This window comes from Contarinia nasturtii, unplaced genomic scaffold (assembly GCF_009176525.2).
Source record: "Contarinia nasturtii isolate CC-2019 unplaced genomic scaffold, AAFC_CNas_1.1 Cnas_scaffold_78, whole genome shotgun sequence".
NCBI lineage: Eukaryota > Metazoa > Arthropoda > Insecta > Diptera > Cecidomyiidae > Contarinia > Contarinia nasturtii.
The window spans coordinates 5077359-5129737 of NW_022197436.1; the positions used below are offsets into that span (position 1 = coordinate 5077359).

Genomic DNA, 52379 nt, shown 5'->3' on the forward strand with positions numbered 1-52379 from the left:
TTGACATAGCCATTGTTCTAATTTAAATTGATAAATACCATTTTTTTATTTGCAGATATGGGAAACACCCTAATGTACATTCTGTTTGTTTCGGTTAAAACACAAAACATGCATCTTCTCACCAAACACACAACAATTATTATTATTATTGAAAAAAAGGACAAGAGTAATTTTTTTCAATCTATACATTGAAACTTACAAAACTGCTATGTGTGTATGTGTGACTTTTTTGATTTGCGCAACTGAACGCATATTTCGTGGGTTTGATTAATTTCTGTTTTTATCTTTTTTTTTTGTTTTCATTCATTTCATTTTGTGAAATCATTTCAATCAAAAACCCATAAATCCTGAGCAAAGTCAATGAAATCGGCAAGTGCAAGTAGTGGGGAGATTATTGATAGTTAAAAAAAATGATAGTTTTTCTTTAAATGTTAAATAAAAACAGTTTTTTTTTGTTAAATATAAAAACAATCAATTGTTATTTGTTTTTTCAATGAATAATTCGAGAAAATGAATTTCTAATAGATGTAGTGTCAAGTTCAGTCAGTGTTAAAGGTCCCGGAGAGGCGATTGAATCAAATTCCTACACTATTAAGAATTACAAGAGCATCGAAAATGGAAAAAGAAACATTGTTATAACTTTACTGTATAGAAAATCATAATAATAAAAAACATAAATATAGATTACTCAGTCTAGCACAAAAAATGAAATTAGACTTTTATTGTGAGTGGAAGTCCGCAGGGTACGTAAATTGGTTGCGGTTGTGTGAAACTCATTAATGAACTGAATCCAGGCAGGCAAAAATAAGTAAGACGATAAAGAGCCTTAAATCTATATAGCTATTTATCGAATATTCGATATAATGATCTTATGTGTTAACAAAAATTATTTTTTTTCACGTGTACTGAATTCAATTTCAAATAATAGGAGTGTTACAAAAATAATGGTTCTGGCTATTTTTTATCTTGAGGGGGTTTGAAAGAGGGAAGGAAGAAGTTATAAATGATCGAACATAGTTGACAAAAAGTAAAGTTTTATTTACCTCCTTGATCGTCGAGGGCAACCAGTGTGCGGATGCCAGCCTCTTTGCCCTATGTAGATAGAACATCATTCATTTAAATCATTTTTGTTTTGTTATAAGAAAATGGAAGGAATAATGACTGGCATTAGAACTTACCTCTTCGCAAAGAGCCAACATTCGTCGAGTACTCTCCAAGGACTTGAATTAAAAACATTCGAAATGAGAAAAATAATAAATTAATTTGTTTGAAAAATGAATTTATGTAAAAAGTCGACTTTAATTACCTCATCTGTAACTTGATTTGCTTTAATTTGCAATTCTTCGAGTTCTGTTCGTGGCGGTCCGGCCACTTCGGCTTGTGGAGGTGCTGCTGAAGGCATTTCTATACATAAACAAAAAATAAACAATTTAAAGATATTACTGGAAAAAGTATAAAGTTTCGCACAATATGTTTATGTAAATCAAAATACTATTTACAGACAGTATTTGGTCTTGAAAGTATGCAATGTCAAACCAACATTGAAATAGACATAAATTTATTGTATATTTAAAAATAATGTTTTTATGCAAAATATGCACTACACACACCACAAAAATGGCAAAAAGAAAATGTTGAACCTTGAGACTCTTTATTTATGATATTGAATTGACCAGTTAATGCAGACTGAAATATGCACAAAAGTACAAACATAAATCTATCCATCTAAAACTCACCACCACAATTTTGTTTATAACAGTGATTCGTTTATTTTTTGGCGATACTTTTTATTTTATCATTGATCGCTGAATGTATGTTTCATATGATTATTTATGTATGTTTCAGACTGTGAGCGAATAGCAATTAATTGTAAAGAGAGAGTTTGAGTGGTTTTTTTTCGAATGCCCCAGTGATAAAAAAAACTATTACAACTGTACAAATAAATTCATGCGAGTTCATTTAAGTCGAAGCTCAGAATAGACAATATCGATGTCGTGTACAAAGACAGACAAAGACGGGGAAGTGATGAAGAGTGGATATTCTGTGCTTTTTTTCTTACTGTGTACACAAAGAAATTGAGAGGGAAATCTTCAAATGAATATATGCACGTTCCAAATGACTCAAATGACAGGGTGTCTTCATGAAAGAATTAAAATGGCTTAGATAATCGTAAATAGCTAACTGTTATTACATACGTAATAATAAAAGCTTCTAATATGGTAACCATTCGATCAAATATTAGAGTGTATGAAACAACCGAAAATCATGAACAAAACCAACACAAGTATCATCAAAACGGTGGCCATTATGGTGCCATCTATGCGGCATGTATTTGTTTTTTTATTTGTTCAAATGAAAAAATCATATTGAATTACATCAGAATGAATCTATAAATTGTGTGTAGTCATTCGTAGTTGTTGATATTATTACACCATTCGCAAATATCACCCCCTCCCCTATGAAGTAGTACTTCAACAGTGTCATTTTTTAATAGGTTCATTCAGGCTTTCACATACAGTCATGTAAATCGATACATATACGAATTGGTCTCTTGCAGTTTGCAGAATGTCAACATTATTCGAAATGTGCAAATCGCAAAAACTGAATAAAAATGCAAACTCCATAACTTAAAAGTTAAATTAACGAGAATAGCAAAAAAAAAAAACGCCACACAACAATCAAATGGCAGAATTATCTGGTATGTGTTGCTAAACAACATTTCAAATACGACAATATGAAATGTGTGTACGATGTACAAGTACGTATGTACGAATACGTAAGCATTTATATAAGCATTCTTCAGTCGACAAGGATGCCTGACTGCATGAATCAACCATACGTATACAACTACATTGTAACGACGGAATCATAACGTCTAAATATTTCCACGCAAACGGCGCGCTCACACGTACGAATATAAAACACTCATACACACACACACAGCCACAACCACATACAAATTGAGAAAGCCAAGAGACAGCAACGCTTTTACACCATATTGAATTGTATCCAGCAAACGCTTTATGCTTTTTTTTCCTTCACTTTTTATGCTACACTTTGAATGCGATAAGCACTTTATGTCTCACTACATACGATAATTTGCACCAATACACATAGACATACACCATGAATCAGTGACAATTAAACAAATAGTTTTGGTTGTGTGTGTGCATATGTGTTGGTACTACATGAATTGAATATGACCCTGAAATAAAAGGTCCGCCAACCACCAAAATTTCTTGATGTAATTCATGTATGATATATCTATGCGAATTATGTGTTCCAAGGAAAGAACCTTCTTCATGTGATTGAGCACCAAGGAAAAAAGAAATATAAGAAAAAGAACGAAAGACATTTTGAAGTACATGAACACCACAACATTATACCATTAGCGTTGTCAAAGACGATTTTCATTTTAAATTTCAATGCAAAAAAAAATTCATATCGATTGATAACAAACAAAAGAAAAAAACATAAAATAAAATAACTGTTTGTCAGTAGCACATTCTTTTAAATTCACTGATTTATAAACAATGAAGAAGAAAGGGCAATTTAGTAGACACCAAAACTGCAGAAAATAAGCTTAATGTCTTGCTCGTGAAAAAATTACCTGTTTTTTATATGTTTAATCAATTGCTTTTAATTTAAATTATTCAACAAATTATTTGGTTGGTTTTTTTTTCGTTTAAAATTAGTTTATTGGTTCGATTCAATCACAGTTTTGATAACACTTTAAAGGAAACAAAAAACTTTTTTGTGTTCACATTAAAACGCTGCCACTTTGCTCTAAGCCAAATGAGTTTGGTTTTCCAGTGTGGTTTTTTTCACTCGTTCGCGGAAAAAGGTGGAGTTGCATATCCACCAAGATTGGAGCATTGTTAAATTTCAACAAATCTTTCCAGTCGGACAAATAAAAGGGAAAGAATGACTACAGCCACAATGTTACCCTTTGTATGTAGATGAGATTCATATTTAACTCAGTACAGACATCGAAACGAAACAATTGCTTTTTGAATACACATGAAGGATTTTTTGGATTTTCACTCAATTACTCATCGGGAAAATCATTCATTGTCCTTTCCAATGTGCATGGTGGTGGGGCACATAAAATCACTCTTTGCAAATGAAAATACACGAAGCTTAACAATGCGCAGGCGTTACCATTTCCACACTCATGATGTAAACAATAATTGAGGCACACCGAATTGATACTTTTGAGAAGAAACGCTTATGAATACATAAATAAGAACAAGAATAAATGAATCTTGACGACAACAGCAACATAATATCGCCTCTCTTTTCTCTTTTGTAATTTACAATGTCTTTTTTGGTCTTTTCATATTAATGCATTCACACTAGTGCATTGTAAGCATTCGCTGATGATGGACGCTCAGTTGTTGCCCGAAATGCATACGATTTTTTCGTGGTTTTTTCCACAAAACCTACTAAACAATTCAATACGAAGCTTGCCGCTTCAGTAGAGCAAATTTTCAATCAATCACCGCATTTTACTTTTCGAGCGCATTTTACACAAATAAATCAATCTTATTCTATTTTGATCGTCGTTCATATTTAATTTTGAAGCAATATATAATAGCGCTTCCTTAGCGGCTGACTTTAACCTGAACGACGAGCTTAATTTTTCAGCAAAAATGCATTATTGAATGGTGTTAAACATTGTAGTATGATCAGTGGAATATGTCTTTAATCGTATGAATTCTGGATCTCTCTGTTTATCTTTTACTGTACTCTTACATTACACAAGTAGTCAAAATATGTTATTAATACGAAACGTGTGTTTTGATCGATTTGGAACTGAGATAAGATACATTAGATCTAGCATAAACATTTTCAAACAACGATTATAACATATTTTTGAACATTTTTTTTAAAAACAACAGAAAATACTGAATCTCGTATACATATCAAAAACAAGAATTTAAAGGAAAAATTATTATTCCAATTTTAGTTTAAGTCGATGCTGGTGTGTTGTTTATGGTTACATTATTTAGGTGAGTGAACAAAAAACATCCGGGGGCTGGTGTAAGAGGAGAAACAATTAAATACATAAACATTAATTTATTTTGAATTGTTGATTTTTGATTAGGCTCTCTCTGCGAATTTTTTTGTCCAATGCCATAATTTGAATTTTTTTTGAATTACAATTAAAACAATATGGATACAGACACATTGAGGAGCTATCCGTGTACATTATTTTCAAATTAAAGCAACAGTAGTGGCGCAATAAAACTAAAATTTGAAAATAACGTGGCTCTCACCAATGTGTCGGTATCCATAATTTAAGTTGATGGCATTGAAATTCCAAAATCATTGTACTGTACAAAATATTTTCCATAGAGAACTGAAATTCGACAAGCCTATTCTTCATTGATTTGAAGTGAGAAAAAACTATACTTACGTTGAATCAACTCTTATTCCAGGATAATCTGAAGTTGTATCATCTCGGTTTCATGGATAGGAGCCTCGTCTCGGTTTTCGATAGTTATTTGTTGAGGCACTTCTGAAAATAGATATAATTAAAAAGGCATATTAATGCCTATATTTTCGTAAAACATTCTTTGTATAATTTCACACAAAAAAACACAGTATAATAATTTGAAAAAAAACTTACTAGCAAAAAAAGTGTCGTACGATTTTCTCTAACAGATGATAACTTATTATGCCCGTCCATTTGTTGTAAATCTCCCATCATCTTTTCACCTTTGATCCCTATTGGTCGGGATCAGCACGAACAAAAATTTCATTTTCAAATTAACTCAAGATACGAAATTGAGGCAACAATTCTACGCTATATTTCATAACTAAACTTTTATGTTAACCATTATCCATGGCCACTATATCGTCATTTAGTGGCACATCAAAAATGTGTAACGTTTGTGGTCGATTTTCATCTAACTCATATTTTCGCGTTCAACTAAGTTCATAAAACTGAAAAATTGGTGTTTTGAACTTGAACATGCCTCAAATTTAATACACTTAATGATTGGATGATCTTTTGAATAACATTTTGTTGCTTTTACAGAATGAATGAATGCAACTTCATTCGATAATGATGTATTTAAATTCTTCAAACATATTTGAAACGAATGTACACATTCACAATGTTGAACATGGCGATCGGTTTTTGAATTCAGTTTCATATGTTTAAATGCATCGCATTTATAAAGAGAACGACAACAAAGATCGACATGATCTTTTTCATGCAAAGGTATGTTCCTTTTTGGATTGAAAAATGTGGCTTCTAATGCTTTTTGCAATGAATTCCCCGTTGGTGATAAAACTGAAGGACAATAATGTGTATCTAAATTTGCCCCGGTCTGCAAAAATTGAAAATTGGGGTTTGCCCCCTTAAAAAACAAAAAATGCGATTTGCCCTCCTCTGTCTCGAATTCGATTACGTGTCTCCGCGATGTATCGCATATGAAAAAATATAGATATATGATACACAATAAACAAATTGCCAAAACATGTCTCTCTCATTTCAATCGTATCAGCAGATTTTTATCTACATATATATGCAATATTGAAACACTAAACAAGCAAGACTTTTGTTTTTTTTTATGTATACATAAAATTCACTTGGTTCTCCGAACTTTCGTCCATTCATATATTTATTTGAGGTTTTACGGAACAGTACTACAGTACAATACTACAATACTTTCTACTTTATTTATATTTCAATATTTCACCATGCAAATTTGACCCCCCTCCGGCCACATACCATTTGCTTCCCCCCCCCACCGCGAGAAAAGTCTCCCCACCTATGTTTTGATATTCCATATTTAAAACAAAAATTATTCCTCGATTCACATGAGAGAACAAAACACAACTGAACTAAGAACCAATGGATTGTGTTCGAAGATCAATCTATTATAAACATATTTTGAAGTTCTAACACTTATTTTCAAATGCATTTTTTACCTCTTACATTAACAAAGAAAGAAAGGATGTGAAATCATATGCGTATGTGTGAGTGTTGACTGGGATTCTATACGTCTACGAATTTGTATGTATGACTTACATTAATTACGATTCTTGGGGTTCTTTGTATGTATGTTGTGTATTGATATTGAATATCAATTGGACAGTTAGATTCCTAACGATCTAATCAATTCACTTTTGGCATCACATTGACCATATTCCTTCATAAATGTTTGCTTAGTAATGTTCGTTCAAAAAATTACTACCAATCACCGATCGGTAACGATCCCGGTAAAAAAAACTCAGAATTTATCAGATTGATTTGAACATCGAACGTCCTTTGTACAGTTTATTACCAAATAAAGTGAAAAAAATCACCATACAAAGCAACGTAGTTTGTTAGAGTGAAAATTTGGTTCTGCTGAATTGCATATACGTTTACAATGTATGTATTTATCCATAAAAATAAAACAGTTGATGTACAAAAAAGCGTGTTTTTTTAATGGCTTTTTCAATTTTTGTCAAATGAACAAATTCCATATTGTTGAGGCACGATATAAACAAAATATCTTTGCCGGCTTTGTGTCGTCAATGACAGTAAATTTTCTGTAAGTGAGTGATTAGTCGTCAATCGCCTTTAACATCAAGATTCGTCAAAATTTAACTTAAAATACAGAAAAAAATATCTCACACAGATCGTAAAGCAGCAATGTGCAAGTGATAGTTATTGAGTTGTAGAGAATTTTATTCTATTGACTAGAGCATAGTGCCGCCAAGATAAAAAAAACGTCTTAAAAGTTCAAAGTCACATTGATATTTATTGTTTTGTTGATATCGGGATAACTCAAATTGAAAAATGAAATCGATGCTCTTCTTTCTTTTGTTTTTGTCTATGGTTAAGCCATGTGAGACATGTGAGCCATTTTGCGACTATAATCAATCAGCTGCAAAATGGCCACATGATATGGTACCATCCATTGATGCGATCATTGGTGCAATCATTGTTTTTTTAATCATTTTGTTTTTTAATAGAAAATCTTATAACAGTGGCCATGGTTGTGTTAATATTTGGTGTGTTGATAACCGCATTCAATAAACTTTTACAAGTTTATTTGTATCGAAAATCAAAATAAAAAGTAATTCAACTAAGTTTAGATTTAAGTTCAAAATGTTTGATAGAGCTTAAGTTGCACATTGCCGCTAAAAAAATGAATGTGTGTTACAATTTTTTAAATCAACTACGATCCAGATAAATTGTAAATGGTGAGTAATACGAATCGATTTTATTTTAAATAATTTGACATTATCTTTGAATTGCCACGGTACAGTTGAATCTATTTCATTTTCAAATAGTATTATCGATGAAAAACGTCTCTGATATTTCGGTGTGCGGAATTGATCAAAAACAAATAATCTTGAATTATTATTGAATCCACCTTCGGTAAGTGACAATTTTACTACTCGTTGAGTGAAAGCAGCAAATAAAACGACTCTAAATGTATCAATATTCATCCTTACAGTTGCCGAACGTTGCCAAAGTGGCTGAATTGGAGACGAAATGAAATGAACACAAGTTTTTTCCATAATAAAAGTAATAAAGACAATAATAAATAATAAAAATCCTGATTATATTGTTTGTAAAGTGGCTTCAACATTAAAAACATATATGTAAAATATCAAATCTAGCTGTTGAATTATTAAAAATATATGGACTTTGGACTATCTCTAATCAACACAAAAAAATTCAATTTGGCGTTTTGTACCAAAAGTAAAAGGGACTGTTTTTATGACACTTACCTCGATGGAAAAAAAGGGATTAATGTGCTGAATTTGTGTCTTAACGTAAGAAGAACAAACAGTTTGACATTCCATCACTTTATTTTCTAAAATGATTTCTGTGTCCAGTGATTTGGTTTTTTTTCTCAATTATTTTCTTACAATATACGTTATATTGCATAGTATTATGCAAATTTTGTGTTTTGTTCTTTATTTAAATTTTAATCTATTAATTTACTTTTTGTTTTTTTAACGAAATATATGATTTCAGTTTAGTTTTGTTAGGTTATTATTTACCAAAAAATTATTTGAAAAAAAAAAAAAAAAAAACAGTACATTTGAACCGCCTAGAATAAATCAGCATTACTAGATAAATGTCTTCAAATGCGTTATAGAAAAAAGCACGTCAGTAATAGTGTCAAAAACTGTATGTGACGCGTTATATAAAAAAGTTCGCCAACAAAAGCGTGACATCGTCCATATATTTTATAACGCTTTTGCTGACTGACTTTTTTCAGTAACGCATTTGAAGACATTTATCTAGTAATGTTGATTTATTCTAAGTGATTCATTTATGCTAAAAATCTTGTTGCTGCTTGCGTGGAACAAAAATATATATATTTCCTCACTTTTTGCATTATTGTCGGAAATCAAATGCAAAAAAAAAGTTTGCAAAATAAAGAGTCCCAATCGTCTTTAAGATTCTCCATACAAAACAACAACAATGTCATAAAAATACATGGACATTCATGTCGACATTTTTTTAAATTAATTTATCAAAGTATAAAATCATCCCAACGTTGACCAGATTCCTCGGGTGCTTTGTTTTGCAGAAAAGAATATATGAATTGGCACAAATTAGAATGTGGATAATTTTCCAAAAACATCAGATGTTATAATAATTGCGAACGAGCGTACATAATAACAATTTCAACTTCGTGGTATGGCAAAACAATTTAACCACTTGTTTGAATATGAACAGTGTCTCTATTTTTTTTTTTTTTTTTTTTTTTCAAATGACAAATCATTCAGCAAACTTCATAGAAAGAAAACAACAAATTAAAAGTGAAAAAAATAATCGATTTCTTCAATGTTCAATTAGCAAACAAACAAACAAAAATATACAAATTTCGTTGAGATTATTAAATAATTTATGTTAAAAAAGACTATAGAAAACCCTATTCTTATTTTCATTCGGTTAAAGGAGAGCATAGGTTAAAAGAACAAACATTCACAAGTTATCATTATTTTATTCGCGTGCGATAATTCTATATAAATTTTATGATATTCTTTTTCAGACAGATTTCATTGAGATATTTTCAGTCAGCTGAATCGGCTCATGCCGCCAATGCCAGGCGCTGAAATGCAGCGACAATAATAAAAGTGATTGTTTTAGCTACTTGAGCCGATTCAGCCGGCTGAAAATATTTAAATAAAATGTCTGACTTTTTTAAAGTTATTTTTGAGTTCCTCGTATGGCTATTTTAGTTACTCTTTTTCTTTGAACAATTAGGAAGAATTCTTTCTTTTAAAATGTTTTTGATGCTGGTGAGCAAATACGTTACAATAATTTTTACAATTTGAATTTCGATCGATTCATGCAATTTGTCTTTCTTTCTTTCGTATGACATTCCAGATATCAATATTTATATGTATAATATTATTTAGATGAAGTGTAATTTTACTGATTCATTTCATATAGTAGATATTTTATTTTTCTATTGTTTGTTATAAATACTGAATGTATAAGATTTGTTCATCTTTATTTTTTATTAGAAGCATTACGATTAGAATTTTGTGTAAAAAAAAAATCAGTGTATTTGGAATCTTAAACGAAAGACATGCAACTGTTTGCAAGACATGTTGTTGTTGTTGTTTTTGTTCTTCTTCTATTATTCTTGGTCACTTTCGTTTGAAGCGCATTATAGAGAAAAAGAGGTGTTTCTTCCTGTTAAAATGAGTTTCTGTTTTTATCGTCGGTACCTTCCCATCTAAATGTAAAGAAATACCAGAAATTATTGAAAATTCAATGGAAAAAAAAAATAAAAAAAAATTATTTACATAAGCGTGACAGTTGGGGCATGTATGATGGACGTCCATGCATTCATCAATACAACATGGAATGAGACAGCATCTGAAATTTGATAATGAAATGTAATTAATATTCAATAATCAATGCATATCACTATGACAACGGAAATGAAACTAAATCTCATTATAAGACTCACCCCAACCAGCAGCTAAAGTGTGCAACAGCAACAGGAAAAAGATTGAAATTCAAATCGATTAATTGATACTGTGTAATGAAATGACGTACAAAAAATGTGTATTGCTAAATCACTCACCCCATTAAAGCAATGATAAAACCGGAGACATATGCGATCAAACCTGGTTCACGTCTTGTTCGCGTTTGGATTTCAGCATGGCAACTGTTGATGATGCAGAAAATTAGAGAAGAAAAAAAAGGGAAATCAGTGGAAAACACTTGTACAAGAACGGTTCTCAGATGAAAATGGATTCTTTTTCACACATTTGTGAACACATGAACGTCCGAATAAAATACAAAAACTCCATGAAAACTTGCAATTCAAATAAAAAACCTTTGTTTCGATGTATTCAGAAATATTGAATTAAAATACCCTTTTGGCATGCCATTTGCTTTAAAAACGTATTGCACGCAATTTAATGCAATTTTCAGTGCATAAAATTCAAAATAATTAATTATTCAATAATTGCATTGAATATATGAATAAATTTTTCGAAAAAAGTTTTATTGGTGACGATACCGCAGCGGACGACGGTTCATGCGAGTGACGAAACCACCGTAGTGTAGTGAAAAGTTGACTCACGAAACAAAATTTTATTCTATGAATGTTTTGAATCTTTAATTACGTATCTGAAAGTAGATAATTCTTTTGTTTTTTACTCAAATAGTTGTACATTCACTGATTTCTTCTTTTGTTCTGCAACAGTATTTATTCAACCAACTATTTTCGTCGAAAACTTGATATCACAATTTTTTGTGTTTCAAATTCAGGTTTCGCCACTCGTTCTTCATCTCGATAGAGGTTTTTTTAAATCAATAATTTTTGTATTGAAATTTAGCAAAAATTTATTACACTCAAACTTTCAAACTTTTCTTATGGCGATATGAACCGTTTGTATCACCAATGGTGCTATATGCACCGATAACTATTATCAAACGGAACAAAAGAAAAACGAATAACGACAAAAAATCGACGACAGCGTTCTGATTCATTTAAAATGAGTACACCGCACATAGATAATAATGTGTAAAATAATTCCAAAGAGTTTGATTTCGTTTGGAACCACGCTCATTCAATTTCATATAATGACGTAATTCAATTGTGATCACATTCAATACATTTGAATTACATTGAATTATTCTTCGATGTTATGGAATTTGTTTTTGTATATATTATTCGGATCGATTTCATTTCTGGGATTATATTTGCGTCGCCGATCCGATATTCTATTTACTTCAAAATAAACAAGAGCATATCATGCTATATAAAACAAAATAAAAACGTGCGGTCATTATGTCATTTTAAAGCATTCCAAACCCTTGAGCATTAAGAGAAAAACGTGAGCATAAAAACATGTGATGGAGCATCGTTATACTTACGAGGGACAAATCATGTGAGTTGGGTGGTTTCCAATTGGCAAAACTGTTGTAACGATGTGAGTTGTTGTTGCCTGTTGTGGAACAAATGGGCTAGATGGTGGTACCCCTCCAACGGCTACCCATTGTATTTTTTAATTGTTTCAAATTGAAAAAGTCGATTAATTAAAATTCATCAACTGGAATCGAATATTCAAATGTTTTTAAATTACCTTGTGCATAGCTGGGTGGAGCTGATGGTGGTGCGACAAAGCCATAGGCGGGCGGTGGTTGTCCGTTTTTGCTCATCTATGTTTAATTGTTGACGAAAAAAAACGATATATTAATGCGAATGATTCCGTTGAATTCTTTTAATCACTTCTGCCACATTCCCAGAAATACACACACATTCGCAATTGATTTGAAATCTAGTAATTTGAAATAATTTAATTATTATGTTCCACATGTGTGTATGTCGGTGAGATAACGCGATTGTTTACTTCTTGCTTGGGTTTTTGCTTTCGACGAAATTCACATCGAAATGGCGTAAATGAAAAACCATACAAAAAAAATGAATCACTGTGTAAATATGCGCAAATGAATGAGTAATTGTAAACAAGCGAACTATGAAGAAATTGAAGAATAAAACATGCATTCAATTTGCGTCAGATAATTTCCAAGCAGCAGGTCAAACAAAATGAAAATATTTGTGATTTTCTCAGCAAAAACCATATTCATTTATATTAAATGCGCGATTGGCACATCAAAAAGAAATCCTCAACCGAGAGCAGAAACAGAAGCAGAATAAAACAAAAGCAAAATAATTATATCGTCAGAAAACGAAGTGAACAAAAAAACCAAACACTGCTTTTGAAATATCTGCGTTGGAGAAGGTCATCACATCTTGGCGATGTAGTGCTCGAATTCTATATATACACCAAGCATAGAATAGCACATATTCAACTAGAATAGCAAACTTCGTTTTATTTTTCTGCTTCTTCTTCTTATTTCAGTTTTGTTATGTTTATATCATTTTAATTCAAATATTTATGGTACAAAAGATAATTCTGCATACACAATTTTTGTTCTGACTAATTGAAAATTCGTCAACGTTTCGTTTACATAAAATATATGCATATGTGGACAATTGATATCGGATACTGGTTTTGTTTTACACCTTCCTCTCTCTTTCCCTTCATTTATATATATCTTTATGTATCATCTTAAGTAAACATTTTGGTTTTGATTTTTTTCTTTCGTGACCTATGTATTTGTGAAACAAGTCGTTGTTGTAAAAAGACACACGAAAGAGCAAAAAAAACAGCACTCAAGAGCAATGTAAAGCCCACAGGCAAGCCAATTGACAAAATTTACACAAAAAACACACTTTAAGTGATTCTGGTTTTAATCACTTTAATTGACGAAACGAAATTGAACCAAAATCAATCAATGCATACACTCCAATATATTTAATAAGGTACTTTTTAATGGAATGACTCACTTTTTATCTATTAGTTAATTAATTCACGAAATAAAAATTGAAAAATGAATATTGACTGCGATTTAATTTTATATGTGGAAATTATTTCACTTTTTCTTCTTTTCGTAAGTGATGTTGTCGTTTCGTTTACTTGTTGTTTTCGACGAAATGTGAATGAGACAGAGAGTATTCTGGTTTTGAAGACGACGTATATAGACTAACTATTCCAACTTTATGTTTCTCATAATATTTTTCAACTAATGTCACAACAACCAAAAAAAAATTCACATAACATTCAATGTGTGTTGATGTGTTGATGTATGGTGTATGAATCGGAATTTAATCAAATGGATGCGTTCAATGCATGCATACAAAGAATGGTTTGATTTTTTTTTTCAAATGATTTAAGTTCAGTCAACTTCTTCTATTTTAAGAGTGTTGTAAAAAATGCTGAAGCAATTTTTAAATTTTGCGCTAGAAATAGAAAATACAGAAAAACAGTTCGCAATTGTTAACAATTCGCATTTCGACCGAAGTTCAGAGTATGGTCATTGAACGATGCATTCGTTCATGCGTTTCGACATGACATTTGCAAAAACAAAACAAATCAAAACAATCACAATCTCGATTGACCAAACAAATTAATTCTAAGTAGCTACATTTGTGATAAATAAGAGGAAAAATGACCGATCGAAAAAACCGTGCCACCAGATCAAATCGATTGCAATCATCGACGATTGTGAAAAATAAATTATCGAATTATCATAAAAAGGAATTATTGAAAATGCTCAGAAATGAGGGATGTCATCCAAATCAACTAAAAAAGATGACTTCACGCTTCAAAGTTGGTGACGAAAATATTATCAAAAGTAAGAAATGTTCGGTAAATTTCAAAACAACAATGTTGATTTTTTTTTGTAGATTTTGTTAATACACAGGCGGAATCATCACAAAGTCGACTGGAGAAAAATTTTCGAACAAAAAATCATAAGCATTTCATGAATTTGGATGAATGTGCGAAACAAATCGTGGAAAACAGTCAAACAGTGTCTGATAATACGTTGCCAGTGACCCTAGAAGCGATTGCCAATTTAGAAAAACATCCACCACCATCCGAAGTGAATGGCATCGATTTAAAAGCTCTATACAAAATGTTGGCCAGCATGAGTGCCGGGTATCCAGTCGAAGATTTGGAAGATGGTCCAACCAAACAATTTTTAAAACAATGTTACACAGTAAGTAAAAAATTAATGAAATTCCAGTGAAAATGTTTTCATATAATTTTTCTTGATTTCGGTAGGAATTAATGGACAATGTTTCGGATATGGAACCAAAATTATTCCGAGATGCTCTAAGAGAACAGGAAAAACACACGAAACCTGTATACTCGTGGCTATGCAACACGGATTATAGTCAATATATTAATTTAATATTCAATGATGTGTGCAGCAGTGATAGTGACGATGATAATTAATAAAAATGCACATTTTTGTTTGAAAAGGTGGTTTTTAATTTGATTTTAAAATGTAAATGCGTATCTAAACTGAATGCAACGCAATGGTGTTTGACTGCGTTATGACTTTATGAATTTTTATTCGGCTAAAGCGTTGGAATGTCAATGACAAACGATATTGCTTAGGCTCAATGTATTTTTCGGCGTTAATACCGAATTGACATAACCTATCTTTTTGGGTTACATTAAGCTCAGACAGATAGAGTCGTATGACATGCAATCGTAAACAGTACTTCGTTCTTTTTTTTGTTTCTTTTGTTTTGTTCTTGCCTCTTTCTCTTTGCGTATTCACACGGTACACACGCACACAATATACGCGAAGAAGCTCAAAAGCACGTTTTATCTCATTACATAAAGTAGAGAAAGGTAGAAAGGAAAACAGTCCATGATGTACATGGCTTAAACACATCACCAAATCCGCATTCATTTTCACATAAATTGTACATAATTCTTTTAGTTTTTAATTTTAATTTAGAATATTATCTTTTTTCTCTGACAGATTATGTAATAAATAAATTTTTTAAATACATGTCGAATATAAAACAATTTCCGGTCCCAAATACTTGACAAAAACGCAGAATTCGACGAAATTTTACAAATTTGAAGTTAAATAAAAAAAAGTTTATTTTTTTTCGGTTACATTGGATTTTGTCGGATTTGGTGAAGCTTGACAGTTGTTATGTTAATTGTTTAAGTAGAAAAATTGTGGCTGCTAATATTAAAGATTAAAATTACGTAAGTAAAATAAATAAAATTAGAAATGAGTTCATTAATATGCAGAAGTGAGCGTGAATTTGCATTTTCAAAACCACAACAACAACAAAACTAATTTCGTTCTTTTTATCTATCAAAATTAATAGAATAGAATAAATAGTGTGTACAAATCTACTATTGAAAATTCACATCATAAATAAATAAAAAACGAAATCGAGTGGTTTCGTGAACAATTAAAAAGCAATAAATTTATCAAATACTGTACGCCGATAAGATGACGCTGGAAGATGCTCACACGTCAATTCCAAAAATAAATGAAGAAAGCATACGCCGGCCGAAAATTGATCATTTCCATGGTAAACAGGCGTTTGCTGGCGGTGTTGCTGCATTTGTCACCCGTTTCGTGTGTCAACCATTTGACGTGTTAAAAATTCGATTTCAATTACAAGTCGAACCGCTCGGCTGTAATAAATCAAAATATGTGTCAATGCCGCAAGCGGTTCGCACCATATTTCGTGACGAAGGAGTTGTTGGTTTCTGGAAAGGACATATGCCTGGTAAATTTTCATTTTAACATCCAATTATCGGGGTGGCTTTTAATCATTTAAATAACACTTTCTTTTGTTTAAATAAATGATAACTAGGTCAGCTGTTAAGCATTGTTTATGGGGTTGCACAATTTTGGGCATTTGAAGAATGCAAAGACTATGCCAAACACTTAAATCTCTATCATCAAAATGAAAATATTGCAAATTTTGTATGCGGATCCATGGCCGGTGCACTTGGAACAGGTGAGACATCTGCACTTTCTCTCCTCTTATTCATTTATGTTAAAAAAAAAATTATCATCTAAATGTACTTGAATTTAATGGGTTTTATTTTGGCTAAAGTGTATACAAAATGGTTCGATTCAATTGTTTTTCAGTAACGGTGACACCGATTGATGTTGTACGAACTCGTCTCATTGCTCAAGATTCTCATCGTGGCTATCCAAATACCTACCGAGCATTTATGACGATTGGCAAACAGGAAGGCATCCGTGGACTGTATCGTGGCTTCTATCTTAGTTTAATTCAAGTAGCACCATTAACTGGTATTAATTTTATGACGTATAAATTCCTATGCACATCAACCGTTGACGTTTTGAATTTACATGATAAAAGTGAAATTCCGGCGCTAGTTACATTTTTCAATGGTGCAATGGCTGGATTGGTTTCGAAAGCGGTTGTTTATCCATTGGATTTGGCGAAAAAACGAATGCAAATTCAAGGTTTTGGCGAACATCGGAAAAATTTTGGCAAACATTTTGAATGTACGGGTATTGTTGATTGTTTCCGTGTGACGATCCTACGCGAAGGTTACCGTGGTTTATTCAAAGGCATGTGGCCCAGTGTACTAAAAACGGGCATCACATCGGCTATGAACTTCTGTATTTATGACAATATTAATTTATTAATTAAAAATAACACGTAATGATTCTCGAAAAACAAAACAAAACAAAACTGACACAAACAATTACATTACAATTTAAGTTTAAAATTTAACCAAGAAAAAAAAGAGAAACAAAAAGAAGAAAAAGAAGAACTAGAAACTTGCATGTTGTTTTCTTTTTGATTTTTTTTTTTTACATATCATTTTAAATTATTTATTCAATTCTTTTTTTGCATTCGATCGAAGGAATCTAAAGAGAACAGAAAAACAACAAGTACTTAAATAATAATCAATACAACCAATACAATATAATTGTGATATTTAATTGTTTAAAAAAACAGAGACAGAATGTGAGAAAAAAATCATATAACTTTAGTTTTGTATCGAAATAGACTAAAAATATTCAAATTAAACAGAATTATCTCGGTTGAAGAAAGAAACAAACAAAGAAATTCTAGAGGTTTTTCAAGTAGTTTTTTTTCCTGGTTTCATCTTAGTACTCTCCCGTATTATTATTTTCCTTCGCTCATCTGCGCTTTATGTGTCGTTCTCCACAATCCCAAATTCCAGTTACACCGATGTGGTGTTAAGATGTTGACGCTTGTTTCTTGATTTTTTTTTCTACAAGTAAATCTTCCTTAATTCTATTTATAATAATATATCGCTTATTAAATCAATACCACCTTATCTGTGTGTATGTCTTATATTTGAGCTTGGTTTTTGGTAGTCTTCTTCAACTTTTATTATCGCAATCTATTTTTACATGAAATTAATTATTTTGTTGTTAACTTGTAATAATAATCGAAATTTCGCTATGTGTTGTTTTAGAACCAGACAATATATTTAGCTGCCGTCATCTGGATATTTCAGCTCATCTGGATGCCGTCAGCAGATGATGCGAAGTGAAAACAATAGAAGTGATTGTTATAGAGATACCAGTATATACCAAGCTTATATACCTATAACAATCACTTCTATTGTTTTCACTTCATATCATCTGCTGACGATATCCAGATGAGCTGAAATATCCAGATGACGGCAGCTAAATATATTGTCTTTTTAGAACTTATTTTCGCTGAACTTTTATTCATACAATTCCATCTAAAAATTCAATCATGAAAGGACACATCCATTACAAGATAAGTATAAACTTGTGTTTCATTTATTGAAATATACGCAACTTTAATATAAATATCGAAACCTCTTGTTGTGATACGACTATTTCAGTCCACTCCGAAAATACACTGGATCTCGTTATAAAATACGATATGATGTTTTTAAAAGCAAATCTATCCGTTTATGATTTAAATAATAATTCGAGCCAATGGTGAATTAGTACATTTTTGAAATATATTATCTTAAAAAACTTCGATTTCTGGTCGAGTTGAGCTTCAATGTTTGACTTCACATTGCTTTGTTGGATAATCCAACTTGGATTCGAGGTTTGGTATGATTTGTTATTCGTATGGATAACCACCACAATGTATGTTGTACCAGAAAGAACAAGGAGTTTGACCAATAGTCACTGGAGTTTGACCTGGAGCTTGGTCGGATGCGCTATTTCCAATTTTGCTACTACTTCAGGTGTTGTCGAATTGTTGACATCATTTTTATCGAACTGCTCTGTAGGTATGCACCGTTGTTCTTTGGCCTACGCTTCACTGTCCACTGGGCGATAATTGTTTTGCAGACAGGCAAGTTGCACACGCATGCTGCCTTCGCTACCTTCTTTCCATTGGTGCCTGAACGCAAGTCCTGGCCTTCTCGGTATAGTTGATCGTTGTGGGTCGAACGGCCAGCTGTAGAGGGCACTACACTCAAGCTCCACCGCATTTCACCGCTAATCGAATCATTCATTTGTAACCAGCTGGTGGAGGCGATCAGGAATGGATTGCACCAGGCAGCTTTCGCTTCGGCATCGCTGACCACCGCTCGGAAAGGTTCGAGGTTCCACTTATTTTTATTCGGAAAATTGTTAATATAACAGCGTAGTTGTTGTAGTACAATATGCTGCCAGCATTAATTTCATTGTCGGTCCATTGTGAGTCGTTTCCATACCGTTGGCGCAGTTCCCTGACCAGCCCTTGCTGATCGATGGCCTTCATCTGAATACCGAGCTGGTTGGGGATCACTTTCAACGTCCATTCGTTGCGTCCGGTGCTTGGGTCTTTTCGTGAAATCCACTCTGTGGATTGGATGTAGTTGACCATGCTGAAGCTTCCCAACGTATCGACCTGATCATCCGCTACATACTGGAATCGCTCCATCGGTGCCTTGGTAAAGTCGATACGAAGCACCGGCATTGCATAGCCTTGCACAAATAGCTTCCGTTGAAAGTTCTGTGCCACAGGCAAACCCATGGTTGGCGTTGGATCTTTGGTATCACCACGAGTATTAAAGACGAAAGTGCTTTTAGGGTCGTAGAAAAACGCGTCAATGAAAGGAATGCGCGCGCCACCATCACTGCTGTTGGAAGCGGTGCGTATAAAGAACTCGTTGGATTCTTCTTTTATGATATATATCTCTTGTACGGTACCGTGATACTGATGAACCTGAATCATAGCGTCCCAGTCTGTTGGTTGTTCTGCATTCCATGGACATTGCTCGATCTGAATATCATTGCTCATATAAGAATAGTTTTAGGAGGTTTATTTACATTAACAATTTGAGGAATAAGGGGAAGATTTTTAATAATAATTGCTCATGGATTATGTTCTTCTGGTTTATTTTGTTTAGCTAATATTTCCTATGAGCGGTTATTAAGGCGAAGAATATGAAACTGTGCTCTCCATTGTTGCGCGTTATCGACACCAAGTGTATCGCAACTGCCAAAGGCATAGTCTTTGCTGAGGTTGGCTGGTCCAGGCCTGATGAATGACTTATCGTTCCACAATCCGCAACCGAACCATTTGCGTTCAGGACCAGTGTAGCAATCAAAGCTGAAAATGCACATGAATCCGGTCTCCATCGCCGGTAAACCCAGTTTGTGCGAATCCATGGGAACACGCAGGATGAAACCGGCGGGACGTGCCAGAATGTCGGTGCTAAGATCTTTACGCAACCAGGATGTCGCATCCAATTTTACCGAAAATGGGCTGTAGTCCCATGGTTTGAACGGCCCATCGTCCACCATGCGTATGGTCACGCTACTACAGCAATAATGACCACGTGGTGCGCCGGTGTTGGTCTCTTTACATGCATTGTCAATGGTGTTGTAGTTGCGATTGATCAGGCAGAACAGCAGCGTAAGCGCTAAATTTTTTCTGTACATTACGATTTTCACTTTTTTTCTTGGTTTGATTCCGATTTGAATGATATTGCGCTTTTGTCAGGTATTCAGTCGATATTAACTAACTTAATCAAAAATTAAGAGCTACTGGTTTGATACTCAATCCTCAAGCATTCAAACGATTCTTATGTTTCTGAGCTGATCATGGGCCGTATTTATCCTCGAAAATTTCATCACCAACATTTGAATATCGCATCTGTTTGCGGTTCCTCACCAAATTTTAAAAAAAATCGGGAAAAACCATAAATAGGCGCAAATATCGCGCCATTTTATATTGTTCTTTTGTGATAATGGAACACACAAAAAAAATGCAGTTAAATCAAATGAAGATGCGCTTATTATGCGCTAGTAGGTTTCGGTCAAATTTGAACTGATTGTGGTCATATTTTTATCATTTTTATAATTTTGTGTTCTAGAATTGGCCGCAATTTACCGCTGTCACAGTAAATTTGACCGCACACGCATAAGCATCAAAATCAAACAATCAATGCATCGTCTACGAGTGTAAATTCATAATTATAAAACATTTACGTCAAACATATCAAATTATTTTTTGTTTAACAAATAATATTTGTTCTTCTTTATTATTTGAATTCAAATAATATTTGTTAAACAAAAGCTAATATATTTCTGACGTAAATGTTTTATAATAACGAATTAACACTCCCACACGATGAAATAATTGTTTGATTTTTATGTTTTTGCGTGTGCGGTCAAATTTAAACTTATTGCGGTCATATTTTTATTATTTTTTGCAGAATTGCGAACAATTCTAGAACACAAAATTATAAAAATGATAAAAATATGACCGCACACTACTGAATAACCGCATCTTCATTTGATTTGACCGCCGCATATTTTTTGTGTGTAAGAATCAAATTCGTTTGAAATTGCTTTCTTTACTTAAACCATTTTCATTCTGATTTTAATCGCAAAAAATGAAGTCATCGAAATTTTAACTAAATTTCAAGATCACATAAGTTCGACGAAAATGATGTGCAAAAATTGATCAGATAACGATTCAACGAATGGTTTTATGCAGACTCAATGTATAGCTAACAAATAGCTGGCTACAGTATATGATTCATATAAAATCGATTGGTGGACAATTAAAAAGCAATAGATTTATAAAGACTAAACGCCGATAAGATGACGCTTGAAGATGTTCGCACGTCAATTCCAAAGATAAATGAAGCCAGCCGAAAATTGATAATTTCTATGGAAATGCAAATGTTGTATGAGTATACGGAGAGACAAAAAAAAAGAACTAGAAACTTGGATTTTTTCTTTTTTACATATCATGTGATATTTAATTGTTTAAAAAAAAAAGCAGAGACAAAATGTGAGAAAAAATCATATACTAGTAACTTTAGTTCTGTACAGGCTGTGTGTTTTGTATAATTTCAGCAGGCACTGCTATTTCTAGCACGATAGCTATGCTCTGCCTAAGTTTGACGCATTGCATACCGCATTGAAATCGATGTCTGCTTACAGTGTGTGTTCATTACGCGGCAATAGTGATACCGTGTATTACCCAGCATTCATGCATGTGTATTGATGGTTTACGGTGTCGCTATTGCCGCGTAACGAACACACACTGCTTACAGCAATCACCGATTTCAATGCGGTTTGCAATGCGTCAAACTTAGGCAGAGCAGAAATAGCAGTGCCAGCTGAAATTATACAGAACACACAGCCTGGTTCTGTATCGAAATAGACTAGAAATATTCAAATTAACCCTCTACCCAACATACATTTGTTGTGGCAAATTCATCCATTATCGGGCATATGTTGACGGTCAATATTGGGGTATTGGGGTTGGATTTGTGTGTAGTTTCAGTCAATTTTACCGTCAAAATGGAAAGGAAAAAAAAGAAAAAAACAATTCAGTTAGATTGAATGCAAAACTAAACTATCAATTCAATAAAGTACTCACCTACGGGTTCTTTTATATTCCGCACAGCCCTAAATAGGGACCCGTACTGCGGTCAAGGGTACAATAGAAATCCTTGGATTTAAACTATTCACGCCTAGTAACTAACAAAATTGTTAAAATATTCTTCTTATGATTATTGTTGATTTTATGCTGCTATCAGTTGACATTGTTCGCATGGTGTGGATTGTCAGGTCTCTTCAACGAATCGGGCAATGGTATGTCAAAAAGACGACACATTCCTATAAAATCAGAAACAAACACAAAACATTAATCAATTAATGAACACTTTTCTTTTTTTTTTTTGTTTAGTGTTTATTTTAACCAAAAAACTATTTACAAAAGGTCTTATATTTTAACAAAAGGTCTTTATAAAAGGTCATAATTAGAATTTCGTTTAGTGAGGCTGTTTGAAGCCTCTTATCTAAATGCTATTGTATAATTAGTCTCGTCAATGATATAATTGGAATGAATTATTTTGTAAAGTTGGGAAAATATGAAAAAAAAAACCAATATTGCTATTACCCAAGGAGGTATGAAAGGAGAGAAAAAGAGTTATTGATTTAGATTATAAATCAATCTGTTACGATTGTGTTTGCCAACATGAAATTCAGTTAGCCTGTCCAAATTGTCAAAAAGTAAGTTTTCATCGGATCTATGCAGTAGATGCGCGCTGTTATAGTATTTTTGTTCTCTAAATGGTTCGATAATTCCCCTGATAAATTCGTTTATATGGTTTTTACATTTTTCCAGAAATTTAATAGTAATTTTTGCAAGTTGAACATCAATTCTAAGAATTTCAGCTCTTTCATATAATTGAGTGTTGTTTGTAAATTTAAAAGATCCCCGATTTCTGTACGTATTCGAAGTATGTCGGATGATTTTTCGCTCTAATTTTCTTATTCTTTCAATTTGTGAGGAAGACGTGGTTGTATTGTTTAGCCATATCGGTGAACCATATTGCATTATTGGTCTTATATATTGTTTATAAAGTATTGATTTAAATTTTGGATCGATAAATTTAGAACGTATTAGGTTGCCAATGCTAGAGTAGGCAATGTTTGTTTTTTTAATTATGTTGTCAATATTTCGATTAAACTGATAATTAAAGCTAAAAGTTATTCCGAAATATTTGATTTGCTTTTTTCTTTCTATCACAGTGTTTGCAATTTTAAAACTGAGATCATTTAACTTGATTTTTATCGTTCTACTAATATCACTTGTACTGCCGACTATATGCAGTAATTCCGATTTGTTTTGATTTAATTTTAGTTTCCAATTGTTGTAGTAAAAGTGTAAACATTTAAGATATTCATTGAATGTTTTACAACAGCTGATGGGTGCACGGTGACATATGTAGAGTATGATGTCATCAGCGAATTGTAGTTTTTTAACCTTGGAATTATTTGGAATATCGGAAAGAAATAAATTAAATAGCTTAGGACTAATGACGCTTCCCTGTGGTGTCCCGCTTATCACCATTTTTTTGCTTGATGTGTTAAAACCCTGCTTGACACGAAAAGTTCGATTTTTGAGAAAGGATTGGATTAATTCAATTAAATGCATGTTTATTTTGAATTTTAATAATTTATGCAATAGGCCATCGTGCCAGACCGTATCAAAAGCACTCTGAATGTCCAGTGTGATTAGAGTTGTCATTTTTTGTTCGTTTAGTCCATTGGTTATTTCATTGTTTAATTTGGCGAGCGGATGATATGTAGATCTTCCATTTCTAAAGCCGAATTGATAGTTTGGTAAGATTTTCTTCATGATTGGCGTTAATCTGAGATCGATGATTTTTTCCAGAATTTTGGATAATGCAGGAAACTGCTTCGCCAGTATAGGAACAGTCCAGAGAGATTGTATTCTTATGAACCGTTGCTACAAGCTCCAAGCGACAGGAATCCACCTGCATTACATTTCGAAAAACCTTATCGTGTAATTTTACCGACAAGGGAGGCAGAAATGATGGAGGAAAGGCCTACTGTCACACAAATCGATAGATGGTTTACAGATACTTCAGTAAACATAATCGGATCTGGATATGGCTTATGGAATGAAAGCACAGATACGGAATACTGTGGATACCTTGGCTTATATGCTGATATTTCACAGGCTGAGTTGTCTGCTATTCTAAACTGTAGTATAGAAATAGCAAATGACAATCTCAGCACATCACCCATAGTGATTCACACGGAGAGTTTGTATGCTATCAAAGCATTAAACGACTTCAAAGTGGACACCAACTTGTGTTAGACTGTATTACATTACTAACGCAGATAGCGCAACGTAGGGAAGTAACCCTAAAATGGATTTCACCTCAAACCCAAACTCAGGGGCAAATGAGGGCAGCCATTTTAGCCAAAAGTTAGTGCTTCTCAAAGAGCATATGGTCCCGAACCCTTTCTACCTTGGAACGAAAAGAAATGTAGGAACATATGTAACAAATGGTTACAGGAAAGTATTATCATACGATGGCGTAACACAAATACATGCTCGACAACTAGAAGTTTTCTAACGACACCTAGTAAAAAGTTTGCATCACAACTACTTAGTTTAAGTAAAATGAAACTAAGTTATACCATAGGTATCCTAACAGGTCATATTAGACTGAATGCACACTTGAAGCGCATTGGAGTTAGGGATGATCCAGATTGTGACCTTTACGGAAGAAATGAGGAAACCTCAATTCATTTCCTGTGCACATGTACACAACTAAATCGTACCAGAGTTACTATTTTTGGTAAGGGGACGATCAATCCAGAGGAAGTCTTAAAATTTGATATTTCAAATTTTTTTAGCTTCATCAAAGAGTCGGGTAGATTCTCTCAACTGAGGGACACTCCCACTTTATTAAATAACGATAGACAAGTTACAGGGAATGAGACTTTTAATGTAACACAACCCACGTAATAGTGTCGCAACATTAAACCTATGGATGATTTTATTATCAATCGGTAGGAATGAGCTGTTTTTCTCTTTCTCCACGGGTAGCTTGCAATAGGTTCTTGACCTTCGCGACGAGATTTTCTCTTTTGAGTCTTTCTCCCCACTATAATCCATACATCCATACATCCATCCATAATGACTTGGAAAACTTTTTGGCGATCGATCACTTTTTGGTAATCGGAAATTTCCTTCAATTTTAAAACTGATCCGAACAGCAAATGTTGAATCACAGGGAATTTTGCAAGCAACTGTAATAGACAAAGGATTCGTTTTCATTTTAGTTTTTTTTTTAGGTTAACAAATTGGAGTTCAATTGACTCAATTTGCTTGAAATGAAAATCGTAAACCATGTCTAAAAATTCTTTATGCAAAAAAACTGTGTAATATTCCGTCATTTACCTCATTTTCATATTTCTCGATGAGAATGGAATTAATTATTTCCCATGAATCAACGCTGCGCATGCTCAACAACTGATTTGAATGTTTGGCGAAACGACCAGTTTTCACCTGTTTATGAAATAGAAATTAAAATTCCATGAATCGAATTCAACGAAATTTTTAAGCACATCTTGCTTGGCTCAATTACAAACCTGTAGAATGTGATCAATACATCCAATGAAGTAGTATTCATTTTTGTATCGATTGATGACATCGATTTCAAGGAAACGTTTTGGTTCGAACGGTTCCTTAACAGAAAGCTGAGCGCTCCCCCAAATGAATTGTACATGTACATATTGATCGTCATCCATGCTCGAAACACCATGACTACCAACGGGTCCCATGCCACATTGAATATTTTCAATCCAACGTATAAATTATCCCTTTCGCTCAATGCATGGATTTTATAAAGTGCACACAAAAACATGATGAATGCCAATTCATGACCGGTTCCATAGTCATTTCGTGTCGCATTACCAATGAGTTGAGCATGTTGAAATACCACTGGTAATGCTTCTTTTAACAATCCCGTTGAGGTTCTTTTCATCTTTTCAAACCAATTGCCGAATGTCGATGGTGTTTCATCTATAATTTTATTCAAATCATCAAAGATATGAAGCAAATCATCTGCAATTGGTGACGGATTCAATTTTGTGCTCAATTTCTTCCCTCGAACTGCCCGATTTATCCTACTTATGAAACTAATGAATTAATGATATCATAATAAGCGGTTGATTTCTCCCAAATAGCCATATCATTCATCGATTGGACAGATTGCACCAGTTCGACGTTATTACGCTCCATAGCGGTGGTCTATCTGTTACCGAAAACACTGACGCGCTCCCTGATTGCATTAAATCGAACTAATCTGTCCCAAATGTGTTGTTTTGCATCTAACAGATGGCGCTCGCATATTTACAATAACAAAAATTTACTTAAAAAGTTTGAAAAGTACAGAAAAATAATTTAAAAAAGTAACAATAAATAAATTTTAAAACGTTTTTTAATGGAAATTAGTTTTTTTTGTAATTTTGTGAAATTCATTGTTTTCAATATTGAAAAATATTAATTTGGAAAAATAAAATGGCTCACTTTTGTGTCACAATGATAACAAGTTGATTGCTAAAAAAATCTACAAAGCACCAGAAAATATTTACAAAATAAATGTAAATATATTTTTAAATGTTAATATAAGTGAACATTAATATCATTTTCATTTTTGTGGGATTGGAATTCAAAATATTCGAAAATAACTAAATCAAAAAGTGTGCAACATAGCCTCACTTTCAATTACGCAATTCACTAAATGGTGAACAATCATTGACTCTAGTCTATATATCAACAGAAAACTAAATGGAAAATGTAATTCATTTCCCTTTACGCAATTCAACTCACCCTTTAAATTTCTGAACAGCCTCGGTCAACTTTTTCACGTGGTGCTCTTTTGCCATGTCCAATAATTCACCAGCATTTTCGGCATTTATATCAGTAATGCGCTGGTTTAGCTTTTCATGATGAAAAATTTCTCTCAAAAGATCCGAAGACAAATTTTTCCATGATTCGGTCGCTTTTAGTTCGAAATAATGACTAAAAAATGATACGAATGAATAGTTTTGCAATATTCACAAAGAACATATGTATAAATCATTTCATATTTACTCCAAAATGTAATCAATCGATGCGGACTTCAATAGCTTAGCGTTCGTGATATGTTCAGTCAAAATCAGACAATCGATGACGTTTTTAGTTTCTATACAATCCACAATAAATTTCTGTGCTTTTTCGAAAAGTTCATCGACCTGGTACTAGAATAAGAAATTGATAAATTTACTACATTATTCCATTTTTCACGATTATTTTGATTCAAATTTCCATACCTCATCTGATATCTTGAGCAAACTCTGCACATTTTCGGTCGAAATATTCACTTTGAATGTGTACATGTATTTAACCATTTCATAAACAATTGCATATTCATAATCCGGAATATTGATTTGATCACATTCGTCAACTTTAAACAATAATTTCAACAAAAAATGTTTTATCGATTAAATAAGAATCCAATGTAAATAGTAATGACAATGCGACACCTACCGTAAAAATGCAAAAAGAAACTTAGTGGTCTCCATTGTAGCATTTTGGTCCGCCATGACAGCATCTTCGTTTTACTTGACCAATCACAGAGAAGCAAAACGAAGATGCTGTTATGGCGGACCAAAATGTTACAATTCCAAATAAGTTTCCTTTTCTATTTTAACGGTGGGTGTCGCATTGGTATTACTTTTTACATTAGATTCTTGTTCAATCTATGAAAAAAAAAATTGAAATTATTGTTATTTTTAAACAAATAAATTTAAAATATAGAGAATTTTTATGATAAACGTAAGAAGAATATTTTATGATATGTTTCTTTTTTTTACTCGACCGTTCAAAAATTATGCATGTTGAATGACGAGCTTATATATTGTCAAGCCAAAAAATGTATCATTGTGGAATGACATAGAGTGACATTTACATGAGCGCCGTATATCGGATTAATTTCGCTTAGCAAAGGGGGAAACGTCGTACTCGCTCCTTTAAACGAGGCGAAATGAGCACTGAAGACGATGCGCGCAGTGGACGGCCAAAAGAGGCTGTTACCGACGAAAACATCAAAAAAATCCACAAAATAATTTTGAATGATCGTAAAGTGAAACTAAGCGATATAGCTGAGACCCTAAAGATATCAAAGGAACGTGTTGGACATATCGTGCATGAATATTTGGACATGCGAAAGCTGTTTGCAAAGTGGGGGCCGCGCGTGCTCACAATCGATCAAAAGCAACAACGTGTTGATGATTCGGAGCAATGTTTGGAGCTGTTCAACCGTAATAAAGACGAATTTTTCCGACGATATGTGACAATGGATGAAACATGGCTCCATCACCACACTCCGGAGTCCAATCGACAGTCAGCCGAGTGGACTGCACACGGTGAACCGAATCCAAAGCGTGGAAAAACGCAACAGTCGGCTGGCAAGGTTATGGCGTCTGTATTTTGGGATGCGCACGGTATCATATTCATCGATTACCTCCAAAGGGGCCGGACCATCAACAGCGACTACTACATAGCGTTATTGGAGCGTTTGAAGGATGAGATCACAAAAAAACGGCCCCATTTGAAAAAGAAAAAAGTGCTGTTTCATCAAGACAATGCACCGTGTCACAAATCAATGAAAACGATGGCAAAATTGCATGAATTGGGTTTTGAATTGCTTCCCCATCCACCGTATTCTCCAGATCTGGCCCCTAGCGACTATTTCCTGTTCGCAGAACTCAAAAGAATGCTCGCGGGAAAAAAATTTAGCGCTGATGAAGAAGTAATCGCTGAAACAGAGGCCTATTTTGAGGGTAAAGAGAAATCGTACTATAAAAATGGTATCGAAAAGTTGGAAAATCGTTGGAATCGCTGTATCGCCCTCGAAGGCATGTATGTTGAATAATAAAACCGAATTTTGCCAAAAAAATGTGTTTTACTATGTTAGCCTACGAACTTTTCAGCCGGCCTGTTATTTAAGAAACACCAATTGATCGAAAAGAGCGTTTTTCTTCTAAACAAACTACTTGCATCTAAAAAAAAATTCTCACCATAAATGTCATTGTTGTGTCACATCAGTGTGAAGTTATCCACTATCGGCAGTAAAACTGAGAATTGAAAACTATTTAAAACAAAACAGATGAAACAGAATTCTCAAACGAAATTATTAATTGTAAATATCAGATCTAAATATTAAAAATGTACATAAAATAAATCTCAACGACGACTCTCTCAAAGTTGCTTGATGAACAATGTTTAGATTACTAAATAATATTAAATTAATAAGTTATTTTGAATAAACCGCCAAGGCGAAGGAACGCTGTTCGGTGCAGTTATTAATATTATTATTATTAATTTTATATTATATTATATTATTTGAAACAATTTGCCATAGTTAGTAGCACTTTGGAAATAAAATACAATTAAAAGTTTTTAAAAAATGTGCGCAATATATTTCCATGCTTAATATGTTGTTGATGTTGAACGAAGTTCGTCACAATCAAACACGAATTTGTTATACAGTAATAAATAAAACTCGCGGGTGCGTTTATATAGTGTGTTTGACGTCTTTGACGGTTGTATCACACTCCTAAACGCACATGGCATAATTGGTATTTTCTGCTTAATTTTTTTTTCTCAATTCGATTACATATTAATTACATTTTTGCAATTAAATTAAAAGAAAATAATAATAGGCTTTCGCGAATCAATATGAAAAAAAGAATTTTAAATAATACGGTCAATAGAAATCCACAATGGAAAAAAATTAAGTTAAGTGGTAATCTGCTATCTGATGATGGTGGCGCAAGCCTTGAAGGATTGCTTGGGCTAGAAGTTTTGGAAAATTATGATGGAGTTATATCTGTGACGAAAGAGAAAAGAATCAAAACGAAAAAAGAAAACATATTAGTCAAAGAAAACAGTGACGACAGCGAGTCTGATAATTCAAAACGCAGCAAAAATGAAAGAAAAAAGAAAAAGCGAAAGTTGAAAAATGTAGGTCATAAAAAGGAAAAAAGCAATGAGCCAGGTAGTTTTGTACGTCCCCTTCCAATACCAGTCGATGAACATTTCACAAGTTTAAATGGTAATGAAAATAAATCAACATGTTTGACCTCACAAATGGAAAATGATGGAGAAAATGGAAGTATAAAATTAACAGTAAGACCTTTTATTCTTTTAAAATTATTAAACATTGTAATTAAACAAAATCATTAAAAAATAAACCTTTTAAGCATGAATTGTGAAATTAAATCACAATTTTAAATTGAAGCTCCCAATACAGAACATAACTTTTCGAATTTCCTTAAAGCAGGCTTGGACAAGGTTTGGAATTGCTGAACCAATTTTAAAAGTATTGGCTGAGAAGGGCTTTAAAGAGCCCACAGAAATACAAGCACTAACATTTCCAGCTGCAATAATGGGACGTCGTGATATCTTGGGGGCTGCTGAAACCGGTATGAATTTTTTTTTATTTACCTGTAAGGCATGTCACTAAGTAAGGTACCTAAAAAAGAAAATCTATCATTAATCTATATGTTGACAAGTTCCATTCTTCAAATCTTGACAACACTTGTGAAATCCGTTCAAAAATTACAGCCATTGAAAAAGACCAATTACGCGTTTTCCTTTTTTGATAGGTACTTTACTCATTGAAGAACCTTGTATACTTATTTAATTTGGCTTTATATATATAGGCAGTGGAAAGACTTTGGCATTTGGCATACCGATTATAAATGGCATTTTACAAATGAAAAAGAACCCTGAAAAAATCAATTTTCGCAAAGTGAGCAAAAACGGCTCTGAACAAGTAGAAGTTCCAGAAGTCGTAAAGCTACAAAAAAATAGATTGAGACATAAAACTTCACGTCGACAGGAAAGAGAAAATTTGACACCACCGCCTGAAGAAATTAACAATTTTCCAGGCTTAAATGGTGATATTGATACAGTCAATAAAAAAAATGAATGTGAAACAAAAAATGCATGTAATACACAATCTTTGTACGCTCTAATTCTGACACCGACTAGAGAGTTAGCAGTACAAGTAAAGGATCATTTGGTTGCGGCTACAAAATATACTGATATTCGCGTGGCTGCGATTTTCGGGGGATTAGCAACAGTGAAACAGGAGCGAGTTTTGTCAAAGTGTCCAGAAATTGTAGTTGCAACACCGGGAAGACTATGGGAGTAAGTTCGGGAGATATTCCAATCATTCTTTCTATTTTTCTTTTCTAATTCATTCCATTTATTTTCTTAGGTTATTGAACGAAGGAAATGCTCATTTAAGCAAATTACAAAATATAAATTTTTTGGTGGTTGACGAAACCGACCGAATGATTGAAAAAGGTCATTTTGAAGAATTGAAATTCATCTTAGACCGTGTAAATGCAGATCCATTGAAAAAAATACAAAGGCAAAACTTCATATTTTCAGCCACGCTCACACTGATACATGATTTACCACAGTATCTGAAGTTGAAAAATATGAACAGAAAACGAAAACTGCAACCTGAAACCATACAACAAAAATTGGCTGCGCTTATTCAATATTTTGGAATATCTCAACCAAAAGTTATTGATATTACCCAGTCTGCGAGTGGTGGGACTGGTATCGCAAGAAAATTAACAGAATGTCGCATTTCATGCTCCCACGAACAAAAAGATTTATATTTATATTACTTTTTACATAAACACCCTGGGCGTACCATCGTTTTTTGCAATTCAATTGATTGTGTTCGTCGGCTTGCAAAATTGTTCAGCATTTTAAAGTGTGGTCCTGTTGCATTGCATGCAAAAATGGCACAAAAAGCTCGTTTGAAGAATTTGGAAAAATTCACAAAAAACCCAACCGGCCTGTTGGTGGCAACTGATGTTGCAGCAAGAGGACTGGATATTCCCAATGTGGAGCATGTCATACACTATCAAGTCCCACGAACTAGCGAAAACTATATTCACCGTTCCGGTCGTACGGCACGCGGCAACAAGGAAGGTATTGCTATTCTTCTAATGGAACCAAAAGAAGTAACCGAGTATGTGAGACTTTGCAGAACATTAAAACGAAGTGAGTAATACATTTAAGAATAGATACAAATATATTGTGAAAATTAACGAAAACCATTTTTCAGGTGAAGATCTACCAATATTCCCAGTAAGAGATACATATTTGGCTGCTGTACGGGAGCGAGTTATTTTGGCAAGAAAGATAGATGTTGAAGAGCTTCAAATGCGACGTAGAAATGCAGATATAGGGTGGTTGAAAAAAAGTGCAAAGGAAATGGACATACTCATGGATGATGGAAGTGACTTCAGTGATGCCGATTTCGGTGAGAAGGAAGTTGGAGATGCTCAAGAAATAAAAGCTCGTCGAGAACTAAAGCATTTAAAAGATGCTCTGAAACATTTATTATCAAAACCGATTTTCCCCAATAGATACACGAGTTCAATTGATAGTGATAGGCAATTTAATAACCAATCTAGCGAAAGTCAAATTCAAAATGCAGTAAATGTCATGAAAAATGCTATCCAAGATAAGAAAAAAATAAACAAAAAACAAAAATAAGGAAAATGTATCAAATTGAATTTCGCAATAAATTTTAATATTTTTTATAAATTTAATAAAAACTTCAAAAATACACAAAATCTTATGAGTTAGTTGTTATCAATTTGTATCACGCAAAGAATATGTTTCAGGCACAAATATTGGCGGATATTCAATATTTTCCACAGTAGAACTTGTAATTGAAGACGGCGTTGATTGTATATATTCATTTCTATTAGAACGTGATTTAGATTCATTTACATTAGGTATATAAGATTGATCAATCGATGGTAATCCAGCTGATCCATATTCATCATGATCGATCGGGCTATCTATATTTTTACGTCCAAATATTGAAGAAGCAGCACGATGTAGCCGTGGTGATCCAAGAAGTCGTTTTTCTTTCACAGTTTTTGATGGAAATGTTAGTTTTGATAGATAAGATACTCCATTCACCGATAAAAAATTTGCTTGTGATGTTGGTATCGTATGAAAAATATCATTAGCACCATCATTCAACTCACTTGTTTCGGGGGGCTTTTTTTTCTCTTTACTTATTATTTTATCATCATCATTTCGTTTGCTATCCAAATTCAATCCAATCCAATTCAATCCTTTTGAACGTTTTGTTAAACGTTCGTTACTTTTAACAAACATAGCGGGTATGTTACAGTTATTATTATTATTACTGATAATATTATCATTATTTATGTCATCGCCTGAAATGAACTCATATCCAAAATCACGTAATTTTTGACCTTCTTTTGAACGAGCCATTATTATTTCCGTATCATCCGCTTTAAAACTTTGTGCATAGTCGGGCGTCTTTGGCAAACTCCTCCTCTGAATCTTATTGTTGGTGTGTTTTTGTCCAACCTGCGGTGAATTTTCATTTTCTTCTAATGCGCGATTACATTCATTGGATGTTGATTGACGAGGTTTTCTATGTGTGTATCGGTCATTTGGTTTTTCAACTCCAAGATTGACTCGGTTATTGTACATATTATGAGCTTCATCCTCTTCACGCTGAAGCATTAGATCTTTTAGTGTAATAAATCCTTGTAAACTTTGTGTCTGATCAAAAGTATTAGATACATTTACTTTTGGTATGCCAACATCTAAATTTTTTGATGTTTGGAATGTAAATTCTACCAAATTTGGATTTGACGCATGCATATAGTTGAAAGGCGATGTTTTTTTTTTTGCTAATTTTGATAATGGTTCGTTTGCAACAAATGGCTCACTTTTGGTTTGTAATGCCAACGCTGTATTTGATCTGTGCGGAGGAATTGAAGATCTTAAGACACTAAGTGTTGTCATTCCTGTAGAAAGTGATTCATGACTTATAGTAGCGTTAACAATTGATGCATTAGATTTTATATCTGATTCCTTTCCTAAATCACTTTGCTTGTGAGTAATTTGTTCACTTATAACAGAAGTTGAAGCATTTGAATGACTTTGTTGTAGCGGTTGTGTCATCATATTGTAATCTAAAAGCGTGTTTGAACCCAATTGCATTCCAGCATTGCCAGGAATTTTTCGATAACTTTTGTATTGTGCTGTTGGAACTGGGATATCACTTTGAACTTTTTTTCGTTCCTCTTTTTCAGTTCTGTTAGACGAGAATGGTAAATTATGTAAGTTGGTGAATTTTTTCAAAGAACCAAATCCCAGATGATATTTCTCACTCTTTTGCGTTGAAGGTGAAGTTTCGTCAGTTGAACTACGTTTTTTATTTGTTTTACCTACACCCAGCATATTTTTTTTGAATAAACTTGGCTGTATTGTGTCTTCTTTAGCCAATTCATTTTCTTCATCAGAGCTAGTTTCCGAAAATAAATATTTATTGTCGATACGTTCAACGAGCATAGGATCCATATTCACTGTAGTTCCTTTTAAAGTTGCACGTTTTATATAGTCTATCCACTGAGAAAGTGCTTCTTGTGATTCTGCAGCAAAATAAAATGTTTTCTTCGGATGATAGACTTTGTACGCATATGGTTTCGAGTGAACTTCTTTAGCTAAAGAAACAGTAAAACCTGGCAAAAATATCAAACAACTTGCTTTTTCAGATCTCTTATTTCGGAATCCATAAAGAGCCGTTTCAACCAAAACAAAGTAATGTTTTGCCCAATAAGTAACACCGTGTTTATCTTTTGTACGTCGAAATAAATGTCCTATCAAAGAAAACGAAACAATGAAAGATATAAGTTTATAGGAGTTGCGAACGGAAATTTTCTGATATATAAATGCGAGAGAAATTTATATATATTATTAGTGTGCGAATAAAAATTGTAATATTTTTAATATTAATACCTTGAATATCGCTAATTTCGAGAGTTTTCAAACAAATGTTCCGTCTTTTTGCCAATATTGAATTTTTCTTTTTCAATGTTAGAGACTTTGTTCTGTTCGGCGTGAGTAACTCTGATTCTTCATTATTACTGTCAGAGTTAATATATTTGGAATATACAGGCCGTGTTTTCTTCTGATTTGGGCATGTATTGGTATTTCTAAAATCTATCAAAGGCGAGGTTTTTTCTACTAATTTTGACTCATTCAATGTTGAATTACTTGGAATAATAAATTTCTGTGTCTCATTTGAATTTTCCAATTTAGGAATTGGAGATATATCAGAAGAATCCCTGTTTTCTTTCTCTTCTTTCAACATGTCGTATTTTCGGTGAACCAAATCAGCAGTTTTTGAGGGTCTAGGTGGTGGCCTAGGAGCAATTTTCTTCAAGAATTCTATTCGTGGTCCAATTTCTGGAGGCTTGTCTAAATTATGACAAAAAAGTATAAGTTATAGATACCAATATTATAATCAGTAGGAAAGTAGTATATTTCCCTGATAACGTACCGTCATCATTGTGATTCTTTTCTATTTGTTCTGGATTGTTCTTGACTAAAGAAAAGTTTATTGCGTTGGTAATTTCTGCAGAATTTGAAGAATATGTTTGTCTTAACTTTAAGGGTAGATCAGGTACCAAATCATGAATAACATTTGCGCTTTTTGTACATTCAATTGATTGCTTCGTATTTTCTTCTTCATCTTGTATTGATTTAAATTTGACAACCTTTATTTTATTTTCTGTTCCAGTTTTTATTTCATCCGATGTAACAAACGTCATGCTGTCGTTAACGTTGTTAGTTTTTAATTTCCCACTTAATTGATTAATATTAACAGTCTTAATATCTGGCAATGAACTCTTCAACGCATTTCCCAAATTACTGAACTTATCATTAATTCCAATGCAAGTAATCGGCCGCTTATCTGATGAAATTTCTAAACCGAAACCAAATGATACAGATTTATCACGTAAATTGTTTTCCACAAAGTTTCGTCGAACGTTCATTTCATGCCAAAACGTGATATTGCCTCTAAATCCAGATGCCTGATCACCGCAAATGGTGTTTCGTCTCTGAAGAACTGCTCGTGGTTTTGATAAGTACAATCGAAGATCTTTTTCATTGCTTTTTGTTGATTCAGGTGGTATCAAAATACTACTAGAACTACTTGAGTCTGAATCAGAAAGATTACCTAGGGATGATCAGATGAAAAGAATAAAAAAAATGGAAATTAATGGAAGTAATGGATCAAGTATATCAATTGTATATTAATGGAATAGTAATTTAAAAAAAAATTACTTTTCTCAGTGAGAGGTAAAAGCACTGGAAAGTTTCGAGTTTGATTAAATTCAATTCGTGGGCTTGGTAAATTTTCTCCAAAACGGTAAGGTAATGATCGTTTTTTACTCGGTAAACGATAAGGTTTCATATAGATTTGACCATAGATCTTTGTGTGACGTGGTCGTTTTTTTAGTGTTAACAAAACGTCTGGCGGTGACTCCTGTAACTGTTGCAAAACACGTTTGTAGTGCCAACCAATCACAGTTTGGTAATTTATCTGTATTATTTCATCACCGTCTTCGATCTTTCCAGATATATCAGCTGGTGAATTGTATTTTATGTCCGTTATTCTAGAAACATGCAGTTAAAAAATTGGTTTTCAGCAGAAATTAATGGCAGAAAATTGAAGTGACCTGAAATTTAGTTAAAAATAAATCGGCACCATAATATTTTTTAACCATAACAACAACTTTTTTCGAAACAAATTATGCTCCTTCATTCTCAACAGGATTTAAGGTCACATTAATTTTCATCAGTTTAAATATTTAATATATACGTACATGTGAATACCATGATAGTTTGGAACTATGTTAAATCCAAGCTCAGATTCTCTTTTCTTTAAAGTAACTAAATTTAATGTAGCAGGTTGTAAAATAATTGGATCTGATATATCTTGAATAATATAGTCAGCCAGTTTGGCAACCTTTTCAGCCGTTAAACGTATCTGCAAATGACATATAGGTAAGTAGTTTAAAAATACAAAAACTCTAATAATGATGATCAATCAAACATTTTTAATGAACAATCTAAAAAAGATTTAGATGAAATCCAAATATTTGGTACAGAATTTCTACCCAACCTGGATATATTTTGTTAATGCAATGCAGTGATTTGGAATTTGCCAGATAAAATTGGTAATGAATATAACTGAATAGAACTGGTAATATGGTAGGAATTCTAAAATAATTTGACTTTTTTGTCTCTTGTGTGATTTGATTTGACCAAATTTTCTAGAGTTTTTAGACAAGATTTTTGCTAGGGATTTTTGAGGCACATTCTCTTTCCAACACACCACCTCCACTATAGTGAATGCTCAAAAGGTATAGTATATGACATTTGGTGTATTGTGGTATTCGGTGTATTTCATTGTTATTGGTATCCAATGTGACGAATATCACCATTTTACAGGATATTACAATCGTTCAAGATGAAAATTTATCCCATGACATCGATGAAAAAATGCGTTTGATGAAGAGACCAGAGCTAAACTATTTGGACAAATAAAATTCATTTACATGGTGTGAACAATAAACTCATTATTGGTTTATCGTTCACTTTATGCTATAATAATTATATTTGTAATCAATTGTTATCACTGTCAGATTCAACAACGCATATATCAATCCAAGATCAAACGATAGTTCACAAAAGCTACTTTCAAAATAATAATTAATCAGTTTACCTGATCAACTGGATTTTCTACGAAGCGATCACGATGGGCGCTAGTTGCCATTTCTATCCCCAGTCGTAAAATTCTTTTGCGAATTTCATTAAATTGAACCTGACCTGTGAATATTTAAAGTGTATATCTGTTATTCAAATTTCAAATTGAATATTGAAATAAACTAATTAATGGTTAATAACATAATTAAAATTTAGATGAACTATGCACCTTGAAATGGAGATCGATCCAACCAGCCCACTAACGGTTTGATAGTACCAATTGCACGAGATATATCATTTAAAATTTGTGTTTCAATTTTACTTTTGTCGGAATAATGTGCTAACTGATTGTGTAAATTTTTGGCAGTAGTCGCAACTCGTAGTGCTAAAAATTGTAAATTTTCTTTCTCTAAGTCGTAATTAAAATTTCGTAATTGGTCGACCGCTTCTAATACAATTTCCTGATGACCGATTGATGTTAAACCCAATTCATTTAATTCATATGGCCTTATATTGAGTAATATATGTCCTTTGATCTCATTATTTGCAAATGAATTGATATATTTGTACATCGAATTATCTAAACCTGTGAAGCAAAATTTCATTCATTTGGTAGTTTCAACTAATGTTAACACAAAATTATCAAAATATTGATGAACTTGCCAATTTAAAATTCAATTTATTAAAATCAAAAATTGATTTTACCTTTAAGCCAGTCTGTAACTTGATCAGGAGTCCATTCAGCTACATTTATGTATGCCATTATGTACACTTTAGAACAAAATATCGAAACTCATAAAAAATAATAAACAATAAATCTCCACTCAAACTTTTCAACAATATAAAATCTATATGTTTCCATTAAAGAATAAAGATATTGAGCAAAAGTTTAAGGAAAAGAAAAATGTAACACACAAAATAATCGAAATTTACATGGTTCTTTCGTGATGAGCTTAACACAGTTGTTTGCTTTTTCCTACCGAAACTCTCATTAAATATTTTTCAGCCTTTGTTAATATATTTTATGTGTCAATAATCTCCACACATACAACAAAAATGATACTTTCGAACGCCAAAATGTTGTATGTGTAAGTATTTGTATGTATGTATTTATGTGTGTATGCATGTATTTATGTCGAAATCCTAATATCATTTATATATGATTAACAATTACGAGATTTTTGGAATTTGAATCAGCTGAATGCTGAATATAGAAATATGAACAAGAAAAATGATTAATCCATAATTATAAAAAGAAGAATAAGAGATTTAACTTGAAGTCGCTCTCATTATTCTGTCTCTTTCTTTCAATGAAGATATTTGACACTTCCAAATGTCATTGTTTAAGTCTATGGTCGTTCATTTTACTAAGGTACATTCATTGTCTGTCAGATTGGCTTTTTATTTTAATAGAATAGTAATCAATTCGTACATTCAATATCGTATAAAGGCTTTTTGTGCGTTGACTAAAAGAAAAAAGCAACAAAAATTCAATAAGAAAAATTCTTTAGATATTTTATATTTTGGTCTAAAATTTCATACTTTGAAAATTAAGTCTGCATTCGTTCAAATATTTAGTCACGCACTTTAGACATTGAAAAACACAAATTATACATCCAAAATTCATCCAAGATATTTTATTGAACTGGGAGGATTTAAAAAATAGATTTAATTAGTATGCATTTTGCTTAGTCAATTGGTAGAATAAGACCAAATTCATTACGATTGAGTCAATTGTTAGTATGTTTTTATGTGGTTGTTGTTGTTATTTGTGTGACAGATCTGCTTATAAACAGAAAGAAATCTTAGTGGTGTAGAAATATGAGTAGTGGATCTGCAATATGTGCTCACTTTAAAACGAGATATATAAAGTAATTAAAATGTAATGTTTTCTTACAGATTGAAGATATTTTACGCTAAAGCAAGGCATCACTCCTTTTGCACTAACAGAATATTAAATATAAAGTTCGATTGAACACTATAAATAAAGAAAAGATGTTTGCAATAATCAATCGCATCTTGGACTGGTTCAAAAGTCTCTTTTGGAAAGAAGAGATGGAATTGACTTTAGTTGGTCTGCAATATTCTGGAAAAACGACATTTGTTAACGTCATTGCAGTATGTTTTTCAAATGACTATGTATGTGGTGGTCCATAAATTATATAGTGAACATATTTTTATTTCAGTCAGGTCAATTTAGCGAGGATATGATTCCAACAGTTGGCTTCAATATGCGCAAAATAACCAAAGGAAATGTTACAATAAAAGGTTTGACAGCTAGATGATATTTAAATTCATAACTTGAATTAAGTTGATTTTTTCGCAGTATGGGATATAGGAGGTCAGCCGAGGTTCAGATCAATGTGGGAACGTTATTGTCGCGGTGTCAATGCAATAGTGTAAGTAATGCTCAACTACTAACGAGCCACTTATTGGTGTGCAATAGACACACAAACGGGCGTCTTGCAATAGGTTAAAAAACCCGAGCAACGAGAAATTATGGACATGAAAAGTTTTCACTGTAAAGTAGACCAAGTATGCTCCCCGATCAGATCCAATAATCCAATGCTCAGCTAAAATTGATTTATCATATGTATGGTAATACAAAGAAGATTGATTTTAGTGTAAATCATACCAATCGACCATCAAACTTACAACTTAGGTTTTGTAGTCCGAAATTCAAAGAATTCTTGTATGATTTTCGTTTTTTTTCTTTTAATTATTAGAAAGTGTACAATTTTCAAAAGCCAACCCTACTTTTGAAATTATTTTTTTTATTTTACAACTGAATGGGTTAGGATAAAAGTGAGCTCAAATTTTCATATAAAAAAATCTCAATCATGAAATCGATAAAAATAAATGGCCAACTAAACTGAGATGAAAATAAAAGAGCAACATGATTCATGTTGGTCTTTTATTTTCACTCTAAACATGTTGAACTTTTATTTTTACGCTGCGCTGCGCACGGTGGTGTTTTATTTTCAAAGCAAATAAGTTCCCGTTTTATTGGAAGTCCTATCAAGTTGGTATTTTATTTACATTTTTATCATGTAGAATTTTTTATTCATTTCAGCGGTCTTCCGTGTTTTTCATACAATCCGTGTTTTTCATACAATTTTTTTTGTTGCAAAACATACTTTCCTTTTAGTGAGACAGAATTGGCAAAACACATACATTCCTTTTCCAAAATTTAAAGCGAAAAAAAAACATACGTTCTTTTATATCTCACCCATAGATTTGGATGATAAGGAATGCGATTTTTTTCATTCTGATTTCACCAGGTGATACAGAAAATTGAGTAGTATTTGAGAATTGAGGAAAAAAATTTAATTATTTTTTTCATTTTTCGCGATTTTTTATACCATCTATATGGGAGGATTGTATGAAAAAGACGGAAGACCGCTGAAATGGCACTGCCGTAGGTCCGTATATATTTGGCATTTGCCATTTCAGCGGTCTTCCGTGTCTCTTTCATACAAGCCTCCCATATAAATGATAAAAAATCGTGAAAAATTAAAAAAATTATTAATTTTTTTTTCTTCAATTCTCAGATACTTCTCAACTTTCTGTATCACCTGGCGAAATCAGAATGAAAAAAATCGCGTTCCTTATCACCCAAATCACGATCTGGATTTTTTTAACTTTTTGAGTGCTCTATACCGAGTCTCCGAGAGTTTCATATAAACTTCCCATGTAACATCTATTGAATAGTGACCGAATGCCAATCACGATTTCAATGATAAGGAATTAGAGTTTTTTCATTCTGATTTCATCAGATGATACAGAAAATTGAATAGAATTTGTAAATCGAAGAAAAAAAAATTATTTTTTTTTTTTCATTTTTAGCGATTTTTTTAACGGGAGACCGCTGAAATAAATAAAAATTCAACATGATAAAAATGTAAATAAAATACCAACTTGATAGGACTTCCAATAAAACGGGAACTTATTTGCTTTGAAAATAAAACACCACCGTGCGCAGCGCAGCGTAAAATTAAAAGTTCAACATGTTTAGAGTGAAAATAAAAGACCAACATGTTTAGAGTGAAAATAAAAGACCAACATGAATCATGTTGGTCATTTATTTTTAACCATTTTATGATTGAGATTTTTTTATATGAAAATTTGAGCTCACTTTTATCCTAACCCAATCAACTATAATAATATTATATATTATAACTAAATATTGATGATTTATAAAAATTTATGAATATGTTGTTTACAGATATATGGTAGATGCTGCTGATTTAGACAAAATGGAAGCTTCCCGTAACGAACTGCACTCATTATTAGATAAGCCGCAACTGGCAGGCATTCCGGTTTTGGTCTTAGGAAATAAACGTGACTTACCAGGTGCATTGGATGAAACTGGTTTAATTGAGCGAATGTAAATATTAATCTGTGGGAAATCCAGTTAATGAATTTGAAACAATTTTGATATAAGAATTTTCAATTTCACAGGAACTTGTCCAGTGTTCAGGATAGAGAAATCTGTTGTTATAGTATCTCTTGTAAGGAGAAGGCAAATATTGACATTACTCTACAATGGTTAATTGCTCACTCCAAAAGTCAAGCGCGCTAAATTCATTATGTAAATGAATAGAATGCAGAAAATATCATATTTCTTCATTTCTTTGTTTTCTTAAAGCATACTATATGTTTATGTATGTATTCTTACATTAAATGGCTTAATATCGCGGGAAAAAATGAAATCAGAATATTTCAGCCAAATCAAGTTGCATTTTTAAGATTCTCAGAATGGGCTCGACTTTTTAAATGCTGTGTATTTCATCCCATATTTGAAGAATTGTTTTAAGTTAAATGAGAAAGATATTTTTAAAGTCGGCCAATATTAGGCTGATTTGAATTATAAAACATATAAAAAGTTAAGGTATTTAACTTTGTTCAAGACTTTTCTTTGTTCCAAATTTAATGAAACATCATATGCATTTCATAATAAACAATATCAAAAACATGAATTGATTTCTTTTCATTTGATAAATTCAAAACTGTAGTTCCAAGTTTTTGGCATTGGTTCAACTATGTGCGTTTAATTTTTTTTGGCTTGCTTCATGTTTGATGTTGTGTTAAGAAGAACTGATTGTTTATTTGAACCGGTGGGCGCTCGTATTCTTTAATGTTAATTCAACGTTGATGATTCCAAAAAACAATAGTCGATTTTTGTTACTAGTGAAGTTTTCACACAGCTCGAGTGAACTATGAGCTATAGGTGAATTGCAAACGTAAAGAAACAGACCAACTCCGATCCCGTGATTGCGATGATTAACAACTTAGTGAAGAATTTGCAATACGTACGGACACACAGAGTCGGAGAAAGTGTGCTCCTGTGTATTAGCCATATAGTTCGTCAGTTCACATATATATGTAAGTATGTATGATTTTAGAGAAAAAAGAAACTGTGACGCACTATTTCTATGGAAATTATGTCGGAACTATGTCGATTCGAATGATGTAGTCAGATTTTGAAATATCATTTTGGTGTCGGTTTGCTACCAAAAAATCATTTTTTCAAGAAAAAATCATTTTTTTTCTTTTTAGGTAGGTGTTATATTTATTTCGGAATTATGTCGGTTATGAATATTTAAGAAAAAAGCAAAAAAAAAACTGTCCGTCGAAAAATGGCAAAATTTGTTTTATTACAATAGTTGGAATGTAAAAAAAAACTCTTGAAAATATTTTTGCGTTTTTTATGTGTTATATAATAAGTTTAAATTTGTTTTTTGAAAAAACGACAAAACTTCTTTATCCGCAAAGTCCATCAAATATCAAAGATCACCGTTATTTAAATCAGTCGAACGTTTTTTTAAATAGCATTATAGTATTTGTTGTAATTTTGTCACATTTCTCATTCCACCTTACGACACTTTAATAAAAATGTTTTTGCTTAGTTTGAATGTACTCGCTGAGGATGACACATTGTCGAAATGCATCCGACCATTGTTTCAATTATTGTAATTTATTTGAATAGAATTCTTGAAATTAAATTGGCAAAGTCATAAAGGTGCAATATACTTAAAACAAATTGAATTTTATTTTAAAATCTTTGATATTTTATATAATAAGACCTAAGAAAAAAGCAAAAAAATGAAATGTGAATATGCTGTTATCAATAAACGATAACAAACATTTTAGCACTCACACATCCAATGCTTATATATATTTTATTCGGTGGCTCCCCCTATCCAGCCTGACAAATTATTTGCGAATGCGTTGAAACCGGCCTAGGGATATAGTGACTAATTTGTGACAATTTGTGACACCATTATTTCGGCCCATGGAATAGACCTTCTGCCAGTTTTGGCCATTTTTCTATTTAGGCCTATTGGCTAAAAAGTCTTTTAGCGAAAGAAGCCATAAGAAAACCATAGATTTATTGCCTAAAACGATAAAAAATAAAATTCACATATAGTTGGCGCTGCATTCTATGCAAACTTGTTTTCCGTTGCAACAGACTAAGTGGAAAGTATACGCTTATTAACTAGAATGTAGCGCCAACTATACGTGAATTTTATTTTTTTATCATTTTAGGCAGTAATCTTATCGCTTCTTTTGAATGAAAGCAAAAAATAAAAATCTAATGATGCAGAATTTTAGTGATTAATTTGTGACTCACAAATATGACTTTGGATTTTCCATACGACATCTGGTGGACATTTTATATACAAAAAAATTGAAAAATGCACAAAAATTATTTTAATCGAAAATTTGAAAAGGCTTTTCATAAGAATGGGCAAAATTATAAATATTCTTCAGCATAATTTTTGGTGACTAATTTGTGACTACCAAAAATGTTAACATTTGAATTTGTGACACAACGTGTGTGACAAAAATCTTAATTTTTCGATTTTCATACTAAAAGTCGAAAATCAATGAAATTTTGCAAATCGAATACGTTGATCCAAATAAATGATACCATCTTTTAGTGATCAATTTGTGACACAACGTATGTGACACAAATCTCAATTTTTCGATTTTCCCACTGAAAGTCGCAAACTTCAATGTTTTTTTTTCCTTCTAGGTTAGGATTTGAAAATTATTTGTACATTACGTCGACTTTTCAACACACCAATTTGGTTTCGTCACTCACGCGAACTGCCATCCGCTATGATTGAAAGGCTTAGTGGTGAGAGTAATAATAAAACATATCGCTTGTCTGTTTTGAAGTTATCCAAATTTGTATTATTTTTTTCATTCTGAGGACCATGTGTTCGATTTTGGTTTTAGGTCTCAGGCTCTCATATAAGTGTCCCACCAAAAATAAAACCGTTCGTACTATTTATAAAAGTATTTTTGAAAATTGAAGAAAAGTCACATATGCATAAATGCAGCAAACTCGATCTAACATTTAATGCGGAGGGAAGAAAATTAAGGGGAATTACGCAGATTTCTGGGTCGTTTTTTGAATATAACTATTGAATCTCTAGTTTTCTAATATATTGTTGGGAGATTTGGGTGACATTAATAAAAACTATTGCCATATCTTGAAGAACTCTAGGAAGAACTATGATGTTGCTTACAAGACATAATTACTTTATTTATTTTGAATTAGAGTATATTTAAACTGCACTTTAGATTTGAAATGAAACAATTTTTTTATATTTTATATAATAAAAGGCATTTTTTCAAAGAAGAGTATTTTCTGTATTTTTGTTGTGTTACATTAGTAAAAGTTTTATTTACTCACCATTAAAATTGAATTTCTTCTTTTATTAATAATAAACAAAATTATTCGGTACGTACTCGTAGTCAAACAAATATTTCCAAAGTTGTCAAAAATGCCAAGATCAAGAGATACATAATTTATAAACTTATTTGCTACCTCCAAAATGTGGTAAAATACTACTTTCCATCATAGGTTTTTTTGAAGTGGTTAATTGTTTAAGTAAACAGGGGCAGATGATAAAAATTATAACCGCGATAGCCAATAGCTGCCAGCCAAATATATACTACGTGGTAAGCACCGGGTATAAAACAAATCGATCCTGTTTATGTGATAACAAAAAAAAATGAAAGCATTAATATTTTTCTTTTTGTAAAAAAAATAACATTGAAATTACTAATTTGTATTGTTACTCAACGAACCACATTTGATTGGAATGCATTACCTGCCAAGAGAAAGACGAATCCTCGTGAGCCATTGGCTGGATTTGCAATTGAAACTATGCCCAAGCAAACTAGCACAACACCGATAATAAGTAAAGTTACTGTTTAAATTGAAATACTTAACATTAGAAGGATTAAAAAATATATATGGACATTTATTTGAAACAATAAAAGTCAATTTTACCAGCTGCTAAGACCGTTCGCCAATTTTCTCGAATTTTTGGATGATTCCAGCAATGCGTATAAAGGTCAGTTTGTGGAACATTGATATATTCTTGTATCAAAGAGTCTGAATCTCTAGAAGTAGTGTCTTCTGCAGCGAACTTATTATTTCTGAAAATAAAATTCAAAAATACAATTTTTGTTTATATACTAACCTAGACAATACATTTGAAAAGATATTTGCGTAATTTGGTTTAAAATTGTGTACACATGATGTTTAATTCAATTTTGGTAGATTTAATATAAAATCAACCAACAACGAATTAAATTTACCATATTTGACATTGCTGAGGCATATTTTTCAAGAGAGACTATTAGTTGAATGAGTCTTACCAATTACTTCAATACATTCACCAAATTCATGGGCTAACGTCATCTATGGTTTCGAAAAGTTGGTAAATGTAATGAAGCAATTGGTAAAACTTATTCAACAAATAGTCACTTTTGAAAAATATGCCTCAAAGATGTAAAAAATGGTAAATTCAATTTGTTATTGGTTGATTTTATATTAAATCTATCAAACTTGAATTAAAAATACCACATTTTTCTTTCTGTGTGTAAAAGAAAATTTTTATACGTAATTTATTGCATTCATTTTTCTTTGATTTTTTTGTGTAAAATGCATTCAAATATTACAGTTCAATATAACTGCTGTCGCTTTGAAAATTCCATCGCATCGATCGATTCTGTTTATGTTAAGAATGTGATTTGTTTGCAAAAATAAGAAGAATTATATATGAGTGTTTGGACAATCAATTTGTTTATTGTCATTTCAACAACGATTTTTTATGTTCGGAATACTGTTCGCTGTGGTTTCTTTGGTGCATCGGAGGTGCCAGCTAATCGGTAATTTGGAATAACAAGACAAAAAAGATGTCCAGGATCGCGAAAGTTTTTCGTCAATAAACTTGAACACTCAGTGGTGAAAATGGAATATAAATGGAAAACATCACAAACATGCGCGAATTGCCATGAAAAAAGGAACATAAGATCGATTTAAAGTGTGCTATGATGGTAAAGCGAAACCGATTGCGGGACTACCGTATTCAGTCGCTGGTCTAGCGGATATAATTATATTTATGGTTAGCAAACATGATTTACAAAGAGAACGGGGAATAATTAAACATCAAATTCTCAATGGCAATTATAAGAATACTTCGAAATGGGCGTTTAATGTTAAAGTTACCTACAAAAATTGACCATGTTTAAAAGCTCAGGATGATGATGATGCTTCATAGACAGTTGCTTGCCACCGCGATATTGTTGCTGCAAAATGTATTATGCTCAAAGGTATGAATTAATTGAAAATGGAGTTTATCCATCGTTCAATGTTTTTGTTCTGTTTTTGCTTCTAATTACATAAGACTTTGTCGGATGTGTGGAGTACCACTGCCTGATTCGTTGAGAAGACCTGAAGAGAATGCGGCGAATGTAAACAATGGCAACTAGCGAACAACAACATTGAATCCAAAAATTATTTAAAACAACTGACGGCCTTAGAAGAAAACAATAACATACAGAACATGTTGCAAATAATACTAATACAAATTTTATGAGAGCAAAAACCAAATGTGTTTCTCATGTAAGTAGGCTGGCTTTGCATTTGCCTTTTGCACTGTATCTTTATATATTTGGTTTTTGCTCTCATAAAATTTGAATTAGTATTATTTGCAACATGTTCTGTATGGTATTGTTTTCTTCTAAGGCCGTCAAATATTATAACGATTAGTTAGCGTAGCTGGGCTTGACTTTTGTGGCTTTGTTGAACGTTTTGTAACATTACAACGGTAGTACGGAGGAAAGAAGCCCGTAGGTGAGTACTGAGTATAGATAGAGTTTATTGAATACTGTATTGATGTTGATGCATGACTATGAACTGAACGTTCTAACTGAATATTCTACTCTCTCTTTTTCTTTCCTTGCAACGTTGAAAATTACTAAAATGACTCTCAAACACGGCACCGATTTTTACCGCGACAATTTGCCTGGTGACATTTGTTTGTTAATATTAAGAATATTTCATATTTATATTTACTCGTTTGATGTTGTATTATTGCTAGTATATCCTGTAGGACTATTTCCAGTTCCACTGCTTGACGGCTTCGGTACATTCGATATTGACTGTACAGTTGCTCCATACACACGGATAGCTTCATCATTTTCCTCTTCAAATGCATCATGAATTGAGAATCGTGGTTGTTTCATAATGTTCTATTTTGATTCTAATAAAAAAAATGATCTTTGCTATAACAGAGGTAATGAATTACACCATATCACAATCATCACTATTTGAAAATATTATACTTAAACTTAATTGATAGTTCATCGTAGTTTACTCATTGACAGGAACATGGTTAAATTTATATTAAGTTTTATTAGAATATCTGAATGCACTCACATGAAATACTACAACACAAACAAATGGAAACAATTAGATGGAAAAATTAGAAGGTATCATGTTTCATTTTGAAAATAAAAGTGCAGTTATGAAATGTTTAGTTTGTTTGATAAACTACAATATACGTGACTTAATCACATAAAAGGATTTATTATGATCATTTTTTGTTTTGTCGTTGTTTTTAGCTTTCGTTTTCTTTTCATGCTAATTCTAAGTGCATTGTAGTTTTTAAGTGACAGCTCGAACGCCATTATAGAAACATAACTACGAAATTTACTATGGCAACACATGGAATGCGTCAACTTTTAAATCCAAATATACGTTAACCCTCTAGTGCCTAGCTCTCCCTTTAGGCGGATTGTATGAATTATTGTCAAAAATATATTTTTTATTCTAAAGTTTTTCACACATGAACTAAAACACATCCAGAAAGGATCATCCTTTCATTTTATATCCATTTGACAATTGGTTTTTGGGTAGATATTTATCTGCAGGCTCGAAAGTGCGAAAAATTACATGTCGTGAAAAATTAAATTATTATACACTCTCACAGAATTTTTGAAATAATTTTAAACTAATTAATTCTCATTTGCTGGGCTCGGGAATTTTTATTCACATAATTAGAAGTATTTTCTTTCGATATTAACCCTCCTAGGTATAGTAACGGTCTATTAGACCGAAAACTTAGAAAAAATATCATAATATCGGAACGCGTCGACCGATTGCCATCAAATGTTTGCCTTTATGCGAGAATAATGAATAAATATTGAAAATAAAATTTAAAATCCTGCCACTGATCTGTAAAAAAAATATCCCAGAACGACGATAATCCTAACTTGATCGTATAGTTACGGTCTATTAGACCGTTCATACAAAATACAGGGAAAAACATACAAAAACAAAACAAAGTAACACTTTTTTTTAATTTTTGTATTTTTCTTTTTTGAAAACACTGAAAGAAGTTTGAATGTTAAAAATAGGAAGGATTTTAAGAAAATAATCAATTGGAATCATCAAAATAATTTTTATAGGAGCGTTTTTTTTCGTTGAAAAAAAAAAATACTTCGTTGAAAAAAATACTTTCTCATGTAAACAAGTATTGAAATACTGAATGGAAATTGGAAAAACTTCCGATCGATTTTTCTCACGTTTCCGATGGGATAATCAAAAAAAAAAAATGCCAGCCATGTTATCCCCGGTGTGCTCGACTTCTAGAACACTTTGGACCAGGTTTGGGTCCACCTTGTCCACAGGATTCGATTCTGGCAACAACATCTATTACTGTAGGAATCACCGATCGATTTTCCTTATTCTCTTCAAAATATCACTTAAAATTAAATGAAGAGGATGCAGGGATGAGAATTATCAACTTCCAAAACACATTGGACCAAGTCGGATCTACCTATTCCATAGGATACACTTCCAGATCAATTCATCTCACATGATATTATTGATTTTTTCAGCTCTCACTGCGACAATGAGATTTCTTAATCTGGAGGTGCATCCTGTGGAATAGTTAGATCCGACCTGGTCCAATGTGTTCGGGAAGTTCGAAATTCTCATCCCTACATCATCTCTTCTTCATTTCAAGTATCAGTAAATAGCTTTTATAAGCGAGAATAAGAAAAATCGATCGGTGATTTCTACAGTAATAGATGTTGTAGCTAGAAGGGAATCCTGTGGATTAGGTGGGCTCAAACCTGGTCCAAAGTGTTCTAAAGGTCGAGCACACCGGGGATAACATGGCTGGCAATTTTTTTTTTGATTTTCCCATCGGAAACGCGAGAAAAATCGATCGGAAGTTTTTCCAATTTCCATTCAGTATTTCAATACTTGTTTACATGAGAAAGTATTTTTTTTAACGAAATATTTTTTTTCAACGAAAAAAACGCTTTCATGCAAATGATTACGATGATTCAAATTGATAAATTTCTTAAAATCTTTCCTAATTTTAACTTTTAACCTTCTTTCAGTGTTTTCAAAAAAGAATAATACAAAAATTTGAAAAAAAGTGTGACTTTGTTTTGTTTTTTTTATGGTTTTCAAAACTCCCATCTGGAAAAAATAAATGCAGGGTTAAGAAAACTGAGACTCGCGCCAATTTTTATCACTTAATAATTGACAATTATCTATATTCAGTAAAACCTCCCAATAACGGAATTTTTTTCATTATTGACACTATTCCCAGCTTCCATTAATAACAGGTTTTCATGCCAATTCAGAAATGATTTTCCATTATCGGGGGAAAATTTGAAAAAAAGTAGAAATTCATATATTTTTATCATTATATAGCTAGCAAAATTTTCTAGGGGATGATTTTAGAAAAAATCCTAGAAATCAAAAGAAGTTTTCGCATGGGAAATCCTAGCAAAAAGGGTATTTCAATCGGAAAAAATTGACTTCCAAAAAAACAGCTCTAAAATCCCTAGCAAATCGAAAGAATTTCTCTCGCGTTCCAAAAACCCTAGCAAATCAATAGAATTTTCCCCAATTTTTTTCCACTATTGGGGGTGAGCGTTTGTTACAATTTTCCACTATTACCAGGTCATTTTGTATGGGAGTGCTCAACGGCGGAATTTTTTTTTGACTATTGACAAGAATTCCCCTATTCCCAGTTTCCATTATTGACAGGTTTTACTGTAACTGTTATATCGGACGTATTCAGGCATTATAAAGATGCATTTTTTGTAATGATTATAACGACACTAAAAAGGAGGACACTATCAAAAAATTCCCGTTATTAAGTTTTAGTCCCAATATTATTTTGTATTTTCGAAATGCAACTGACATCTTTCTGACATTTTTCGATTAACTTTGTTTTGTTTTCAAGAGGATTTCTTGAGAATTTTATGTGAGTCTTTGTAGCGTGGTTCGGGCGATCAATTTATTTTCTTGTCATTTCAATTTCAATGATTTTGTGTGTACGGAACGCTGTTCGCTGAGGAATTTCGCTGTTTGAGCGCAGTCTTCAAATGACGGAAGTTGTCTCATTGGCCTCACTTTTGATTTTATTCAAGGTGAATGAAGCATCATCTTGATAGTGAAGATCGTCAGTTCTTTTTGCGATGGGATCGTCGACAGTTCTTCTTCGATTGCTTCAATGCGGTATTGGCTGAAAATGTTTAGAATAATCATAGCCGAAATCTCATGCCGCCAGAGTTTCGGTTCATGGTCGAAAACTTCAGTGATGAACAGTTCGAAAAGTTGGAGAATGGTTCTCGTTATTTTGTCAAACCGCACATCGCAAATACGAAAACCAATCTCACCACTTGGTTTGAAGATCGACTTGAGTCATTCTTTCGAATGCGATGCTGGTATACAAAAGTTTAGATATCTCAACAAAAATTTATTTTTTATTAAAA

General features: G+C 32.5%; 8 protein-coding genes across 16 annotated transcripts in view; 4 read left to right on the forward strand and 4 right to left on the reverse strand.

Annotated features, from left to right (window-relative positions):
- Positions 1-3923, reverse strand: part of LOC116338414 (synaptosomal-associated protein 25-like) — a 13090-nt gene extending 9167 nt beyond the window's left edge. The window contains exons 1-4 of one of the 2 annotated variants that reach the window (XM_031763650.1): positions 3611-3923; positions 1307-1404; positions 1179-1220; positions 1044-1092 (exon numbers count right to left, since the gene is read on the reverse strand). In XM_031763650.1, the coding sequence (XP_031619510.1) occupies positions 1044-1092; positions 1179-1220; positions 1307-1402 (187 nt within the window). In that variant the 5' untranslated portion in view covers positions 1403-1404; positions 3611-3923. Of the gene's footprint in view, positions 1-1043; positions 1093-1178; positions 1221-1306; positions 1405-3610 lie in introns of those variants that run through there. The other variant, XM_031763642.1, reaches the window with a different exon arrangement.
- Positions 3924-9851: 5928 nt separating this feature from the next.
- LOC116337522 (lipopolysaccharide-induced tumor necrosis factor-alpha factor homolog) lies at positions 9852-14078 on the reverse strand. Of its 2 annotated transcripts, none has more exons than XM_031762161.1 (7): positions 13842-14078; positions 12574-12649; positions 12365-12479; positions 11064-11147; positions 10947-10958; positions 10780-10852; positions 9852-10709 (listed from the first exon to the last, which is right to left on the reverse strand). In XM_031762161.1, exons 2-7 carry the CDS (start codon positions 12647-12649, stop codon positions 10689-10691), a joined length of 381 nt encoding a protein of 126 aa, XP_031618021.1. In that variant the 5' UTR covers positions 13842-14078; the 3' UTR covers positions 9852-10688. The 2 variants fall into 2 exon arrangements, with proteins under 2 accessions (XP_031618021.1, XP_031618030.1); XM_031762170.1 differs by lacking the exon at positions 13842-14078 and adding an exon at positions 13416-13516.
- Positions 14079-14336: 258 nt separating this feature from the next.
- Positions 14337-15320, forward strand: LOC116337508. Of its 2 annotated transcripts, none has more exons than XM_031762134.1 (3): positions 14337-14664; positions 14742-15055; positions 15121-15320. In XM_031762134.1, the coding sequence occupies exons 1-3, from the start codon at positions 14622-14624 to the stop codon at positions 15292-15294; spliced, it is 531 nt and encodes a 176-aa protein (XP_031617994.1). In that variant the 5' UTR covers positions 14337-14621; the 3' UTR covers positions 15295-15320. The 2 variants fall into 2 exon arrangements, with proteins under 2 accessions (XP_031617994.1, XP_031617984.1); XM_031762124.1 differs by having other exon boundaries at positions 14368-14689.
- A 214-nt stretch (positions 15321-15534) lies between these two features.
- Positions 15535-17930, forward strand: LOC116352029 (mitochondrial thiamine pyrophosphate carrier-like). The gene is made up of 5 exons (XM_031784232.1): positions 15535-15699; positions 15833-16068; positions 16194-16604; positions 16692-16838; positions 16973-17930. Exons 3-5 carry the CDS (start codon positions 16322-16324, stop codon positions 17518-17520), a joined length of 978 nt encoding a protein of 325 aa, XP_031640092.1. The 5' UTR covers positions 15535-15699; positions 15833-16068; positions 16194-16321; the 3' UTR covers positions 17521-17930.
- Positions 17931-30237: 12307 nt separating this feature from the next.
- Positions 30238-33247, forward strand: LOC116343172 (ATP-dependent RNA helicase DDX24). 2 transcript variants are annotated; one of them, XM_031771132.1, is made up of 5 exons: positions 30238-30824; positions 30976-31120; positions 31361-31850; positions 31921-32723; positions 32788-33247. In XM_031771132.1, the coding sequence occupies exons 1-5, from the start codon at positions 30375-30377 to the stop codon at positions 33219-33221; spliced, it is 2322 nt and encodes a 773-aa protein (XP_031626992.1). In that variant the 5' UTR covers positions 30238-30374; the 3' UTR covers positions 33222-33247. The 2 variants fall into 2 exon arrangements, with proteins under 2 accessions (XP_031626992.1, XP_031627076.1); XM_031771216.1 differs by having other exon boundaries at positions 30239-30824; positions 30979-31120.
- Positions 33237-39321, reverse strand: LOC116343032. 2 transcript variants are annotated; one of them, XM_031770946.1, is made up of 9 exons: positions 39207-39321; positions 38979-39044; positions 38503-38859; positions 38293-38396; positions 37391-37554; positions 36849-37180; positions 36061-36741; positions 35517-35978; positions 33237-35377 (listed from the first exon to the last, which is right to left on the reverse strand). In XM_031770946.1, the coding sequence occupies exons 2-9, from the start codon at positions 39034-39036 to the stop codon at positions 33321-33323; spliced, it is 4215 nt and encodes a 1404-aa protein (XP_031626806.1). In that variant the 5' UTR covers positions 39037-39044; positions 39207-39321; the 3' UTR covers positions 33237-33320. The 2 variants fall into 2 exon arrangements, with proteins under 2 accessions (XP_031626806.1, XP_031626878.1); XM_031771018.1 differs by having other exon boundaries at positions 39189-39207.
- A 436-nt stretch (positions 39322-39757) lies between these two features.
- Positions 39758-43252, forward strand: LOC116352508 (ADP-ribosylation factor-like protein 8). The gene is made up of 6 exons (XM_031785163.1): positions 39758-40009; positions 40173-40391; positions 40460-40541; positions 40600-40672; positions 42499-42660; positions 42735-43252. Exons 2-6 carry the CDS (start codon positions 40269-40271, stop codon positions 42853-42855), a joined length of 561 nt encoding a protein of 186 aa, XP_031641023.1. The 5' UTR covers positions 39758-40009; positions 40173-40268; the 3' UTR covers positions 42856-43252.
- Positions 43253-45980: 2728 nt separating this feature from the next.
- Positions 45981-49259, reverse strand: LOC116338147 (transmembrane protein 134). Of its 4 annotated transcripts, none has more exons than XM_031763251.1 (7): positions 49018-49259; positions 48655-48841; positions 47979-48030; positions 47806-47885; positions 46582-46730; positions 46400-46468; positions 45981-46276 (listed from the first exon to the last, which is right to left on the reverse strand). In XM_031763251.1, exons 2-7 carry the CDS (start codon positions 48822-48824, stop codon positions 46173-46175), a joined length of 624 nt encoding a protein of 207 aa, XP_031619111.1. In that variant the 5' UTR covers positions 48825-48841; positions 49018-49259; the 3' UTR covers positions 45981-46172. The 4 variants fall into 4 exon arrangements, with proteins under 4 accessions (XP_031619111.1, XP_031619095.1, XP_031619103.1 ...); XM_031763235.1 differs by having other exon boundaries at positions 46400-46498; positions 49018-49256; XM_031763243.1 differs by having other exon boundaries at positions 46400-46498; positions 48924-49029.
- Positions 49260-52379: the final 3120 nt, after the last annotated feature.

What these genes read in the sequence shown, in the direction of transcription:
- LOC116352508 (XM_031785163.1), top strand. Translation starts at nt 40,269, where the DNA reads ATGTTTGCAATAATCAATCGCATCTTGGACTGGTTCAAAAGTCTCTTT. An exon ending in CATTTGTTAACGTCATTGCA is followed by an intron (nt 40,392 to 40,459) that starts GTATGTTTTTCA and finishes TTTTTATTTCAG; the next exon opens with TCAGGTCAATTTAGCGAGGA. An exon ending in AGGAAATGTTACAATAAAAG is followed by an intron (nt 40,542 to 40,599) that starts GTTTGACAGCTA and finishes ATTTTTTCGCAG; the next exon opens with TATGGGATATAGGAGGTCAG.
- LOC116338147 (XM_031763235.1), bottom strand. Translation starts at nt 48,824, where the DNA reads ATGAAACAACCACGATTCTCAATTCATGATGCATTTGAAGAGGAAAAT. An exon ending in AATAATACAACATCAAACGA is followed by an intron (nt 48,031 to 48,654) that starts GTAAATATAAAT and finishes CATTCTCTTCAG; the next exon opens with GTCTTCTCAACGAATCAGGC. An exon ending in ATTCGTCTTTCTCTTGGCAG is followed by an intron (nt 46,277 to 46,399) that starts GTAATGCATTCC and finishes TCACATAAACAG; the next exon opens with GATCGATTTGTTTTATACCC.
- LOC116343172 (XM_031771132.1), top strand. Translation starts at nt 30,375, where the DNA reads ATGAAAAAAAGAATTTTAAATAATACGGTCAATAGAAATCCACAATGG. An exon ending in CTTGGGGGCTGCTGAAACCG is followed by an intron (nt 31,121 to 31,360) that starts GTATGAATTTTT and finishes TTATATATATAG; the next exon opens with GCAGTGGAAAGACTTTGGCA. An exon ending in TTGCAGAACATTAAAACGAA is followed by an intron (nt 32,724 to 32,787) that starts GTGAGTAATACA and finishes ACCATTTTTCAG; the next exon opens with GTGAAGATCTACCAATATTC.
- LOC116343032 (XM_031770946.1), bottom strand. Translation starts at nt 39,036, where the DNA reads ATGGCATACATAAATGTAGCTGAATGGACTCCTGATCAAGTTACAGAC. An exon ending in TAGAAAATCCAGTTGATCAG is followed by an intron (nt 37,555 to 38,292) that starts GTAAACTGATTA and finishes TGTCATTTGCAG; the next exon opens with ATACGTTTAACGGCTGAAAA. An exon ending in CGAAATTAGCGATATTCAAG is followed by an intron (nt 35,378 to 35,516) that starts GTATTAATATTA and finishes TTTCTTTGATAG; the next exon opens with GACATTTATTTCGACGTACA.
- LOC116337508 (XM_031762124.1), top strand. Translation starts at nt 14,503, where the DNA reads ATGACCGATCGAAAAAACCGTGCCACCAGATCAAATCGATTGCAATCA. An exon ending in TGACGAAAATATTATCAAAA is followed by an intron (nt 14,690 to 14,741) that starts GTAAGAAATGTT and finishes TTTTTTTTGTAG; the next exon opens with ATTTTGTTAATACACAGGCG. An exon ending in TTTTAAAACAATGTTACACA is followed by an intron (nt 15,056 to 15,120) that starts GTAAGTAAAAAA and finishes TGATTTCGGTAG; the next exon opens with GAATTAATGGACAATGTTTC.
- LOC116352029 (XM_031784232.1), top strand. Translation starts at nt 16,322, where the DNA reads ATGACGCTGGAAGATGCTCACACGTCAATTCCAAAAATAAATGAAGAA. An exon ending in CTGGAAAGGACATATGCCTG is followed by an intron (nt 16,605 to 16,691) that starts GTAAATTTTCAT and finishes AATGATAACTAG; the next exon opens with GTCAGCTGTTAAGCATTGTT. An exon ending in GGCCGGTGCACTTGGAACAG is followed by an intron (nt 16,839 to 16,972) that starts GTGAGACATCTG and finishes ATTGTTTTTCAG; the next exon opens with TAACGGTGACACCGATTGAT.
- LOC116337522 (XM_031762161.1), bottom strand. Translation starts at nt 12,649, where the DNA reads ATGAGCAAAAACGGACAACCACCGCCCGCCTATGGCTTTGTCGCACCA. An exon ending in TCCACCCAGCTATGCACAAG is followed by an intron (nt 12,480 to 12,573) that starts GTAATTTAAAAA and finishes TACAATGGGTAG; the next exon opens with CCGTTGGAGGGGTACCACCA. An exon ending in GCCCCAACTGTCACGCTTAT is followed by an intron (nt 10,710 to 10,779) that starts GTAAATAATTTT and finishes CTTTACATTTAG; the next exon opens with ATGGGAAGGTACCGACGATA.